This window comes from Myxocyprinus asiaticus, chromosome 27 (assembly GCF_019703515.2).
Source record: "Myxocyprinus asiaticus isolate MX2 ecotype Aquarium Trade chromosome 27, UBuf_Myxa_2, whole genome shotgun sequence".
Taxonomy (NCBI): Eukaryota; Metazoa; Chordata; class Actinopteri; order Cypriniformes; family Catostomidae; genus Myxocyprinus; species Myxocyprinus asiaticus.
In genome coordinates, this window is record NC_059370.1 from 42,212,376 (window position 1) to 42,284,464 (window position 72,089).

General features: G+C 37.4%; 2 protein-coding genes and 1 long non-coding RNA gene across 3 annotated transcripts; all 3 read right to left on the bottom strand.

Annotated features, from left to right (window-relative positions):
- Positions 1-6,704: 6,704 nt before the first annotated feature.
- Positions 6,705-9,546, bottom strand: LOC127417969 (uncharacterized). Its single transcript, XR_007893349.1, has 3 exons — positions 9,419-9,546; positions 8,645-8,734; positions 6,705-7,078 (listed from the first exon to the last, which is right to left on the bottom strand). It is a non-coding gene; the product is annotated as an uncharacterized LOC127417969 (long non-coding RNA).
- A 3,725-nt stretch (positions 9,547-13,271) lies between these two features.
- On the bottom strand, positions 13,272-20,205 carry rhogd (ras homolog gene family, member Gd). Its single transcript, XM_051658259.1, has 2 exons — positions 19,959-20,205; positions 13,272-17,236 (listed from the first exon to the last, which is right to left on the bottom strand). Exon 2 carries the CDS (start codon positions 17,209-17,211, stop codon positions 16,636-16,638), a length of 576 nt encoding a protein of 191 aa, XP_051514219.1. The 5' UTR covers positions 17,212-17,236; positions 19,959-20,205; the 3' UTR covers positions 13,272-16,635.
- Positions 20,206-25,907: 5,702 nt separating this feature from the next.
- Positions 25,908-51,337, bottom strand: LOC127417951 (stress-70 protein, mitochondrial). The gene is made up of 17 exons (XM_051658238.1): positions 51,118-51,337; positions 47,643-47,701; positions 47,468-47,555; positions 43,643-43,824; positions 41,934-42,058; positions 41,768-41,841; positions 38,927-39,033; positions 37,216-37,378; positions 37,014-37,106; positions 36,683-36,892; positions 35,550-35,777; positions 35,041-35,145; positions 31,351-31,468; positions 30,717-30,811; positions 29,866-29,958; positions 29,631-29,771; positions 25,908-27,314 (listed from the first exon to the last, which is right to left on the bottom strand). The coding sequence occupies exons 1-17, from the start codon at positions 51,199-51,201 to the stop codon at positions 27,237-27,239; spliced, it is 2,043 nt and encodes a 680-aa protein (XP_051514198.1). The 5' UTR covers positions 51,202-51,337; the 3' UTR covers positions 25,908-27,236.
- Positions 51,338-72,089: the final 20,752 nt, after the last annotated feature.

Here is a 72,089-nt window from a genome sequence, read left to right on the forward strand (position 1 = left end):
GGGGGTGTCTCTATTTCCACATTCCTTACAATAGAATCTCCTATAACCAGGGGCTTTCAACATGATTCTCGGTGGGTGCATCCCTGAGTGGGGAGAATCGATTGGAAACCCTAACAGGAACAGGAGAGTGGTGTCGCTTTGCTGAGTATACCACCAAGACATCACCCAAACGCCCTCCTGAAGGGGCTCTACAGCCGGAACCAAAGTGTGTGTGTTGTTCGCTGTACTACCCACATCTGAAACAGTATCTACCGGCTTCTCTTTCTCACTGACCTCCACTAGCGTTTGGATGCGTGTCTCTAACTCATTAAACTTCTCTGTCAGCCTGACTAATTCCTTAAATTTATCACATGTAAATCCCTCACTGCTGACGGAAGAAGCTATAGTAAACATGTGACATGAAATGCAGGAAGCAATAACATGAGCGAATGCCATGACTTATCGCAATTGTTTGTTGTTGTTGTTTGTTCCAGAGCGGTGAGGGTTTGAGATCGATGTGAGTCCCTCACTCAATTGTTTGTTGTTATGGTTGTTCTTGATAAGCGGTGCTTTGAGATTGATGCAATAATCCATGTAACACAGAAAAAATGGGTGCGCACGGTAAAATGCACACAGTTTAATCGTGATAAAATAGAAAGTGGATGCACACAGAAAAATGCACGCAGTTGAATCACGATAAGAGAATAATGCGGGAAAAAACGATGCACGCTGAAAATGGCAGAGATTAAAGAATAAAGCTGAAAACAGATAGATAAGCGATGCTAAAAAAGCTGGAGTATTATTATGGCTGAAAGCTTTACCTTATTACACAATATCTAGGTGGTTAAATATTTCTGAGCAAAGCAACTTTTCTAGCTACTAGATCTTTTACTGTATTTTCACAATAAAAATTAAGATTTTATTGATTCCATGATTATTACAGGGCTTGAAAATAGTTTAAAAATTCCCAACAATGTAAAAATATCAATAATTATATTGTTACTATTGTGCAAACGAGTGAAAATGCTAATATTTGAAATCTGAAATATGGTTTTCACTAGAGGCAATGTTAATTTTAGATATATGTTATGTGATTATCACTAGAAAGAAAGCCTTTTAAGGTAACTTTTAATTACTCTCCAATTTATTTATATAGGAAATCAATATCCAGATATCGTAAATATTAAATCTAACATGTTGAAATGCATTTATAGATGTCAAAAATTATAAAACAAATTTACTAACTGTAATTCAATTGTTGATACAAGGAACAGATATTTGAACTAGTAACAATATATTTATTGATATAATAATTATAAATATTCCTAGTAATAAGTACACAACCAATATGTGATATTGGAATTTCAACTAGTAAGAAATTAATCATAGATATCTTATGTTGCTTTTCAGGTAGGAGTGAATGACAGATCATTGTAAAATTCTGTTAGTACAAATGCAATTACAGACACCATGAACTATGTTTTTTACTAGTCGAAATTAAAAAAAAAATCGACTTCTGACATCCCCATCTCGGTCCAATGAAAAGAAAACCACATGCCCACCCTAAAGATCAAAATGCCTCCAAAGATCGCCCTGAGGCCTCTGTATTTCATCATTTTTATATCAAGAATTAACATTTTTACTAGTGTATATGTACTGATATTAAAATTTGCACTTTCACTAGTAGTAATTCCATTCCTGATGAAGAATTAGCATTTTAACTAGTGAAAATTGAATTGTTGATATATGACCAAAGTTCAGCCATGAAACTCTATGTGGCGCAAACTGGTAGGATCTTTGAGCTTGTTATCTGTTAGCCATTCGGCTCATTCACGTGATATGTTAAGCCAATCGGCAAGCATAGTGTAAGCTGCCTGGTCCTTTATGTAATCGGGTAGCCAATCAAATCTCTCTCTTTGTGTAACATTTGAATTGCTCAGTTTTGCAGCACACTGCGAGGTTTTCTTTCTCCACCCCAGCACCACTTGTCTAGATCTGCTACATGGGGATTATTTGTAATGTCTATTTGTGCAGCAGCATGTCCACATGCTTAACTCTGTATGTCTGTGTATTTTCTAGCAGTAGAAAGTCTCTGTACTTGCTAGGCAGCAGCAGTAGCAGCGTGGCAGATCTAGTCCGCCAACACCAATATCCTATATCATACCCACATCAACATGCTAAATCTCTCCAAAAGTCTCTCCAAAAGTTATTATGACTGAAATATAATTCATATCCTACATGTGATTAAATGCCAAAAGGGCTTGCCATACAATGATTGTGGACACTGTTTAATAATAGTCATGTTTTAATTGAATTAATTAAATCATTCAATTATTCAATATGTCAGTAAGGCCATGTTTAATCTAAGGATAATGATGAAATTGTAAGGATAATGCTTACAATGCTTTCTAACGCTTGACAGTCTACTGGTGTTCTTCCGCAGTCCTGCTGAGCGCTTGTCTCTTGCTGTGTTCATTACGCTCGCCTCCCATGCTGTTGACACACACAGGGAATGGTACACTTGTGAAGCCTGAGCTAATTGCTCCCTCCCAACCGTGCTCAGCTGAGGCCAGAGCAAAACAGCAGTGCTTATCACCATAATGACGAACAGCTGCTCGTGTTCAGAACAGGGAAATGAGAAAGGCAGGCAATCATCGAAATACGAGCGCCAGCCATGTAATCCTCGCCACTTTAGATTCTTTCCTGTATTTGCTTTTAAAAGCCTCTTAGATACATTACTGTAAATCTAATTTTCCTACTACAAATACCTAGAGGGCATATTGGAAAATATGTCCTCTAGCCCCCCCCAGCACCGCCCTTGCAATGAACTAAAACTAGCCACGCTAGTAACTGAACAACATTTTTCTGTCATGTGACAGTAGTTCAGCTGTTATCACAACAGCAGCTTTTCCAGTAACGTACAATTTTTGCTGACAAGTAACAGTGTAGCATCACAAAACAGTGCATTTTTGTCACATATTAGCCTTTTTCACAAAAATTGGAAACTACGTCACCACAGGGTAAAGCTACTTCTGCTACAGTTTCTCACGATGAAACAGTCACGAAATGGATGTTTTTCCTGAACACTTCAGTCATGGTTCCAATCTTTTATTTATAAGGATGATAAAATGACAATAAAAATAAATTAAAAAATCTTATTTTGACATTTGAGCCATGTACAGCTCATAAGACATTGGGAAGTCCAATTAATTTCAGTGAATCCACGTGGTCAGGTGGTTCAAGTAAATCAACTAGTTCAAATAAACGATTCACCAATTCAAGTTTAGCATTGTTGTGTCCCAAATGATGCACTATACTTTAAGCACTTACATCATTTATTTTTGTGAAACGATACGTTCCGATGGTTCATGTAAATTAACCAGTTCAGTTAAATGATTCACCTATTCACTTATATGAAGCACTGGGTATTTAAATTAATTTAAGTGAATCTGTACAGTCAGATAGTTCATCTGAATTAACCGGTTCAATTAAACGATTCACCAACTCTTATTTTACACGCTGGGAAGTCAAATTCATTTTTAGTGAATCAGTACAGTCGGACGGTTCATGTAAATGAACCAATTCAAATAAATGATTCATATATTCACTTACAGATAGCATTTGGAAATCAAATTCATTTGAATGAATCAGTAAATTCGTACGGTTTATGTAAATGCACTGGTTTAAATAAACGAGTCACCAGTTCACTAACATGAAGTGTTGGGAAGTCAAATTCATTTAATTAAATCAGTTCGGTTGAATGGTTCATGTAAACGAACCAGTTCAACTAAATATTTCACCAGTTAACTTAAGCATTGGGAATTACAGTTCATTTTAATGAATCAGTACTGTCAGACGGGCCATGTAAACTAACCAGTTCATATAAAGGATTCATTGAGTCATTATGAAGCGTTGGGAAGTCAAATTAATTTTAGTGAATTGTAATGGTTGGACGGGTCATGTCAATAAACCAGTAGAGTCGATTGGTGGCCCAGCAAGCTAACAGTCACTTTAAATTGCATTGCAACCCTTAACTTGCTGAGAGAAACCATAGTTTCCATATGTGCTTAACACTTTCTTTAATGCCCAATTCAATCAGCAAGATTGGTATAACCCAGAAGAAACACGTTTTGTTTTTATTTATTTATTTTTTATAAAAGATCACGGCTGAAATTTCCAAATAATCATATTTTCACTCCTTACGCCCCAAGTATGGCTGTTTCCACCACAGACATTGGGGGACCACCATATAGAGATTAGATTGTTTGGATTAGTCAACCTACCAATAGTTATTTATCGTTAATAACCCCTGCTCCACATAAAATAAACCAGCTTTATTATACTACTATTTTAACTGTTTATTTCTTTAGGAGCAAATCTTTTTAATGAGCCACAAATTACTGTTTCTTTTGTTTTACTGTATATGAGCTGTGAATACACCTGATATGTGTCTTTTTCACTGCCTCAGCTCATCAGAGGAAGAGTAAAGCTACTGCTCATGCACAACACATGCTCTGCTACTAGTCAAAAAGGACACAAATATAACATCAATTAACAGTGTTTCTGTAATCAACTCCCAACACATCACAGTCTTTCAATGCAAATGAGGAAATATGGAGTTAGCTCAATCTTTCCACGTCAGCACACACACTGTAATTCACTTTTGCTCTGGCTTTTATTTTTATTTTTAATAATCTCATTGAATGCAGGGCCACACTGTTTCTGTGTAGGAATATGTAGTGGGCAACATTTTTGAAGCACTATGAATGCTTCTCTTGAGTTGAAACTCAGGGAAGCCCACAAAGCTGCATTGCAGAGTCATATTGAGACTGCAGTGGAGATGGAAGCTACACTACAAGCGACATGATGCGACAAACTAGAAAGCTCCCATTTATAATCAATTACTCTGTCAATATGGCAAGCATTTTAATTTGATGCCTTGCATGCTTGCAGTGAACACAGCTTCACTGGATATAACAGGAACATTCTAGTTTGTTGCATCGCTTGCAGTGTAGAACGTTTTGTTGATTATAATGGGAACATTCTATTTTGTTGTGTCATGTCGCACACTAGCAGCGTAGAAAACTTTGTGATCACAACGGGAAGGATCTAGTTTGTTGCGTCACATCACGCACAATATTTTCGGTCGGGTTCCGGTGTTCCGCTTCCTCCTTTCCAGTTGGAAACTGGTTAGAACTAAACTGAATAAACTTAAAAGAATGGCTAATAACGTTCCATTTTTTTTTTTTTTTTTTTAATGAGAGTATTCCGTGTTAAGGGTGGGTGACATACCAGCTGCAGTGTTGCTAGATCTCTCAAGAAAAAAAAGCAACCTAAAAAAAATAAAATCACACTTAAAATAAGGGACTTGCCTTAACAAAAATTAGTGAAAATAAGCAATTAATTGTTTTTTCCCATGTGGGAAAATGTAAACTGGTGCCAAAAGTTTGGAATAATGTACAGATTTTGCGCTTATGGAAAGAAATTGGTATTTTTATTCACCAAAGTGGAATTCAACTGATCACATTGTATAGTCAGGACATTAATAACGGGAAGAATTACTATTACAATTTGAAAAAAAAAAAAAAACTACTTCAAAGAGTTCTCATCAAAAAATCCTCCACGTGCAGCAATGACAGCTCTGCAGATCCTTGGCATTTTAGCTGTCAGTTTGTCCAGATACTCAGGTGACATTTCACCCCACACTTCCTGTAGCACTTGCCATAGATGTGGCTGTCTTGTCGGGCACTTCTCACGCAGCTTACAGTCTAGCTGATCCCACAAAAGCTCAATGGGGTTAAGATCCATAACACTCTTTTCCAATTATCTGTTGTCCAATGTCTGTGTTTCTTTGCCCACTCGAACCTTTTCTTTTTGTTTTTCTGTTTCAAAAGTGGCTTTTTCTTTGCAATTCTTCCCATAAGGCCTGCACCCCTGAGTCTTCTCTTTACTGTTGTACATGAAACTGGTGTTGAGCGGGTAGAATTCAATGAAGCTGTCAGCTGAGGACATGTGAGGCGTCTATTTCTCAAACTAGAGACTCTGATGTACTTATCCTCTTGTTTAGTTGTACATCTGGTCTTCCACATCTCTTACTGTCCTTGTTAGAGTCAGTTGTCCTTTGTCTTTGAAGACTGTAGTGTACACCTTTGTATGAAATCTTCAGTTTTTTTGTCAATTTCAAGCATTGTATAGCCTTCATTCCTCAAAACAATGATTGACTGATGAGTTTCTAGAGAAAGCTGTTTCTTTTTTGCCATTTTTGACCTAATATTGACCTTAAGACATGCCAGTCTATTGCATACTGCGGCAACTCAAAAACAAACACAAAGACAATGTTAAACTTCATTTAACAAACCAAATATCTTTCAACTGTGTTTGATATAATGGCAAGTGATTTTCTAGTATTAGCAATTTAGCATGATTACTCAAGGATAAGGTGTTGGAGTGGCTGCTGGAAATGGGGCCTGTCTAGATTTGATAAAAAATTACTTTTTTCAAATAGTGATGGTGCTGTTTTTTTACATCAGTAATGTCCTGACTATACTTTGTGATCAGTTGAATGCCACTTTGGTGAACAAAAGCACAAATTTCCTTCCGAAACAGCAAAATCTGTACATTATTCCAAACATTTGGCCGCCAGTGTATATATACTGATATATAATATATATATATATATATATATATATATATATATATATATATATATATATATTACACTCTTTTTGTCTTTAGGCCCACAGTGAGAAAGCCAAAGGAGACTGTGACAAGAAACATAAAACATATTGTCTATGTTTTCCATTTTAAGAGAGAACAGTCCATCCTATGACCAAGATGATACTGACTGATGAGGTCAGTGAGGGACATCGCACTCCGGCTGGAAGCTTGTGGCTGTTCATTTCCGGTAAGCCTAAGTGCAAGGTTCAGGCAGTGGTCAGTTAAGCATCCCATGTTTTACAGTTGGAGTTGGCAGCAGTTTATTCACCGTGAAGTCTGTCGTAGTAGACTGAAGGGATGTCTGGCTGGCATAGCCTGCAGTAGTCATCACTCAGCGACACATAGTGGTGGGAGTTGGTCATCAGGCAGGACTGGAGCTTAACTGTAGAAGATGAGGTAAAAGTACTCCACTGAGAATCAAATAATATTTTAGCAGCTTATATTGGTTATAGAGGTTTTGGTCCTATAGTTAGTACCGCTGTTTTGTCAGAATTGAGTAGAAGGAAATTTCTAGCCATCCAATCTTTGTTATTGATATACTCTGCTAACTTGGAGAATTGGGAAATTTTGTCAGGTTACGTAGAAATATAAAGTTGGGTATCGTCGGTGTAACAGTGAAAACTAATTCCACAGTTCCTGATAATGTCCCCCAGGGAAAGCATACATAAGGAGAAAAGTAGAGGCCCTAAAACTGAGCCCTGTGTCACTCTATACTTTTGCTTGATCAGACAATTCTCCGTTTACATAGAAAAAAAGTGGTAGCGGTCTGATAAATAAGACCTAAACCAAGCTAATGCCTGTCATCAAATCCTATCTAAGAGAATGTTGTGATTATATGGTGTCAAAGGCAGCACTAAGATCTAAAAGCACAAGAAGATGATAAGTGCTGTTTCTATACTATGATGGGGCCTACATCCTGACTAAAACTACAGATACAATTTCTTTATAAAAATTAACATAGTTGGAGGACACTACCTTTTCTAGTATTTTCGACATAAATTGGAGATTTGAGATCGGTCTATAATTAGCCAACTCTCCAGGATCAAGCTGTGGTTTCTTGATAAAGGGGTTTGATAACTGCCATCTTAAAGTGTCTTGGAACATGCCCTAAGGATAGCGAGGAGTAATTAAAATTAAGAAGAGGTTCTGAGATTACTGAAAAGACCCCTTTCAGGAGCTTAGTAGGTATTGGGTCTAGTATACATGTTGTTGCTTTTGATGCTTTAATAAGTTTTGTTAGCTCTTCCTGACCTACAACAGCAAAGGACTGAAGATGCTCGTAGGGAATACTATGAGAGACTGTCTTCTGAGGTGTTGTGGGAAACAGCTGCATAATTGTAATTTTGTTTCTGATGGTTTAAATTTTATCAGTAAAGAAATTCATAAAGTAATAACTACTGTGCTCGATCGATTATCTGGTTCAGTCGAGACTTTGTTTCTTGTCAACTTAGCCACAGTACTGAATAAACACCTAGGATTGTTGTAGTTATTTTCTATGAGTTTGCTCAAATATGCAGACCTGGCAGCTTTTAGAGCCTGTCTGTTGCTAGATAGACTATTGCACTGTGAAAAACCTTTTGTACTCTTACATTTTCACTCCATTTTTTGAGCTGCTCTCTTGAAGGGGGGCGGCACACTATCCAGACTGCTAGAGAAAACTGTATTCATATTTTCTGTCACTACATCAAGTTCTTTTGAACTTTTTGGCATACTGTGTATTTGAGACAGATCTGGAAGATTATTAGTGAAGCTAATGTTGCGCACTTGCAATGTGGAGAGCTCTTTGATTATAACAGGAATGCTAGTTTTTTGTATCACAACGCACACATGCAAAGTAGAAAGCATTGTTATTATAACAGGAATGTTCTAGTTTGTTGCGTCATGTTGAACGCTCGCAGTGTAGACACCTTTGTCGATTATAAAAGGAACGTTCTAGTTTGTCACTTACCTAGATTCTCTGGGCCAGCTGTCTCTCTGGGCTGAGTCACAACTAGATCGCAGGCTAAACAAACTTTATGCCAGGATTCAATCCTTCAATCTGCACAACAATGTGAAAACACAACTGCAAAATCTTAATAAGATTAACAGCTTTTGTGTGAAATATTGCATCATCATAACCAGCCTCCACACATGTCTGGCTTTATGCAGTTGAGTGTGTGATCTGCAATGGATGTGTCAAAGTACATATAAGGTATCCATTACAAGAGTCTCATGTCACTCCTACAGTATCTTTACAGCTGCAATTTTATAACTCACACATACCACTAAAACTCACATATATATTTATAGAATGATGTTACATTTTCAATAATGTAATGCTCAATTGTCCAGACCTATTAATTCATTTAAGATGTAGGCTATTCAAGTATTTTTATTTGTGGGGCATAAAATGAGGATTCAGGATTCATGTCCAGGTGGTATAACTGTATTGCAAAAATCAAGATTGCATAAAATAGTCTCAAACTCTTTTTTAAAAATGTGTTTGGCATTATTATTTCTTTAAAAACATATAATAGCAAAGATGTTTTGTTTTAAAATATTGTTAATCATAGAGAACCCCTTTAGACCCGCATGACTGTCAACATTACGAAGTCTTCAAAATATCAAATAATTTAACCTTTTTTTAACTATTAACTTAGTTCAGACTGTCAAAGTTTGCAACCCCACGAAAGGTTCATGACATTCATGACTTATAATATTTCCAAAAAGAAATACTTTTTACCTCAATGTGTCTGAAGATATTTCCAATTTCAGCTCAGTGCACAATTTAGCAAATGTAACATGTCATCTGGGTATTTTATGCATACAAAAGATTTGCATACTATACACAGTATACATACTATACACTACAGAAATAGTTAGAGTAGTAGGCTGATCCAAACATAATCATGTGTAAGGCAGACCACCCAGATGCAATATTATGTAAGTGATGGACTTCAGTGCCATCTAGAGGAAAACATTGTTACATGACATTCACTTAAAATATACGAAGTGCAGCATTGAAATAGCATTATAGTACTTATATAATTTTATTTTAAAATAACCTGAATCTTTTCCCCCAAATAAACAGTCATGGAACACCTGGAAAGGTGTGGGAACCCCTTTCAAATATAAATATTCTCTGTTGTTTCGGAGTGCAGTCTGCAGCTAGTGTGAGAAAGCAGCATAAATATTTTATTACAATGGAGGAATCATTTAGATTGCAATCACAAAACAACGGGGCCCACTCATGCCTGCAACATGTTCTTGTGAGCTGTGCATTTCTAAGTTGCTAGCAGTGTGTCTTGTTATTTATCAGACCTTTGTTGTGGCTTGTGCACAGCAGCAGCGGAAACCGTCTTAAGTAAGGACATGTGCTGCACATTAATATGTCAGCAACAATGCCACCCTGCTTACTGACACTTCTCTACTTTCTGTTTCAGCAGACACTGATGTCTAATATCCAAAGTACACAAGTGTGTGTTTTTTTAACACCCAAAATATGGCACACACACACGTGTCATTAAAACATAGAAAATATATATATTTAGAGAATAAATAAATATGTAAATAAAAGCTTGTATTTATTCTCTAAATGTATATTTTTATGTTTTAGTGGAGATAAGATTTTCTGAAAGACTTTGTGTCCCCAGGTTATGCGTCAACCAAGTTACCATTGTAACGAATTAATGTACAATTTCATAAAAAAATAAATTCTAATTAATTCTTCCTCCCAACCCTCTCGTAACAATTTCTTCTCACGTTATCACTAATATTTTGTTAGGTTAGTCACTAGAGGACAATCTTACATTGCCATGGCTACCATGATTTTGTATAGCAAACAATTACAAATGATTGAAAACTGTATTTTTGTATAAATGTCAGCATTAAATTTTCTTTCTAATAAACACCTTGTAGTCTCATAACCCTACAAGTAATGCACTGTTCAACTGAAATGGAAAATGTCAACCCTGTTATGTTTTTAAAGGCATAGCTAGCTATAACCCAAAATTTCCTGAAAAAGTTTTTATTTTCTGAAATACTTTTGCGTTCTCACAAAAGGTTCCTCCACAATAGTTTACATTGCCTTGAAATCCATCCCTTTCGAAAATCAACCATGGTTTTACTAAAATAACCATAGTTGAACTATGGCATTTGTAATAAAACCATGATAACCTCAACATTTTACCATGGTTTTACAACAGTATTTATTATAGCATGATACTCATTGTAAAAGCATAGTAATAATGAAGGAAAACCAAAATTATGGTAATAAAAAAAACATAATCATTCTCCTAAAAAACAAGGTTTTACTGGCATGGTTAATTTGTGGTACAAGTATGGTTTTAAAAACCATGATTTCTTCCAAAAGCACATGAAAATTAACCATGTTTTTACTACATTAAGGAGTAACTGCAGTTACCATTTTTTGTTTTGGTAAGAACTTAGTACATGTACCACACATTAACCATGGTTTTACTATATTAAAACTAACCATGTTTTTTTTATTTAAATATTATTTTTATTAAACTCAAAACTAGTAAAAGAATGCAAAACATATTGCAGGGGAACACAAAACGTATTGTGAGGGAATGCAAAAATTGTGAGGGAATGCAAACTACTGCAAAGAAACCTGAAACTTACTGGGAGGGAGTGTAAATTATCGCAAAGGAACGCAAACTATTTTTATGGAGCGCAACACTTATTGTGAGGGAACGCAAACCTTATTGTAAAGGAGTGAAACTATTACGAGGGAGTCGCAACACTTATTGTGAGTGAGCGGAAACTATTGCGAGAGAACACAAAACACATTTCGAGGAAAAGCAAAACCTATTGCGACGGAACACAAACTATTGCAAAAGAATGTAAAACCTATTGCACGAGAATGCAAACTATTGCAAGGAAACAAACATATTGTGAGGGAACAAACTATTGAAAATTTATTTTACAACTTATTGGGCGAGAATGTAAACTATTACGAGGGAACGCAAAACCTATTGTGAGGGAACAAGCCATTTTGAGGAAATGCAAACTACTGCGAGGAAGCGCAACACTTATTGCAAGGAAATGCAAACAATTTTGAGGGAGCGCAACACTTATTGTGAGAGAACGCAAACCTTATTGTAAAGGAATGAAACTATTGCGAGGGAGCGAAACACTTATTGCGAAGGAACGCAAACCTTATTGTAAAGGAGTGAAACTATTACGAGGGAGCGCAAACTATTATGAGGGAGCGCAACACTTATTGTGAGCGAGCGGAAACTATTGCGAGAGAACGCAAAACACATTGAGGAAAAGCAAACTGTTGAAAAAAATGTAAAACTTATTTGGTGAGAATGTAAACTATTACGAGGGAACGCAAAACCTATTGCGAGGGAACGCAAAACCTATTGCGAGGGAACGCAAAACCTATTGCATGAGAATGCAAACTATTGCAAGGAAACAAACCTATTGTGAGGGAACAAACTATTGAAAAAAAAAATGTAAAACTTATTGGGCGAGAATGTAAACTATTACGAGGGAACGAAAAACCTATTGTGAGGGAACAAGCCATTTTGAGGAAATGCAAACTATTGCGAGGAAGCGCAACACTTATTGCGAGGAAATGAAAACAATTTTGAGGGAGCGCAACACTTATTGTGAAGGAACGCAAACCTTATTGTAAAGGAGTGAAACTATTGCGAGGGAGCGCAAACTATTATGAGGGAGCACAACACTTATTGTGAGCGAGCGGAAACTATTGCGAGAGAACGCAAAACACATTTAAAAGAAAAGCAAACTATTGTGAGGGAATGCAAAGTAAAATGCAAAAACGAATTGCAAGGTAATACAAACTATTTAGAGGGAATGCAAACTATTGCAAAAGAATGTAAAAACTATTGCATGAGAATTCAATCTATTGCAAGGAAACATAAACCTATTGTAAAAAATGTCAATCTTATTGGGCGAGAATGTAAACTGTTACGAGGGAACGCAAAACATATTGTGAGGGAACAAACCATTTTGAGGAAACGCAAAATATTGCGAGGAAGCGCAACACTTATTGCGAGGAAATGCAAACAATTTTGAGGGAGCGCAACACTTATTGTGAGAGAACGCAAACCTTATTGTAAAGGAGTGAAACTATTGCGAGGGAGCGAAACACTTATTGCGAAGGAATGCAAACCTTATTGTAAAGGAGTGAAACTATTACGAGGGAGCGCAAACTATTATGAGGGAGCGCAACACTTATTGTGAGCGAGCAGAAACTATTGCGAGAGAACGAAAAACACACTGAGGAAAAGCAAACTATTGAAAAAAACGTAAAACTTATTTGGTGAGAATGTAAACTATTACGAGGGAACGCAAAACCTATTGTGAGGGAACAAAATCTATTGCAACGGAACGCAAAACTTATTGTGACGTAACACAAAACCTATTGCGAGGGAACGCAAAGCTATTTAACAATAAATCGTTCTCCAAGGGAAAGCTTAAAGTGGCACAATGCAATGTATTCTTTAACACATGTACACATTATTTGTCTGATAGAATATTTTAAACCTTAGCCATTTCGCAGAATGACCCTAATAAAGTAATTGAACCACAGAGAAGACATGTAAACTCTATGTAAACATTTATTCAGCATAATTTAAAATAATTTCACGGTTAGTTCATTTATACAATTTATTTTGGTTATAAAAAGGCAATTTTGACAAAATCAAGTTCCCAGTGTATAAATGTAGTACCACATACCATAAAACGCAGACAGTATGCAGCATGAGGCCTTACTGTCCGCTTGCGACAACACGTTACATTGAAGTGATGAAACACAAACCAGCTCACCAGTACATGGTCACAATCACTCGTGCAGTCACCCTTGCACACCGTCACACCTACTGAAGATATCAACTTACATATTTCATCTCAACAACAACACAATGTTTAATTCAGTTCGGCAACATGGAATTCATTCAAACTTATTTCAAAACATAAAATTCTCTCTCCGACAGATGCAAACATTGTTGCGATTCATATCAGGTGTGACTCAAACAGTTGACATATACAAGTCCAGTTATAGCAATAAAACTTTGTATCCAAAGGCACTCTTTGGCCACATTTGGCAGACAAAGAAGAAAAGAGCACACATTTAAAATGCAATGTATTTTAAAAGTTTGACTGCATCAGTTATAAAACATTGGCTGTGAATGAAACCGAGTCACAGGTTTCAACAGCGTCTGTTTTCATACCACACTGCTATTCAGTGATGTCAGTTTTGCAAAATGTTTGACCACCACTTAAGACTAAGAACGCAAATCACACATTAACAGGTAAAGGCATTGTTCGGTAAAATGGAGTAAAACAGACGTATAGCTCACAAACTGTGTGCTATTATCTTTTCAAGTTACGACAATAATATTGGAAACAGACTCATCTTGAGAAGATTGTGTGAGTGAGGTAATATTGACGTATATTTAATGTGGTTTAACTTGGTTTACATCAAGATAAACAGATCTTGGTGGAAGAATTAAACATCTGCCAATGTTCTTGATAGAAATCATGTGGCAGACTAAATATGGCCTGTCGAAATGGTTTTGGGTTTGTACTATGGACGCAGTGGATTAGCGCAATGGCAGTCACGCATGCCTGCAGCTCAGTCTTTGGTCTAGAAGGCGATTTTTACCATGTTTTGTGTCACACAGCAACGCAATGCAGCAAGGAATGAGGCATTTACTAAAAACTGTGACTCAAGCTGACATGACCGCAGACAATAAGGCAAACTGTAGGTCAAAGGCTTTGTTGTGAACTCCTGTAAGGCATGCAGGTCAACCTGACTGACAATCTCTTTATAAAGAAAATCTAACAAAGAAATATGGGCTGCTAACCCATATTTGACATGTTGATAATACAGGTATGACTAATACTTTAGCGTCACAGTGAGATGTAGCCATTAATAAAAGCCTTTCGTTGAGATGTTTCCATAAGGCACAATTCTCAGAATGACTCGCACACTGATGTCACATGATTAACGGTAAATCCCATGAAAAATGTTCAAGATTTTTATAGTGGCATTATTTTTTAAGACAATTAAGCATATTCCCCATTCTCATTTCTGTAATACAGCAACAACAACAACAAATTATATTTAAATTGTCTAATACAATTGTAAAGTACTACTTTAATTGTATGCCTACATCATGGTAGTATTTTTGTACTAGTTTATGTAGTTTTTATTTAAAACAGGTAACACTTTACAATAAAGCTGTTTTCGTAAACTACATTAGTTAACATGAACTAACAATGAACAACATTTAAAGTACTTATTAATCATGATAAATGTTAATTTCAACACATCCTAAAATGTTTTAAATGTAAAAGTTGTATATGTTAAAATTCGTTTATGCATTATGAACAACCATGAACTAACAATAAACAATTGCATTTTTATAAATTAACATTTAGCGAGTTTAAAGCAATATTTCGGGTTTAATACAAGAGGAGCTCAATTAACAGCATTTGTGGGATAATGCTAAATACAACAAAATATAATTTCAACTTGTCCCTCCTTTTCTTTAAAAAAAAACAAAAAAACAAAAGTAGCAAAAATGGAGGTTACAGTGAGACGCTTACAATGGAAGTGAATGGGGCCAATTTTTGGAGGGTTTAAAAGGCAGAAATGTGAAGCTTATAATTTTCTAAAAGCACTTACATTAATTCTTCTGTTGAAACTCATGTATGATTTGAGCTGTAAAGTAGCTTAGATTACGCTGTTACGTCGTCATGGCAACAAAGTTGTAAAATTAGATATAACTTTAAACAGAAAAGGTTAGTAAGCAATTTTAATCACACTAAACTCATGTTAACAAGCATATTATTTAGGTCTTAAGGCTGTACCTTTAAAAAAGTGAGTATTTTAACGATTACCGATTGGCCCCCATTCACTTCCATTGTAAATGCCTCACTCCATTTTTTTCTTCTTTTTAAGAAAAGTCCAAATAATTTTTTGTGGTAATCAACATAGTCACAAATGCTGTTGACTGAGCTGAACTTGTGTTGAACCTGGAATATTCCTTTACTAAACGCTGTTAATAAATATTGTTAATTGTTAGTTTGTGATACCTAATGAATTTACTAATGCTAATAAATACAACCTTATTGTAAAGTGTTGCCAAAATATTTCACAAGATTATTTCTATTACTTTATTACGTGCGTTAATACATTGAGGTTAAAATGTGCTTTATAGTCATTAAATTATTGCCACAACTCAAAATATTAATGGGCCTAAAATATGCATTTCATTATGGAAAAAAAAATATTTTGGTTTTGGGGTGAAATAAAACCTAGACATTTCATAATAAGAGTCACCCTTACACCAGTTCAACCCAAATATTCTAATATTAATAAAACTCATTCAAATATTGCTTTGGCGATACTAAACAGATATGGTTAAAATACAATATGTACGTTAGAAAAATTCAAATTAAAAATGTATTTCAAAGGCACATCTGATTTGGCTGGGAAACGTCCCGCATAGAGACTATAAACAAATTCTGATGCGTTTTCCTCATTAGAGGCCTGAAGACAAACTCGTTGCATAAATGAGCCTTGGTCGCACAACAGTCTTCGTTATATTGCACACTTATCGGAATGCAAAGCATTGGAACATGAGGCTGCGGAAACACAACACACTCCTGCTGGAAAAATCGTTAATTTGTTTGCGAATGCATCTTTCATTGAGTGGTGCTGCTAAAACATTGTTATTAATCATTAGAAAAACAGGTGAGGAACTTCAGCTGACTGATTTAAAATAATATGAAGAAACAAGGCATCAACAAGCCAGCAAATGAGCCAAAGAGACCTGAAAGAGCTATTAAGGAGGCGTAAATAAGAAGAGATGGAGAAAGACACAAGGATTACTCCCTGCGCGGCTGGTTTTCGACTGTGGTCAAGTTCATATCTGCTGGCAGTTCTCAATGCACAGACTATAAAAGCACGCACTTCTTCGTATTCTTTTTGGTCACAGGGTAAAGCACAGCACGAACGGCCTCTATGAACACATCCCGTACGCCCTCCTGGAGAAGCGCAGAACATTCCATGTACTTGACGGCGCCGATCTGTTTGGCCAGCGCGCTGCCCTGCTGCTGGGTCGTTGGCACGAGCCCTTGCTCCTTCAGCTTCTTAACCGTTTCCTTGTCGGAGCGTAGATCCCTCTTGGTGCCCACCAGAAGGATGGGTACACTCGGGCAGTGGTGGGACACCTCCGGGTGCCACTTGTGGCGAACGTTAGCACAGGAGGAGGGGCTTCCGATGGAGAAGCAAATGATGAAGACGTTCGTTTGCGGGTAAGAGAGTGTGCGCAGGCGGTCGTACTCTTCCTGCCCTGCCGTGTCCCAAAGGTTAAGGCTTACCGTACGGCCGTCAACGCTCATCTGAGCGCTATAGTTGTCAAACACAGTAGGGATGTACTCCTCGGGAAAGGCATTTGTCGTGTAGGAAATGAGAAGGCATGTTTTGCCAACCGCCCCGTCACCCACAACTACACACTTTATGGTCTGCATTCTTCGTCCACACGGGCAGCAGCACCTACAACCAAGTAGAACGCTGCTTTAAGACAGATGATAAAAACATTGCTCTAAAATTCATTCGACCAGAGAAAAAACTGTAACAACAGAGGACCCTATTAGAAAACAGACTAAAATTAGTTCAGATGCAGCATACTGGAGCAAAAATGTACAATAGTAACCACAGTTTCAGCCAAATTACCTACATTACTACAGCTATTGTTTCTAAACTATGGTCACTTGCATATCTGCATCATGGTCAAAAAAAAAAAAAAAAAAAATTAAACATGACAAAAAAATTCTGTAAGCTTATACACTGTTTGAAGAAGATACCAATTTTATTATGATTTGACAGTATTCACAATAACTATGGTGATGGTTGGGAGAAATTTGGTTACCATGGTAAATGTTTCTAGGAGCAGTGATTCAGTACTTCATTTCAAGGAATATTCCGGGTTCAATACAATTTAAGATCAAGAAACAGCATTTGTGGCATAATGTTGATCATGACAAAAATTTATTTTGACTCGTCCCTCCTTTTCTTCAAAAAAAGCAAAAATCGAGGTTACAGTGAGGCACTTACAATGGAAGTTAATGGGGGCCAATTTTTTTTATATTAAAATACTCACTGTTTCAAAAGTATAGACAAGTTATAAAGGATATTCATGCAGACATGATTTTAGTGTGATAAAATCACTTGCAAACCTTTTCTTTGTAAAGTTATAGCCTATTTAACAACTTGGTTGCCATGAACACTTAACGCTGTAAATCCTAAACCACCAGAAATATTACAATTTAAAAAAAAATTTACAGATTTGATAATACATGAGTTTTAACAGAAGAATTAATGTAAGTGCTTTTATAAAATTATAAGCTTCACATTTCTGCCTTTAAACCCTCCAAAAATTGGCCCCATTGACTTCCATTCCAAATGCCTCACTGTAACCTCCATTGTTTTTTTTGTTTTTTTAAAGAACAGGAGGGACAAGTATATATATATATATAAATAAAATAAAAAAATAATTACATATATAAAGCATAAATTTGCGAATGTTTAAAGGAATATTCTGGATTCGTTACAAGTTAAGGTCAGTTGACAGCATTTGTGGCATAATGTTAATACACACACACACTATATATATATATATATATATATATTATATATATATATATATATATATACACACAGCTCTGGAAAAAGACCATTGCAAAATGATCAGTTTCTCTGGATTTACTATTTATAGGTATGTGTTTGAGTAAAATGAACATTTTTGTTTTATTCTATAAAGTACTGACAACATTTCTCCCAAATTCCAAATAATAATATTGTCATTTAGAGCATTTATTTGCAGAGTTACAGATGCAGTGTTTTCAGACGTTGAATAATGCAATCATTCACCAATCCTCCACCAAATTTCACAGTGGGTATGAGACACTGTGGCTTGCAGGCCTCTTCAGGTCTCCGTCTAACCATTAGATGACCAGGTGGAGGATCGGTGATGATCTGGAGGTGCTTCAGCAAAGCTGGAATTGGGCAGATTCGTCTTTGTGAAGGCTGCATTAATCAAGCCACGTACAAGGTTATTCTGGAAGAAAACTTGCTTCCTTCTGCTCTGACAATGTTCCCCAACTCTGAGGATTGTTTTTTCCAGCAGGACAATGACCTGGCTGTGTGGATTGGAGCAATCAAGGTGTGGATGGAGGACCACCGGATTAAGACCCTGTCATGGCCAGCCCAATCTCCAGACCTGAACCCCATTGAAAACTTCTGGAATGTGATCAAGAGGAAGATGGATGGCCACAAGCCATCAAACAAAGCCGAGCTGCTTGAATTTTTGCACCAGGAGTGGCATAGAGTCACCCAACAGCAATGTGAAAGACTGGTAGAGAGCATGCCAAGACGCATAACAGCTGTGATTGAAAATCAGGGTTATTCCACCAAATATTGATTTCTGAACTCTTAATTAAAACATTAGTATTGTGTTGTTTAAAAATGATATGAACTTATTTTCTTTGCATTATTCGAGGTCTGAAAACACTGCATTTAAAAATAAAATAAAAATAAATAAATAAATAAAAATAAAAAATTTGGACCAGTTTACATTTTCTGCAAATAAATGCTCTAAATGACAATATTATTATTTGAAAATTTGGGAGAAATGTCGTCAATACTTTAAAGAATAAAACACAAATGTTCATTGAATTAAGTCAAAATGACGACAGAAATTCCAATAAGAATCCTGCCACATTCCTTGTTGACCAGTCCAAATCTGGATCACTAACTTGCCTTAAAATCTGTCAGCAACTAACTTTACTTAACTAATCGAAGTTTCATCAGCTCTCTGTAGAGCACACAGACTGTTATTGCGGAAGCTGCTAATGCTAGCAAACAGGCAGATAAAGTTCATAAGACGCACTTCATTCATATTTAAGTCTCGAAAGTATCACATCAGCACGTATTGCTAACAATCAAATCATGCTGGGGAAGTTGTTACTTCCTTATTTTTGGAAACAACTTTTATAGACAGTGACATTGATTAGCTGCTGTTAGCAATCACGCCTCGTCTAATTAGCAGATTTGACATGGAGTTCCTGCGCGCGCCCAATGACAACTATTTCCTGTAACGTTTCACAACCACAGAATACGCTTTACATATTAACTGAACAGCAGGACAAACACGACTCTCCATTTCAGCCCTAAAACGGCTGTTATGCTTTTTAAAGTAGTTTCGAGAAACTCTCACCGCCTCTGAAATCCTGTTGCGTCTCTCCTACCAGCGTCCGTGTGAAAGCAGACAGCGTGATCATACAGTGGGCAAGTCAAATAAAATTTCAAAGTAAGAGCTCTTTACTCGTTTACTGGTTTAAAGTTGATGTATGTAACATTTTCTGTATTATGATACTTTCTGCTATCCAAGCTTGCTATGCAGAGACAACTATTAGTAATTAGCTAGTTAATTTTCTCGAAAACTACTAAGCAAGCACTGTCTTTCTGCGGCTCTGCTTGTTTAGAGCGACCCGCCCCAACAACGTTACTCAACCAATGGCGTGAGTTGAGGGCGGGACTATCTCTGTGTTTGACCAATGGCAGACGGGGGGCGTATGGAGGAAGCCGTTTTGAAAACAACGTTTATTTTTGCAATTCCGTTTGGTGGCGCTAGTGTCGCAGGAATTACTTCAGCTTTAATATATGCGATAACAGGGGTGTATTCCAGAAAGCAGGTTATGCGACATACCTGGGTATGTTTACGGATAAGTTAACGGATAACCTCGGCTTTCGGTTCCAAAAACGGAGATAACTTTCAGGGTATGTTAGTAGCCATAGCAACTTACGCTGTACATAACCTGCTCCGGAGTAGGTTATATTCAGGTAGATGTTAGTACGTTTCAGAGGCTGTCAGCGCATGCGTGCCCTTTAAATGGCGGCACAGTGGGCGAGAAAGTTCAGATTACCACAATATATACTTTTAAAGCAATATTACGGTAAACTGCTATCTTTACCTCACAAGTCTTCTTTACTCTGGCATTCCCAGTCTCACACCGCAGATTTGCATTAAAAAGTGAACAAACTGTGTACATTGTGCTTTATTAATGGGAAGTTTTCAATACTGTAATATTTTCAATATGTAGGTAATATCTGCCAATTAAAAGCTTAAGCAATTAATCACTCATTATTCTTCTTCACTAACTAGATAATATGTGACAATTTCAAAGACCACAGATTAGAGATTTTATTTATTTATTATCTTATTTATTAAATTATTATCTGAAAATATAAATGAGACATGCTGTCATTTAGAGTCACCCACAGTGCCCTCCTTTAGCTGGTGGTCAGGTGATTCAATTAAAAGATGTACAGTATATTTCTGATGCTCAGCCTCCTCTACTCCATCAGAAACTGTACATATAGTCCATCTCTAAATTACATTTTTGTTCTGCATTTCAATAGGGACCTTTTACAGCTTCCTATTAACAAGGAAGATTGAGTTACTTTCCCTAATGCTGAGATCATGAACATCTATAATGTACAGTCAGACACATGATCTTCAATTAAAACAACATAATTTAATTCCATACCAAGTTGCTGGAGGCAGATGGACCCTACTGTACATGACAACACAACATGATAAGTTTTAATGCCACGTCAAATGAGAAAAGAACACAATGGACATGTAACTCCTATCATTGTCCACCTCTGTTACAGCAGATCTTCATCTTATAATACACATGAATAATCATGTGTGGCCTACTAAAAACATTACATTCAATCAATGGAAAATGATGACAACTGTGGGAGATCCTACAATTGAAAGAGGGTCTATTAATACAATGACAATCAGCAACTGTGGGAAATTAAAGGTGATATGATTCTAAGTTTTTAGAAACCCCAACTGGCTACATCAAATGGTATTAAAAATAAAGGAAATACATTCAGTTCACATGACAGTAAAATCAAATTAGCATGCACAGATCATGGTAAATACCATTAAAATTAATCTTAAAATTTTTATATACAGGTGCATCTCAATAAATTAGAATGTCGTGGAAAAGTTCATTTATTTCAGTAATTCAACTCAAATTGTGAAACTCGTGTATTAAATAAATTCAATGCACACAGACTGAAGTAGTTTAAGTCTTTGGTTCTTTTAATTGTGATGATTTTGGCTCACATTTAACAAAAACCCACCAATTCACTATCTCAAAAAATTAGAATATGGTGACATGCCAATCAGCTAATCAACTCAAAACACCTGCAAAGGTTTCCTGAGCCTTCAAAATGGTCTCTCAGTTTGGTTCACTAGGCTACACAATGATGGGGAAGACTGCTGATCTGACAGTTGTCCAGAAGACAATCATTGACACCCTTCACAAGGAGGGTAAGCCACAAACATTCATTGCCAAAGAAGCTGGCTGTTCACAGAGTGCTGTATCCAAGCATGTTAACAGAAAGTTGAGTGGAAGGAAAAAGTGTGGAAGAAAAAGATGCACAACCAACCGAGAGAACCACAGACTTATGAGAATTGTCAAGCAAAATCGATTCAAGAATTTGGGTGAACTTCACAAGGAATGGACTGAGGCTGGGGTCAAGGCATCAAGAGCCACCACACACAGACGTGTCAAGGAATTTGGCTACAGTTGTTGTATTCCTCTTGTTAAGCCACTCCTGAACCACAGACAACGTCAGAGGCGTCTTACCTAGGCTAAGGAGAAGAAGAACTGGACTGTTGCCCAGTGGTCCAAAGTCCTCTTTTCAGATGAGAGCAAGTTTTGTATTTCATTTGGAAACCAAGGTCCTAGAGTCTGGAGGAAGGGTGGAGAAGCTCATAGCCCAAGTTGCTTGAAGTCCAGGGTTAAGTTTCCACAGTCAGTGATGATTTGGGGTGCAATGTCTTCTGCTGGTGTTGGTCCATTGTATTTTTTGAAAACCAAAGTCACTGCACCCGTTTACCAAGACATTTTGGAGCACTTCATGCTTCCTTCTGCTGACCAGCTTTTTAAAGATGCTGATTTCATTTTCCAGCAGGATTTGGCACCTGCCCACACTGCCAAAAGCACCAAAAGTAGGTTAAATGACCATGGTGTTGGTGTGCTTGACTGGCCAGCAAACTCACCAGACCTGAACCCCATAGAGAATCTATGGGGTATTGTTAAGAGGAAAATGAGAAACAAGAGACCAAAAATTGCAGATGAGCTGAAGGCCACTGTCAAAGAAACCTGGGCTTCCATACCACCTCAGCAGTGCCACAAACTGATCACCTCCATGCCACGCCGAATTGAGGCAGTAATTAAAGCAAAAGGAGCCCCTACCAAGTATTGAGTACATATACAGTAAATGAACATACTTTCCAGAAGGCCAACAATTCACTAAAAATGTTTTTTTTTTATTGATCTTATGATGTATTCTAATTTTTTGAGATAGTGAATTGGTGGGTTTTTGTTAAATGTGAGTCAAAATCATCACAATTAAAAGAACCAAAGACTTAAACTACTTCAGTCTGTGTGCATTGTATTTATTTAATACACGAGTTTCACAATTTGAGTTGAATTACTGAAATAAATGAACTTTTCCACGACATTCTAATTTATTGAGATGCACCTGTATATATATATATATATATATATATATTCAGTAATGAGTCAGTATAATTTCCGTTAAGCAAATTCTCAGTCCTAAACCAATGTAGCTCCTATCGCTATCACCAGTGAAGATGAAATAATGCTCGTTTGCAGTCATTAAAGCTTCATGTTCTGCTTCACTGAAATATGGCGCGCTTTTCTTCTTAGCGTCTGTTTCCATGGTGACTGGAGAATTCGGCGATCTGCTGAGAATGCCTTTCTGAGTTCACCGTGAACGCGCACAAACTCTTGAGTTTCAAACTCATGGTTGAGTGAACTAATCCCGCGCAGGTGTTCTGGAACCAACATACCCAGAGTAAGCAAGGAATGGGTTAATCAACCGAGAGTTCAGGGAATATGTGACGGTAAATTAACCCTGCTTTCTGGAATACACCCTAGGAGAGGGCTAAGTATTTTGAGCTAAAAAAATAACTTAAATAATAACTATATATTAACTAAATTATTCACATAAATGTGTATTTTACCCTTGTGCGTTAATTTAAAAAAGTTCCTCAAAGGTCCTTGGAGGACAAAAATGTCCGCGTCAAAAACTGCCATAAAAATATTATATATTAATATTATTTTCCACATTCAATCAGTTAATTTTTTTTTAACCAACATCAGTGCTGATCATAACTACCAAATATTAATTCATTTTCAGGATTTTTTTTTAACCCTTTAAATGCGAGTTTGTTTATATAATGCCACTGTTGTTTATGAAAAAAAAAAAAAAAAAAAAAAAAAAAAATGAATTATTTTCCATATACTAAACGCTAAAAGGGATTTTTTTGGGGGGGGGGGATTATCACAGTCTGGGATATGTCAGTGATTAGCAACAACACTGATTTTGATGCATTATTATTTTTTGTGCAGTGTCAGATAAAAAAACAACATCACACTCAGGACCTTAGAGGACAAAAATATCTGCGTCAAAAAACTGCCATAAAAATATTACATACTAATATTATTTTCCACTTTCACTGACTTAGATTTTTTAACCAACATCAGTCCTGATCATAACTACCAAATATTAATTCATTTTCAGGATTTCAACCCTTTAAATGCCAGTTAGTTTACATAATGCCACTGTTGTTTTTTACACACACACATACACAAATTTCTCAATACACACATACAAAACACTCGGGCATCCATACTAACACACCCACACAATTTTAGCTGCATAATTTATTCAATTGTCCTGCAGTGCTCTATAATACAGCAAACAGAAAATAGGAAAAAAGCATGTATTTGCTCCATAGGCTAAACATGAGGAAAATGGCGCCATCTGGTGGAAAATATTACAAATTTAAATTTTGAAGCCAGGGCTTCAGAATGAAAGCATAATATCATAGAATTCATGATTTTATGCTTTAATGGCACTGGGATCAAATATTGCAGTTTTAATGGGTTTCAATGGGGACATTTTTGTCCTGAAGGTCCTGAGTGTAACTATTTAGTGTACACAGTGTATTATAGATGTATTATAGAAACTGTGGTTGAAATATCAAAATTCCCCCCAAAATAAACACTTTTGGCCAAATTTATGATGTTGGCATTAACACAGCCAAAATGATCGAAATAAACAAAAATGAAAAAGACAAAAATGTCCCAAAGGTCACACAAGGGTCAATTATTTATTAATATGTGATTACTAAATCATTATTTACCATTTCTGTAATGCAACTGAAATTCAAAAATACGTCACAAACTCTACATCTACTTATTCATGCAATTATCTATTCAGCCAATCATGTGGCAGCAGTGCAATGCATAAAATTATGCAGATATGGGTCAGGAGCTTCATGTTCACATCAACCATCACAATGTGGAAAAATGATGAGAGTGGGCCTACCATCTGTATACCTCAGAAGAAATCGAGATTCATTAGACCAGGCTATGTTATTACAATCTTTAACCATCCAGTTTTGGTGAGCCTCTGCCCAATGCGGCCTCAGCTTTCTGTTCTTGGCTGACAGAAGTGAAACCTGACATGGTCTTCTGCTGTTGTAGCCCATCCACCTCAAAGTGACATGTTGTGCATTCTGAGGTGCTATTCTTCTCACTACAATTGTACAGAGTGGTTATCTGAGTTACTGTAGACTTTGTCAGTTCAAACCAGTCTGGCCATTCTCTGTTGACCTCTCTCATCAACAAGGCGTTTCCGCCCACAGGATGTGTTTTGTTTTTGGCACACACAACAGTCTCTAGAATTTACTCAGAATGGTGCCAAAAACATCCAGTGAGCGGCAGTTCTGTGGACAGAAATGCCTTGATGAGAAAGGTCAACAAAGAATGGCCAGACTGGTTCGAACTGACAAAGTCTACGGTAACTCAGATAACCACTCTGTACAATTGTAGTGAGAAGAATAGCATCTCAGAATGTTATTCTCAGATGCGGGTTGGTGCTGTTTTGGTGGCACAAAGGGGACCTACACAATATTAGGCAGGTGGTTTTAATGTTGTTACTGATCGGTGTATATACCCCCACTAGTACATATGACATTTTACAATTAAATACCACCCAAATTCCGAAAACTAAAATACGTTGTTTAAGAAAAAACAAAAATACTCAGTTCAAACACTTTAATCATTTTATTATAAAAGACTGCATTGGAATATTATTTTCTTCAAACCAATTGAGTCATTGAATATATGTTTCACATTTAACATTTTCAAAAGACATTAGCCTTAGTACAGAGCATCTGTGGTTACATGTTTTTCTTCTTCTATAAACCATAACATCATATGTATGGAGTATATGGGCTTTTTGTTGTAATTTCGTGCCGTTATGTTGGAGTCAAACAGCAAGGATTATCTTACAAGGATCCTTCAGGAAAGACATCCTCAAGATGATGGTTTCATTAAAGTAAACCAGTACTACATAATAGCAAAAATAACAATAATCATCTCAATGAACAAACCCACCTCTACCATCTTTTACTGTATATTTGACAATGTCACAAAATGCACATTTGCACAGATCTGTCCAATAACTCTTTCAATCAGCTGCTCAAAACTTAATTTGATCTAGCCTGGAGTTCACTTAAAACATACTGGCATTACCTGGAGGGAATAAGTCTTTTCAGTATATTATTTTGTTGAGCAAGCAGAAGTCTGATTTTCTTTCATTAATGATGTAGATTTGAGCTTAACAAACTTGCTTAATATAAGATGCCAGTATGAATGAAAAAATGAAAATTAGATTAATCTACCAATTCCACATCAGCCATTCTGTGACTCATACAGCTTTATACTCTCAACACACTTAAACATACAATCAATTTCCAAGCATAACAGAATATGTTGGCAAATCACATATTATTTATTTAAATATGAAACAGTGACTTTTCTATGTGAAACCTGATATTTTACATACTCACTGTAGATATAGTTATCCTAAAGCCGTTTAGTCATGCATACAGCCCATTCACTTCCACTATTAACATAAATAGTTTACGAAATAAAACATTTGGGAGGTTCAAAAACAAAACACAAGCAGTACACTACATGCTTCATAAAGACGTGATTCTGTAAAACACTATGGTCAACATTCAGGAATGTATGCCTAACCGACTAAAGGGTCATTATGTCTACGATGAGTATGTAAATCGTCAGGCCGCAAGTACAAACGCTGCCCTTTAAACCCCAAGATGGAAAATGAAATGCTTAATTGCACATTTTGCCGCTTCGAGATTGATGTCGATTATTTTGAGCAGACACAGTAAATTAATATGAACTACTAGTCAAAGGAAGGTGGATGAGACATTAGAATAGATGTACTGTAGATTTTACTGCCAAAAACACAGTATATGTGAGAATAACTTGCGTATGTTGCTCAGGGCAACACAATGTTTCTGCACCCAAGCCATTCAGTTCCACAACAAACTCAATCATCACAGACTTTACTGCTGTCCTTCCTTTTTCTCTCCAGTTTCTCCTCCTGAGCTCGAGCCACTGCTGCCTTCTCTCTCAGACGCCATCTGTGAAACACATCTCATGAGAGGAGTACTAGGAGATGTACACAGTTACCACACTTGTCATACATGAAAACTCATCAATTAAGCTGCCATTTGTTATTTATTGTAAAACAAAAATATTTTTTAACTGATATCGACACTGATTTCCCTACTGGATTCAATTCTGATTAATTTGGGTATACTTCAGTTAAAATGTCAAAATACGAAATAAAATACGAAAGCAATTTGATGATCCTCGAAACCAATCTCGAAAAGATACATAAAATTGAGGTAAAAAAAGAATAATAGATAAGCAAAAAGAAAGAAAGGATATATAAAATAAAAAGAATGAATATATAGACAAAACAGAAAAAAGAAATAATAGATAAAAGAGAAGCAGGAAAGAAAGAAAAAGAATAGTTAGATAAAATGGAGGCAAGAAAGAAAGAAAATAAGAAAATAATCAATAGAGGGGAAAGAAATACAGAAAAAATAGATATAACAGAAAATAAATAATAAGAGATACTGTAGATAGATAGATGATAGATAGATAAATAGATAGACAGACACTGCAGATAGAGAGAGACAGACAGACAGATAGATAGACAGACAGACAGATACTGTAGATAGATAGATAGATAGAAGACAGACAGACACTAGACAGAGAGATAGATGGATGATAGATAGACAGACAGACAGAGAGATGGATGGATAGATAGATGATAGACAGACAGACAGAGAGAGAGATAGATGGATGATAGATAAATAGATAGACAGACACTGCAGACAGACAGACAGACAGACAGAGATGGATGGATAGATAGATGATAGACAGACAGACAGAGAGATAGATGGATGATAGATAGACAGACAGACAGAGAGATGGATGGATAGATAGATGATAGACAGACAGACAGAGAGATAGATGGATGATAGATAGACAGACAGACAGAGAGATGGATGGATAGATAGATGATAGACAGACAGACAGACAGAGAGATAGATGGATGATAGATAGACAGACAGACAGACAGAGAGATGGATGGATAGATAGATGATAGACAGACAGACAGACAGAGAGATAGATGGATGATAGATAGACAGACAGATACTGTAGAGATAGATAGATGATAGATAAATAGATAGACAGACACTGCAGACAGACAGACAGACAGAGATGGATGGATAGATAGATGATAGACAGACAGACAGACAGAGAGATAGATGGATGATAGATAGACAGACAGATACTGGAGATAGATAGATTGATAGATAAATAGATAGACAGACACTGCAGACAGACAGACAGAGAGATGGATGGATGGATAGATAGACAGACAGATACTGGAGATAGATAGATTGATAGAAGACAAACAGAGATGGATGGATAGATGATAGACAGACAGATACTGTAGAGATAGCTAGATAGATGAGATAGATAAATAGATAGACAGACAGACACGGCAGATAGACAGACATAGATACAGACAGACACAGACAGACAGACAGATACTGTAGAGATAAACAGATAGACAGACAGACACTGCAGATAGACAGACATAGATACAGACAGACAGATGGATGGATAGAAAGACAGATATTGTAGATAGATTGATAGTAGATAGATAAATAGACAGAATAGATAGACAGACAGACAGATTGATTAGAGATGAGAAAGAAAAAGAATAATAAATAGAGATGAAAGGAAGAAATAAAGAAAAATAGTGAGAGAATAATGGATAAGAGGCAAGAAAGACTTAAAGGAAAAAAGCAAAAGAGCAACAGATAAAACAGACGAAAGAGAGTGAAAAAAGAGCAAAAAATAGACAGATATAGAAAAGATAGTAAACAGTCAGAAATAAAAAAAAAAGACCAAATATACAAATTAAAAGCAGAATCAAGTATTAAAAGAAACATTCAGAAATTGTACAATTTCAGAAAAGTAATCAAATGTAACAAAACTACTGAAATTACTGGCCTTCACTTTATGATTATAATACACTAATACTTTTTAAAGCTACTGAAGTTTTCCAGCCAAGAGCAGCGAGTGGTTCTCTCGTTACTGTTGTTTGATCAATATTAATGACATACTACACTGCAGCAGCTCTATTATTAGCCTGTATTTACACCTCAAGTTTGATTTTGATACAAATCCGCTTTTTGTCTCACTGTTTATGTCCTCTTTACACATCTATGACTGTTACATTAATACTTTTCACGAAACGGAGGTGTATTTTACAGTTTAGTCATGTATGCGTATTAGTTCACACATTTTCAAATGTCCCAGAAGTGTTCATTATCAGAAAAGCATGTGCAAAACAGTCAAATCATTGTGTTTACCTTCTTATATGCCATCTCGAAGAGCTTGAGCGAGGCCTGCTGGAGGTTTGTAGCAGCTTGTTTGATGTTCTCTCCTGTTTCTGCGTCTTTCCGCGCGAGCAGCTCTCGTACTTTCGCGATCTCCTCTTTCAGTTTATTACACTACAGGAACCAATAACAAATCTTTAGTATCTATGTAGAGACATTGTATAGAGAATCAGCTCTCAAGATTGAACATTTTCACATGACTTCATACCTCATCAGCTGGCAGCTGATCCTTAAACTCCTCCATCTTGGACTCGGTGTCTTGAACGATGCCCTCAGCCATGTTGACGGATTCCACGCGGTCCTACAAATCAAAATTAACTGGTTAAGGCGTTGCAATAGGTATGAGCTCTGTTCCCATGTAGGCTGCGAACGTGTAAGGCAAATAGGCGTAACAAAAGCTCTACATGTACAAATGGCACTCCTCATGTGAAGCGTACAAGATGACGCCTGGAAGAGCTTTCCTCAGACAGCTCACTAAGATTTAGAACAGAGTGATTAACATTCGTCACAAACAAGATCCAGTTAAACTCCGCTTGAAATAGTGACATCACGTATCATGACGCAAACATAGTTAATTCTCTGTTAAAAGCTTTTAAATACATTTTTTTCTCCCCAATTTGGAATACCCAATTCCCAATGCGCTCTAAGTCCTTGTGGTGGCTTAGTAAGTCACCTCAATCCGGGTGGCGGAGGACGAATCTCAGTTGCCTCCGCGTCTGAGACCGTCAATCCACGCATCTTATCACGTGGCTTGTTGAGTGCGTTACCGCGGAGACGTAGCGCGTGTGGAGGCTTCACACTATTCTCTGCGGCATCCACGCACAACTCGCCATGCGCCCCACCGAGAGCGAGAACCACATTATAGCGACCACGAAGAGGTTACCCCATGTGACTCTACCCTCCCTAGCAACTGGGCCAATTTGGTTGCTTAGGAGACCTGGCTGGAGTCACTCAGCACGCCCTGGATTCAAACTCGTGACTCCAGGTGTGGTAGTCAGCGTCAATACTCGCTGAGCTACCCAGGCCCCAAAGCTTTTAAATCATTACATGACACTCTACCTTCCGTCTCCTGTCCTCCTCTGCGTACTTCTCGGCATTCTTAATCATGTTTTCGATGTCGTCTTTGCTGAGCCCGCCAGACGACTGGATGACAACTGGATGAAAATAAAATATGTATGATTAATATATATTTATGTACTAGAAAACTAGTAAGCGTGATATAAAAGAGAAAATGTTGTTTGCTAAATTTAATAATTAGCTTTTATATTGTCTCTGCACCAAATAAAAAAAAAAAAAATTATACAAAAATCAAGGGAAAGTATTTATTTTGTATTTAGCACATCTTTCCAATTCATTTTTCAAAATTGATTTGTGTAGGACATTCCACAATAAATATTGTTCCAAAGTATCTTTACAGAGAACACTGCTTTCAAATCCCCCAGTGACGTGCGCAAACAGATGGCAAGGAATGCCAACGTTAAAAGATAATAATTAAATGCAACTAGCCACATCATCGTGCATATTTAGGATAGCAAAAGAAAGAGGTTTATCAACTTTCTCTTTTGATATTGACATCAAAGACTAGGCTTCCAATTAAAGTTGCCACAAATGATTTCTGCCCATTTCCTTCCCAGTGTACTGTCTCTGATGTTTGTCACCAAGACTTGTCACTACAAGTTTTATCCGGACTTACTCTGCTGTTCGCGGCCGGTTCCCTTGTCTTTAGCCGAGACGTGCACAATTCCGTTAGCATCGATATCAAAGGAGACTTCAATCTGTGGAACTCCGCGAGGAGCAGGAGGGATGCCCACCTGTTCAATTCAAACACATCATTAATAACACAGTTTGAGTCATTTTCAAATAAGGACATTCAGGATGCATCACTTGAATAACTGTTATTATTTAGCTGATTAGGCTTACTGATTGTCGATTGATCAATTAAGCACAAATGCATTCAGTAATCAAGCAAACAGATGCCGAAAACATTGAGTCATCTTTCCTGCTTCTCGGATCACTGTTTGATCTCTACATGTGCACTTATTCGGCAAGTAGTCTTGTAATAAGATGCATAAGAGCAGTCAGACGTTGACTAATTACTAAATAAACACCAACGCTTCACACAGTTGCTAAATAATTAGTGACAGGGCTGAAACGATTAGTCGACGTTATCGACAACGTCGACAATAAAAAATTGTCGAATAGTCATTTGATCTTATCGTAACATAAGATAATATGAAACTCTAATGATTGCACACAATAGCAGCACTGCAACTCGCGCCTGACTGAGGACAGGAAGAAAACACATCTCACAGTCCAGACACGCTCTAAACTTTCCTAACAGCTTCAGGTGAATGTAGATCACAAAGTATGAGGGAATTACAATGCAAAAATACAAAATAAGTAAATACAGAAGCACACTCGTCGTGGAATAAGCAGAGCCAGAGCTGACGCTCAGCTTAAGCAAAACTTGCATGTCGAGCGTCTTTGAAGGAAACACCCCACCGTTACATCTTTAATGCAGTTCTATTTAATGCGTTATAGCTTTATTACAGTTCAAATAATACAGAAACTTGGCTTTTCTCTGTGCGGTCAGCGCCTCTTCTATGAGTTGCGTGAAGTGTCCCGATCTAAGGGGGAGAGACTGAAACTGCACCTGGCTGAGGTACACTCTGTTGTGGGGACGCTCATCCCTCGAGTGCACGCGCTTAATGCAGCTAGACTATAACGTGATGGCTTGTGACTTATTGAATCATAATATATGTGTCACTGTGCGTTATTATCGTGAAGAAAATTGGCAATATGCAGATTTATTAATAAGAGAGAGTTTGTTTTTTTGTGAGTTAAAGATGGATTGAAGTGAACAGAAAAGTGAGAGAGTCTTCGCCCCATTACACACTGCAACAAAATACGTTTTTTATTTTTGTTTGTTTTGGCTTGTTTTCCAATATAAATATTTAAAACTCCTTTAAAACAATGTACATTTACTTTAGCAGCTATGGTGCAGAATAATTATTATTATTTTATTTTTTTAATCTGGAGATTGTTGAATATAATATTAAAAATACAAATATTTTAAAATATTTTAAAATCCTTTAAAAAGATGCATTCACCTGAGAAGCAGCATATAAGATATTTAGACTTGATTTTAGAGAATAGATCTTGAATATAAATATATTTTGTCTTTACTGCACTCGCAGAAGTATAACCAAGTGAAAAAATACACTTATATACAAAATACACTTATATTTGTCTCTTAAAGCAAGTCTAAATATCTTATGTTGCTTCTAAAGTAAATGTATCTTGTTTTAAGGATTTTTAGACAATTTTAAATGGAAGACAAATACACTTGATAACAATAGGATTTTTTTGTAGTGAAATTTTTACTGAATTAAACATAATAAAAAGTATTTTTTTCCCTTTAATTCAGTGAATGTCATTTAGAGGTATTTATAAAAGATGATTTTGTCCACTATTGTTAGCAAGCAGGTTTAATACAACCTTTTAAGTCGGTGCACAAGCTGAATAATCAGTTAAGTGCTAATGATTAATCGTTGCAATAATCGCCGAATAGTCGAATAATCGTTAGATTAGTCGATTATCAAAATAATCGTTTGTTGCAGCCCTAATTAGTGATTTACGTTACTTCAACAACGCCAAAGTCTGTAAACAAATAGATACTAATGATTTCTCACTAGAGCATTTTTTAAGCTTGTAATGAATATATCTCTTATTTTTGACTGTATATCGTCTATGTGTGCTGCTCTCATGGTGTTTACCAGTATGTCACAATGATCTTTGATAGTGACAACAAAACTATTCATTACTGTTTTCAATTCTAATAAATGTTAGCATTTCACAATTACAGTAAATTTAATTTTACAGTGTGGGGCATTAACATACAACTTCAATACATAACTTGCATAAGTGTGACAAAGCACTTTTAAAAGAAATATCGTTGATCAGTAGCTATGTTTCCATGATCGTTTTTTTATGTGCATTTTGGGATATCGCATAAAATCGGCTGGATGGAAACACCAAGATGCGAATAAATCTCCAAAATCTTATTCGATAAGAAGAAATGCGCATAAACTATGATGGAAACAAATTTATCAATAAACGATTGGATTTGTTAGGAATAAAAGTTGCGCATCAAAAAGGTCATGTGGACAGAAACGCCTTGTTGATGAGAGAGGTCAACAGAGAATGGCCAGACTGGTTTGAGCTGACAATAAGTCTACAGTAACTCAGATAACCACTCTGTACAATTGTAGTGAGCAGAATAGCATCTAAGAATGCACAACATGTCACTTGAGGTGGATGGGTTACAACAGCAGAAGACCACATCAGGTTTCACTTCTGTCAGCCAAAAATAGAAACCCGACGTGGTCTTCTGCTGTTGTAGCCCATCCGCCTCAAGTGACATGTTGTGCATTCTTAATGCTATTCTGCTCACTACAATTGTACAGAGCGGTTATCTGAGTTACTGTAGACTTTCTGTCAGCTTGAACCAGTCTGGCCATTCTCTGTTGACCTCTCTCATCAACAAGGCGTTTCTGTCCACAGGACTGCCACTCACTGGATGTTTTTTGTTTTTGGCACCATTCGGAGTAAATACCAGGAGATCAGCAGTTACAGAAATACTCACACCAGCCCGTCTGGCACCAACAATCATCCTTGCGATTATCTAATCAGCCAATCGTGTGGCAGGAGTGCATAAAATCATATGTGCATATGGGTGGCATGATTGTTGGTGCCAGATGGGCTGGTTTGAGGATTTCTGTAACTGCTGATCTCCTGGGATTTTGCACATTATAATTTCTCATCAAAATAAAAGTTCTTTAATACACAATATAAATGCTCAAAGTTGAAATAATAATAGTTTCTCATATACCTTTCTCAATAAGAAAAGATCACAAAACAATTAAGCCTTCAAATATAGTGGGCTACATTCAGGCTGAACCTGTCCTGAAAAAGTATGTGAAAGTGTATATATTTTAATAATTTGTCATTATTATAATTACATTTTAACTTTCTAAAAATTTAAAGATTCTGCATTCTATCAATTAATATTATTTCTTGAAATTGTATATATAATAATGTTATGAGCTGTCAATGTCTGAAATAATGTGTACAATTACAAGTAACAACACTGAATTTGCATTCATTTGTGTAACACGCACTAAAATGGTACTGTCACTTTAAGAGCTCAACGTGCATCTCACAGACTTGCACAGCTGTTCCGGTTCATTTATTAATAAATATTATTTAAATATAATTAATAGATACGGTTAGTAATTTATTTAATTTGTGATATATCGAAATTCGATCATCCCTTATACACAAGATCTGAATCGGATTTTTTTTTTTCAATCTGAACACGTACCAGTGTGAACTGTCCCAGAAGCTTGTTGTCTCCAGCCATCTCTCGCTCGCCCTGACACACTTTGATCTCCACTTGAGTCTGTCCGTCAGCAGCGGTGGAGAACACCTGACAAACAGACAAGAGACCACCACATCACCAACATGAACAAATAAAACTGCTGATACATTTATTAGATAATAAAATACTGTATGAAAGAAAAAATAATTAAAAAAAAGCATAATTTCAACCAAACAGCCATTGTTGCCAAGTAGACATAAATCACCAGCAATAACAACACAAGTATATCATGAATATTCAATATATCAGCGCTTGTGCATTTAGGAGAAAAGTTTAGTCCTACAAGGTAACTGAAAATACCCAACAAACAGTTCTTGGTGCTTATTTCTTCCCAAAGCACCTTGCAGCTACTAAACAACATCTCAGCTATCAATATAAACAAAATGCAAACAAGCAGGGCAAATAATGTTATTGCATTTTATGATTATTTATACAATCTTGAATTACCATACCTGGCTTTTCTTGGTAGGAATGGTTGTGTTTCTGTTGATGAGTTTGGTGAAGACTCCTCCCAGAGTCTCAATACCTAGAGACAGCGGCGTAACGTCCAGCAAGAGCACGTCTGTGACGTCTCCCGCGAGAACGCCGCCCTGGATGGCTGCTCCGATAGCCACGGCCTCATCCGGATTCACAGACTTACTGGGAGCTCGGCCAAACAGATCCTGAACCGTCTGCTGGACCTGATGAGGGAAAAGAAGATGCAAATGAAGACACTTCATCTTTCTTTAGAAAGAGTTGCTAAGTTCTGGATCGTTCCAATCAAGCACAACTTTTTATTCTCTAGTATTATTACACAACCTAGCCTCATTGAATGAACATTACCATAACTAAATTTTTGCAAACTGACATACCGAATTCTAAGTTGTCACAGTTTCCTGGTTAAATGAACACTAGAGACACTACAACAACTGTGCGTTTTATTCAATTTCATGAAAATCACGAGTATCACTGATTATGACTTTCTAACACTTATTTTTCACTCTTTTACTCACACACACTGCTCTGCTATACAGTATTATATCAAAGCACTTACTATAAAGCCTCATTTCAATGCTTGTTTTACAGAACCACCTACATTTACACACTTATTTCAACGTTATTAGCTTGCACGGTAGCTCACCTGATAGAGTGATGGACTTTGAACTTCGAAATCCATGGTTTAAGCCCAGCCAATCACACGCTGACACGTGAGAAGAAAGTGTCATAGAAGCGACACAAAATGACGTGGTTGCTTCAGAAAATGTGCTTTTCATATCGCATTTGCTTTTAGGACACTATAGGTTAGGTTTAGATATTGGTTAAGGGTAATGTCTGTTTTGTTCACCTCTCATTTAATTTTAGATCGCTACTGGTTAGGTTTAGGAGGTACGTTTTACTCATTAAAACCAACATCTAACATTCACCTTAAAAACCTCATCTGATTACGACACAATTTCACTTGCTTTTGGCGCCCCCCGCTGGACATTTCACTCAAATTGCAGCAAAACGTGTAATGAAGCACATAATTTAGTTTTGCCACCATGTGTTGCCATGATCACGTCCCTTTCATGAAGTCAGGCTGTATTAATGTGAATCTAGCTCTTACCTTGGGCATTCGGGACATTCCACCAACCAACAGCACTTCACCGATGTCACTTTTGGAGACCTCAGCATCCTGCATGGCTTTCTGACAGGGTGCGACAGTCCTGCGGATGAGATCGGCAACGATGCCTTCAAACTGAGAGCGAGTGAGCTTCATGTTTAAGTGTTTAGGGCCAGACGCGTCCATCGTCAGGTACGGCAGGTTGATATCAGTCTGTGGGTATATCATATATTTTCGGAATAACTGATGACAGACTGTTTAATTATTGAAAATGGCCACAACGCAAAGCAGAGAATCAAACAGAGCTGTGAAGATTACTGAAAGTCACACTTACCTGGAGAGAGGAAGACAGCTCACATTTGGCTTTCTCCGCCGCCTCTCTAACCCTCTGCAGTGCCATGTTGTCTTTAGTCAGATCCACACCAGACTGCAATGACAGACACATCACTTGAGACCACACAAATAGGATTAATTAGGTCGTCATATTTGATTAAAATTCTGTTATTAACTTTTGGGTGTACTATCAGGACACTCGCCTCTCTCTTGAACTCTTTGACAATATGTCTGAGCAAGTGCTGATCGAAATCTTCTCCACCCAGAAATGTATCTCCATTGGTGGACTTCACCTCAAACACCCCCTTCTGGATCTCCAGGACAGAGATATCAAACGTCCCACCACCAAGATCATACACCGCAATTCTGTTATGAAATGAAGACCATCATGGAGTCAAGTAACAAAACATTGTCTGAAATTGAAGAATACCAACATGGAATACAATAATTTACTCGCAATTTGAAAAAAGTTAAGCATTTCAGAGTTGATGCCATTTAAATACCTGGCATAGGTATTTAAATGGCATCAGATCTGAAATGCTTAACTTTTCCCTAGGGTCAAAAATGGTCTTCGGTGGTTGCTGACATACACGGTCATCACGATGCAGGTTATTTTTTAAATTTTTTTTTACATAATTGCAATTAATATTTAAGATATGTTGTTACATTTCATGTTTGTAATGAATTTTATTTATTTTTGATAATCTGCACATCTAGAAATGTCTGAATTCTGAAAGCTTATTGTACTTCAAGGTGCTGTGGGAAATCAAACTAACTTCACACCTTATTTCTAAAGGGCTAGTTATAATATTCACGAGTACACCACTTTACTGATTTGGGACTGTGCTCCTATAGTAAATATGTTTGTTTCCTACTTCATAACAGATATTGTTTTTCTTTTATCAGATTCTTAATTTAGGAATCATTGCGAACCAGGCCTTAACTTTCAGATGTAAAAGTGAAAGTGGAGATTTAGGGTAAAAAAAAAAAAAAAAAAAAAAAAAAAAAAAGAACCTACATTTTGATCTGTTTCTCACTCACACCTATTGTATCGCTTCTGAAGACATGGATTTAAACACTGGAGTCTTTTATGGATTACTTTTATAATTCATTTATGTGCTTTTTGGGGCTACAAAGGTCTGGTCACCATTCACTTGCATTGTACAGACCTACATAGCTGAAATATTCTTCAAAATTTTTCATTTGTGTTCTGCAGAATAAAGAAAGTCATACACATTTGGGATGTCATGAGGGTGAGTAAATGATGAGAGTATTCTCATTTTTGGGTGAGGTATCCCTTTACTATCAGCTGATTTTAGTTTTTAAAATCGATTTATGGAATGTAATGGTGGGCGATATACAGGCAGAAAATTTGACAACGGTATACATTTTGGCTTATTGTCTATAGCGCGGTTACGTAAAATCGCCACCGCTATAACAATGTGTCATGCAGGTTTTTAAACTACACATCATTGGCCTTAATAAAATTCTGTTCAATATGTTAGATTTTAGGAAACAAACCAGCTATGTTTGCCTTCAAATTCTTTAAATTCTCTAAAGAGATTATTTAAATCATTAAGAGCCTAATGAAGTGTTTTTTTACTTGTGTATTATTTCCTTTGTTTCATTGCTTTGAGAAAAGTTTCTCTTTAAGCTGTAAATCCTCAGGAGGTGTCTGTGATTGTTTTTGTTTCACCTATAGAGGCCACTGTTATACTGTAGAATCCTCCAGCGCCGGCCACAGAAGAACTCAGAGGAATAATAAGAATACAAAATACTATCGGCATAGATTTTTGCAGATTCCTGATAGTTCCAAAAAGCAACTATTGGCACAGATTAATCTGTAAAACCGAAATATCGGTCAAAAACCGAAATGAATGATCAAATCATTTAATGAGAGTATATAATACTCACATTTTATCCTGAGTCTTATCAAGTCCATAGGCTAAAGCAGCAGCAGTCGGTTCATTAATCACACGCAGCACATTTAAACCTGCAATCTGTCCAGCATCTTTCGTCGCCTGTAAAAACACACACCACATATTAAAGACAGTGTGCCATCTGACCAATGAAATCTAGTTTAAAGTGTCCGCCACAAAACAATTAAATAATGAGAGGTATTCTAGCATTTCTGGTGACAATAAGAACTCAAAATGTACTTAAAACTCACACAGAATTCAGAAATTTTTTGACCTATGCAATTCCATGATTTCTCATTGACAGTTCTAGACATTTGAATCATTTGGATTCAGACTGATTCCCTAGTGAATCAGACAGATTTGAGAACCTGTTTGAACTGAATCAAAAAGAACAATTTGCTAACAAATTGGACAGCTCTATGGCTTGTGAGCAAGTTTTACTCAAAGTCAAGCCGATTAAATATTATAGAGCTGTGCCTAATTAGACAATTTATATTTACTATAGCAATTTCCATGACTTTTGACGTTTTATTTATTTCCATGACTCTTCACCTGGAAAACGTAAGTTTTATATTTCCAGGTTTTCCATGGGACAGTGGGAACCCAGTTCATACAGTGCTGTGAAAAAGTATTTCTTCTGTTTTTATGTATATCTTACACTAAATTGTTTCAAAAATTCAAACAAAATCTAACATAAAACAAAGGCAATCTGAGTAAACACAAAATACAGTTTTTAAATGATAATGTTAGTTATTGAAGAAAAAAAAAAAAGTTATCCAATACCAACTGGGCCTGTGTGGAAAAAGTATTTGCCCCCAGTTACTAAATCCCCAAATCTATGAATCTGCATTCATAATGGGGTTCAGCTGGACTAGACACACCCAGACCTGATTACTGCCAGCCCTGTTCAGTTAAATCAAACATAAACAGAACTTTTTCAGCATGAAAGGGTGGTGAGGCAAAAACCACTGCTAACCCAGAAGAACATTAAGGCTCGTCTGAATTTGGCCAAAACACACCTTGATGATCCTCAAACCTTTTGGGAGAATGTTCTGTGGACTGATGAGTCAAAAGTGGAACTGTTTGGAAGACAGGGGTCCCGTTACATCTGGCGTAAATCAAACACAGAATTCCACTGTAGAGCCGAGGAGGGAGGACGGGGACGACAGTTAGAGAGAGAGAGAGAGAGAATTACAGGCAACTGCGCTGTGTGTGTGTGTGTGTTTATGGTTAAGTTGTTCATTAAATTATTATTTAAGTTGTCAAGCCGGTTCTCGCCTCCTCCTCTCCACCGAACCCCCTTACACTGGTGCCGAAATCCAGGAGGGAGGAGGGATTCCCGTCGCAGAGTCCTCAACACTGCTGTCCACCCAGGGGAGCGCCGCTGCCATCCGACGGGGGACGGAGTAGCCTGACCACCCGGACGCGGGGAACGGCCGCCGTCCGCGAGGCGAGTGGGGACTGGACTCCCCGACCGCCTGGAGTGGTAGGGCCGCTGCCAGGGGCGGAGGAGTGTCCCCACAGGATGCTGGGAACACGGAGGGGCTTTCTGTCCGCTGGGGGTCGGAGGTCTGACTCCAGTCCGCCCGGGGAGGAGCGGCTGCCGTCCGCCTGAGAGGGTGGAGGAGTGATTGAGGACCACGCGACGGCGCATCAGAGAACCGGTGAGTTTCTTTTTCTCTCTCTCTCTCTCTCTCTCTCTGTCGCTCCGTGTTGGCCATTCCCTCGCCTATTTTGTTTTTGTTGTTGTTTTTCGCCTCCTGTCTCCTCCCAGGTCGAGGAAGGCGAGCATGACCCGCCGGCAGTCGGGGCGCAAGGCACGCCCCCCCGGAGAGGAAGGGGGGATGTAGGTCATGCCGGGGGCTCCCCGGCCTGAGGCAACGCCGGGAGGAGTGTAGAGCCGAGGACGGCGGGGCCGGGCTGGAATGACGCACGCCCGGTCCCCAATCAGCCTGATGGGGCGCGCGAGGGATAAAGGCAGCCGGGGATGACAGATAGAGAGAGCGAGAGAGAGAATTACAGGCAGCTGCGCTGTGTGTGTGTGTGTGTGTGTTTATGGTTAAGTTGTTCATTAAATTATTATTTAAGTTGTCAAGCCAGTTCTCGCCTCCTCCTTTCCACCGAACCCCCTTACATCCACAAAAAGAACATCATACCTACGGTCAAGCATGGTGGTGGTAGTGTGATGGTGTGGGGATGCTTTGCTGCTTCAGGGCGACTTGCAATAATTGAGGGATACATGAATTCTACTTTCTACCAGAAAATCCTAAAGGAGAACGTCTCGGTCATCAGTCCGTGAGTTGAAGCTCGAGCACAACTGAATTATGCACAAGACAATGATCCAAAGTATAGGAGTAAGTCCACCTCTGAATGGCTCAAAAGAAGCTAAATTAAAGTTTTGGAGTGGCCTAGTCAAAGTCCTGACTTGAACCCGATTGATATGCTGTGGCAGGAGCTTAAACGGGCAGTTCATGCTTGAAAACCCTTCAATGTGGCTGAACTAAAGCAGTTCTGCAAAGAAGAATGGGCCAAAATTCCACCACAGCGTTGTGAAAGACTGATCTCCAGTTATCAGAAGCGTTTGGTTGCAGTTGTTGCTGCTAAAGGTGGCACAACCAGCTATTAAGTTTAAGGGGGCAGTTAGTTTTTCACATGGGTGATATAGGTGTTGGATAACTTTTTTGCTTCAATAAAAAAAATATTTATTTTAAAACATTGCTTTTATTCAGATTGCCTTTATGTTATATGTCAGTTGAAGATCTAAAACAATTTAGTATGAAAAATACACAAAAGAAAGAAGAAATCAGGAAGAAGGCAAATAAAGTTTTGTGCTAACCTGTCTCTGGGAGTCGTTGAAGTATGCAGGCACCGTAATGACAGCGTTCTTCACCGTATGACCCAAGTAGCCCTCTGAAGGAAAGAAAAGAAGGTTTAAAGAAGTTTTTGCAGTTTTTCCTAAAATAAGAAAAATCTTTGTACTTTGTAATTTTTGTAGGACTCACCTGCCGTCTCCTTCATCTTCATCAGAATGAAGGCTCCGGCCTGACTGGGCGAGTACAGTTTGCCATGAGCTTCAAGCCAGGCGTCACCATTAGAAGCACGCACGATCTTATAGGGCACATTTTTCCTGTGAATTACAGCACAGCTCATCACAAACCCCCCCCAAAAGCATAGATTTATTGTAGGGCTGGAAAATTGTATGCGTTCATTTCTGCTATTAAAAGTTGACAGTTTAATGCAATTATAAAAAAATAATAAAAAGCCAGTTAATGCAGTGTCCGTATTTTTACAATTCCTAAAACTTCATTAATGTTTTTCATCACTTCCCGTGGCTAAAATTGTCATACATAAATTTTCAGGAGGTGCACGCTCGATTGCACATCCTAGCACAGAAACTGATTGTGTGGAGCAGTGCACGCTTATTCATTACGTGCTACACATGTCCCGGGCATAATAAACACAGGAGTGGATTTACTGTACAGAGAATGGAGACTTCACCCGCAAGAGGTGAACCAGGCGTGGGAGAGATACGGGCAAGCTGCCGCACTGTATCTCTTCACATCGCCCGAAAACACTCACTCACTGTCATCTGAACCAGTGTCAAAATCAAAACCGCACGAGAGACCCAGCATGTGCGCAATAGAGACTGAACAGCAGCCAGAGAAAATAATCATTTTGAGATTTAAAACTTCAGCATATTAAACTTCAACATTCAATATGTTTTATATTTGTATGTATAGTCTAATAATGCATTGGCAATGTACACTTAAGTTCCTCTTGCAATAAAGCTCGATATAAACTGCAAGTTTGATCTCGTTATTAAAAAAAAGTCCCCTGTAAAACGGCAGGAGATTAAGAACTTTTAATTACAGCTAGTCAATTGATTTTATGGCATGTAAACACACTAGTATCAAAGATTTATGCCAGTAAAAATGGGTCTAATTAACTCTGCAAAAGACTGAACATTTCACATGTACATATTTAAATAAAATAAATGACTAACTAATTTCTTGCAAGTTACTCGAGAGAAAGTATAAGGTAAATATACTTAGGATCATTTTTAAGTTTGTTTTAGTGTACCATGTGCTTTTATTAATTATTATTAATTAATATTAACATAATACTGTGCGGTTAATCAGTAAAAATAAATTTAATCAATTCACAGCCATAATTTATAGATGTTAACTGTTAAATACCATGCATCATACAATGACTCCATCTTAAAATCTAGCGAGTTGCCTACCTAGATAGCATTTTTAGGCATAAGTGCACTCCATACTAAGGTGGGTTGTCATTCACTGACTGTGCATGCACTCAAATGTGTGTGTAAAAACTAGTCATGATTCAGCAAGAAGTTAACACTTACATTTATTCTAAATGTAGGATATCATTTAGCACCAACAGAAACCACATCTACACCAAAAATCTTGAGGCTCTAAAACCTTAAAATGTGTTAAGCCAAAATAATTATATATTATTTAAAATTGAACAAATAAGTGAACCGACAATGTCTTAATTTAGAGTAATAAATCCAGTTGATCATGTGTAGTCAAGGCCTATATAAAAGGCATGATTATTTAGCTTCAAATGGTTTTAAGAATGGTACACTTCACATCATGACAAATGATTAAAAAAATAAAAAGACATTTGTCAGTACCAAACACAATGTTGATAGTACTTCCACTTCATGAAAGTAAAGCAAGTATCTTACAAATCTTTCTGAACTTCAGGGTCATCGTAGCGCCGTCCGATCAGACGTTTAGTAGCGTAGAGGGTGTTGTTGGGGTTTGTCACAGCTTGACGTTTGGCCGGCATTCCAACAAGCCTCTCGCCGTCAGCTGTGAAGGCCACCACGGATGGGGTCGTCCGTGCGCCCTCAGCATTTTCCAGGACCTGTTACAAGAGCACATTGTCCAGATTCATATATTACATTAATGCAATAAATTACATGTCTTATTACACAACAGTGAGTTCCAGTCCTCTGATTAAACTGGTAAAGCAGCATTCCAAGAGTGCTGATATTTACTGGGATAGCACTGGGATACTTCACTTGTGTTGACCGCCAACACAAAGCTATATCTTTCTTGAGCTTTGTTTGGAATAGGGCTGCACGCTTAATTGAAAAAATAATCGAGAATACAATTACAGCTGTCGCAATTATATAATTGTTAAGTGTCAATTACATCATTCCATTTAGGTGTACTCCAACTGCGACCAAAATTTTCTTTTTACAACACATTTTTGGACCGTTTTGTGCATGAATGCAGAGGCAAAAAAAGTTAAAATTAGTCTAGAGGCATATCAGTAATCTAAATTATAGCGTGCGCAATTTATTCAAAATATGAATAACACTTTTTGTTTTACATGCAATTAAAATATTAATTCATTAATAATACGCATTATTTACCTAATTCAGGAGCCAGCTGTTTTGATGCATAGCTTACATAAAGAATATGGCATGCAAATGCCCCACACAAAATAAACATTTTAATGTAAATAAATAATCTCAATTACAATATCAAAGGAAATAATCAGCAATAATGATGTCAGAATTGTGCAGCCCTAGTTTGGAACGATTTTTATTATAGACAACATAACAGGCCATAATTTAATTATTCCTTTTAAATCATAGAATAATTAAATATTACAGTTAGAGGTCGACCGATATATCAGTTTTACCAATTAATCACTGCCAATAGTTGCTTTTTGGAACTATCGGTTATCGGTAAAAATCTACGCCTATAGTTTTCTCTTTTTTTATTCCTCATCAATAAACCTCATCTGGAGATATATACAGCTGTGCTCAAAAGTTTGCATACCCTTGGAGAATTGGTAATATTTGCACCATTTTTAAAGAAAACATGAGTGAGCAGGCAAAACACATTTCTTTTATTTCTTATGGGATTCATATTCAACTGTAGGTTATAACAGAATGACACAATCATAAAACAAAACATGGCAACAAAGAAAAACATTTTATGACCCCTGTTCAAAAGTACCCTTACTATACCCTTAGTTCTTAATACTGTGTATTGCCCCCTTTAGCATCAATGACAGCGTGCAGTCTTTTGTAATAGTTGTCTATGAGGCCCCAAATTCTTGCAGGTGGTATAGCTGCCCATTTGTCTTGGCAAAATGCCTCCAGGTCATGCAAAGTCTTTGGTCGTCTTGCATGAACTGCACGTTTGAGATCTCCCCAGAGTGGCTCGATGATATTAAGGTCAGGAGACTGTGATGGCCACTCCAGAACCTTCACCTTTTTCTGCTGTAACCACTGGAGGGTCAACTTGGCCTTGTGCTTAGGGTCATTGTCGTGCTGGAAAGTCCAAGAGCGTCCCATCCGCAGCTTTCATGCAGAAGAATGTAAACTGTCTGCCAGTATTTTCTGATAACATGCTGCATTCATCTTGCCATCAATTTTCACAAGATTCCCCGTGCCTTTAGAGCTCACACACCCCCAAAACATCAGTGAGCCACCACCATGCTTCACAGTGGAGATGGTATTCTTTTCACTATAGGCCTTGTTGACCCCTCTCCAAACACAGTGCTTATGGTTGTGACCATAAAGCTCTATTTTGGTCTCGTCACTCCAAATTACAGTGTGCCAGAAGCTGTGAGGCGTGTCAAGGTGTTGTCGGGCATATTGTAACCGGACTTTTTTGTGGCATTGGCGCAGTAAAGGCTTCTTTCTCGCAACTCGACCATGCAGCTTATTTCTGTTCAAGTATCGTCGTATTGTGCTCCTTGAAACAACCACACTGACTTTTTCCAGAGCAGCCTTTATTTCTCCTGAGGTTACCTGTGGGTTTTTCTTTGTATCCCGAACAATTCTTCTGGCAGTTGTGGCTGAAATCTTTCTTGGTCTACCTGACCTTGGCTTGGTATCAAGAGATCCCCGAATTTTCCACTTCTTAATAAGTGACTGAACAGTTCTGACTGGCATTTTCAAGGCTTTGGATATCTTTTTATATCCTTTTCCATCTTTATAAAGTTCCATTACCTTGTTACGCAGGTCTCTTGACAGTTCTGCTCCCCATGGCTCAGTATCTAGCCTGCTCAGTGCATCCACGTGAGAGCTAACAAACTCATTGACTATTTATACACAGACACTAATTGCAATTTAAAAAGCCACAGGTGTGGGAAATTAACCTTTAATTGCCATTTAATCCTGTGTGTGTCACCTTGTGTGTCTGTAACAAGGCCAAACATTCAAGAGGTATGTAAACTTTTGATCAGGGCCATTTGGGTGATTTCTGTTATCTTTATGATTTAAAAAGGAGCCAAACAACTATGTGATGATAAATGGCTTCATATGATCACAATCCTTAAATAAAAAGTTTTTTTTGCATGATCAGTCATATTTTCAAAATCAATGCCAAAATTTCACAATTTCTGCCAGGGTATGCAAACTTTTGAGCACAACTGTATACAGGCCATTAAAAAAAAAATTTGATTTAGTAAATACTTACATATAGATCATTGTAACAGAGCCAAATCTCTGTCATTTCAAAATAAGAGTCCACGTGTACTTCAGGCATGTTTATGGTTAAAAGTCCACATTATGCACCGAATCTTAATTTTTCTGGTTATTATTGGGATTTTGATTGCACATTAAACTGCTTTTGGGATTTTATTCATTTTGGACTCTTGTTGCCTCAAAGTCTGTGCCCTTAAAGTAAATTTTTATTAGAAACTATCAGCCAATTAGTCGGTTACAGCCCTCTACATAGCGAGAAATCACTCGCATATGCGACCACATTTTGCACTATGCAACTAAAATAATAATTTTATTAGCCACTGGCAAGTAAAAATTCAGAATGTACTCGCCAGAGCTTGAGTTGTGTAGTGGCGAAGAAAAATCTGAGCGCCGCAATCCTTTTACTAAACAAAAAGGCGCCGATTAGGAAGTCTCGTCTTTTACAGCGTGTTGTGTCTTGTGAGCGTCCTGAAGGAAATTGACCTTATTTGGCTGCAGTGGGGCCAGATCTGTCGTGATCGCCCTGTCTCCGTCACTTAAGTTGAGACTTGGAATGTCACTGACATCGACGTCAACTCTAATTTTGGTTAAACTGTTCCACGGACTTTTCATTCATCTTTGTCTAGAATTTGCAGACATGTACTCTTGACATTTTCTCAACCAACTTCTTGAGGTATCACCCTGAGATGCTTTTTAAACAGTATTGAAGGAGTTCCCATCTATGTTGGGCACTTATTGGCTGCTTTTCTTTATTATTTGGTCCAAGTCATCAATTTCAAAAACATTTTTAATTAAATTTTAGTTTTATAATTAAATTAATATGGTGGCACAATTATATTTTTGTCTACAAAACTAATTTCAAACATTTAAGCATACGCCTTCAGATCAAAAGATTTTTAAGATCATGAGAAACTTTTCAGGCAAGTGTTTCAAAACTTTTGACCGGTAGTGTATAAAAACTAATATATATTATATATGATGATGCCCCCTTCTCGGTTTAGTATATTTTTAGTTTTCAGTTGCATTATGCTTATACAATATGTTGTCAAAATAGTTTACCTTTGCTTGTTTGCCTTCCATGACAGCCACACAAGAGTTTGTGGTTCCCAGGTCAATACCAATGACTGCCCCCCTGATCGCCTCCGAACTGAGAAATAAACACATTAAGCATCTCACATGATCATCTAATCAAATCACAATCATCAATAATGTACAGAAGTAGAAAGTAACTTACGCATAATGGCGTCTGGCTGCAGTCTGGAGACTTTGTTGTGTCAATCCATTCCAACAAGCCTGAGGGGACAGAAATCAGCATTTAGGTTATCGATGAAATGGTACTGTGATGGGATCAGATGGTAACAAGTTAACAGGTAACACTTTACAATAAGATTTCATTATCATTAGTAAACACACTCAATGTCATAAACGAACAATGACTTTTTACAGCACTTATTAATCTTGGTAAATGTTAATTTATCTTATTGCACTGCTCTCTGGAATACTCTATTCTGATTGGTCAATGGCACCATCTAGCGGTTTGATATATTTCTCAGTAATAACCGCTCAGCCACTTATCAGACTACTCATCCGGATATTGCGAATTATCTTTCCTGCTTCTCAGATCACTGTGCAATCTCTATAAGCTCATAAAATAATTTCAACGCTAATCAATGTTTCATGTGCATTTATTTATTTGGCAAGTACACTTATACTAAGATGCATAAGCAGTCAGACGTTCACAATTACAAAATAAACACCAACAGAAATCCGACGCAATCCGCAAGTGGATTTCAGCTGTTCAGCGATTTCTTTCTTCTCACATAATTCTATAATTTCACCGCAAATCCATATTTTATGCCCAAGAATGTATTTATTTGGTTAGTAGCTGTGTAATAAGCAGGATAATGTACAGTCAGATGGTTGTTGTTGCAAAATAAACCCCTTCAGACTGAAGACCCTGATCACCCTGTTGGGGTTTATTTTGCAATAACAACTGGCTGACTGTACTGTATCCCTTACATTATACTGTTTTTTATTGTTCATTAATGTTAGCTCAAATTGCATTAACTAATGTTAACATATAGGTACAACATTTAATGTGATATACACACACACACAGGCGGCCAAAAGTTTGGAATAATGTACAGATTTTGCTCTTATGGAAATAAAGTATAATTCGCTTCTTATTCAAATTCTGGTAAAAAAAAAAAAAAAAAAAAAAAAAAAAAAAGCACCTCCAGTGCCGTTCTAAATGCATATTATAAGTGAACCGAACTATTGAGCATCTACAACTGAGATGATGTTCGCAAGTAGCGCTCAAATATTGCGCACCACATGAAGGCTAAAAATAGCCGCGAGTGTGTGTAAACAGAGCAGCGCCATTCACCAACGCGCTGGCGCTGCACATGCATTTTATATATTTCCTTATAAAACACAGTCTTTTGTGATTCACAGAGCTATCGCACATCTTCAAGTGGCTTTGAATAAAATGCACGAGTCATATTAACTACTTTAATTGTGTTTTTATGGTTCTATTATGTTATTTTTGGAGCTTGACAGTAACGAACATGACTAATACACAGTATCGGATTTGGAGCATGCTCGTCGGACCGATACCGATCCGTTTAAAAACGTCAGTATTGGAGCCGATACCAAGCCGGGTATCGGATCGGTGCATCCCTACATTAGCATTCATTCAAGCAAAATTCAACTATTAAATGAAGGTAGAATTTAACCGAAAAGTTGAATCCTGTTCCCAAAACAAGGGTATCCCCCCCCCCCCATGAATGTCAGATCGGAGCAAGTTGACAAATGTGTATTAAATGTTGTAAATGCACTTGATTTATTCAATTACACTATATTTAGGCCAAAACAATGGTCTGATATTTGTGAATCTTACACATCTTTTCTGCTTAATGAATCGTTTTATTGACTTTTTAAAATAAGCTGAAAAGCATATAATATGGTATTTTATGGCATATAGTGTTACAATGTGCCACACAATTGGGGCATGTTTTCACAAAAGGTCCACAAGTTTTCAATTAACTGTACCTTTTTTTTTCTGGGGCAACAATGGTGGAAATGTTCTGTTTTTGTAGCAAAGCCTATATAGAAGCTCACCTACCCTGAGAAATATTTACAGATAGCAAAATGTGTAACAGCTAGCCCTGGTCTTTAATAACAATATATACACTATTTCAATTTATGATGGTTTTCAACTATATATGCATATGTTTGTGTGTGCATGGTGTGGACTCAGGTTTATTCTTAATGAAACATCAATTATAATCAAAAGTTTACCGAAAATGTACAACAACTGTGAATAACAACAAATGAAACTAAACTAAAGAGCCAGTTAAATAGATGGGTATGCCGATAAATTTGACCATGTGGGTTCAATTTATATCATGTGGACTACACAGATCTGCCATACATGAACCATCACTTCATATATGCAATGCAGTTTACTTGTTAATAAAGCATTTATAAGTAAAAGAAGTCATATAATGATACAGGGGGAGGGGATGTTTCAGGGACACTTCATGAAGGACATACAAACCCACTCTGCCTAAATCCACCAATGAATGACCTCCACAGCTGGTGCAAAATCTTCAGTGAAATTAAGCTTTTAACAAATCACTTACACAACAACATGACCTCAAAGCAGAGAGCCGGTTAACCACGTGAACAGCAAAGAGGCCTTTCCAAATTAACTCAGTTCTTGTCATTCCGACAGGTTTAAAGAGTGACAAATTGAGGGCGGAAATAACTATATAAAATATTTTACCCTTGTGCATCAATTCAAAAAAGTTCCTCAAAGGTCCTTAGAGGACAAAAATGTCTGCGTCAAAAAACTGCCATAAAAATATTATATATTAATATTATTTCCCACTTTCAATTTTTTTAACCAACATCGGTCCCGATCATAACTAATAAATATTCATTCATTTTCAGGATTTAAACCCTTTAAATGCCAGTTTTTTTACATAATGCCACTGTTGTTTTTTTACACACACACAAAAAAAAAACCACACTCTGACATCCATACCAACACACCCACACAATTTTAGCTGCATCATTTATCCAATTGTCCTGCAGTGCTCTATAATACAGCAAACAGAAAATAGGAAAAAAGCATGTATTTGCTCCATAGGCTAAACATGAGAAAAATGGCGCCATCTGGTGGAAAATATTACAAGATTACATTTTGAAGCCAGAGCTCCAGAATGAAAGCATAATATCATAGAATTCGTGATTTTATGCTTTAATGGCACTGGGATCAAATATTGTAGTTTTAATGGGTTTCAATGGGGACATTTTTGTAACTATTTGTGTACACAGTGTATTATAGAAACTGTGGTTGAAATATCAAAATTCCACAAAAAATACACACCTTTGGCTAAACTTATGCCGTTGGCATTAACACAGCCAAAATGATCGAAATAAACAAAAATGAAAAAGACAAAAATGTCCCGAAGGTCGCACAAGGGTTAAACTATAACGGTCTTGAAACCAACTTACTACAAACCAATGTAGCCAAGTGGCATACACCAGATCACAATACCAAGTCAGGTCACGGATTATAAAAGAACATTCGTCTCGTTTTAGGTAAAGATAAACTAGTATGAACCTCAAGCACATATTAAGTATGCAGTACATCTCACAGCATTGTAAGAGCTCACAGTATGTTGTAGTTCAGCATCACTCACCTTCTTGATGAGTTCAGACACACTGCTGGCACTCTTCTGAGAGCACGACACATTTCTGACTGCTGTTCTCGCCGCGGACAACATCTTCAGATTAAATATGATTCTTATTTAACTACGCGTTAAGTAGTCAGTCTTTAAAAAGCAGGTGAATGTCAGATAAAATAGGCCTCTGCGGTGGTGAAATCTCACTGACGCTCTTCTCGAATTATCCAACACCACATGGTGATCAGAAGGACCCCACAGGTGGTCACAAGGCGCCTGAACAGAATTCAAAATTCAGCTTTGAATTAAAATAGTACCGTTCCTAGTATCGTTTATAATTTAATGTGTGTTTAAAATTTATGTTTGTGAGAATTTATATTTACTTAGAATATAATAATTTTTTGTTACGGAAGAACTACACAACAGGCATGTGCGTGGGTGTCAAATGATGCACTCGTGAAGGTCATTACATCATACAGCACTGTCAAATAAGTCTCTCTTTTATATATATATATATATATATATATATATATATATATATATATATATATATATATATATATATAATTACAAAATACCATCCAATAATAAAAATGATAATAATAACAAGTTAGTGTAGTTTGCTAAAAGCAAACATTACAGTTTTGCCAAATGCTGTTGACAATGTCAAAATGCTGACAAATTCTGCAATTAGAATGATGTTCCTGAAAACAAAATTTAATTTGAAAACTCAAGTTTATCTGTGTGATATCGATTTTAACCCTAGAATGCAAAAGGGGGTCAAATTGACCCAAAGGGGTCTGATGTTTGGAAGATTTTATCACTAAAAATATGTATTTCCTTGATCTTCCATGAAAGCCTCAAAAATCTTATTTGTGACCCTCACCAATGTCATTTCCATATTTCCTGGTCATAGTAAAAAAATAAATAAATAAAATTCTATCACTACCCCAAGACTGCATAAAGGGGGTCAAAATAACCCATATGCATTATCTTCAGGGGTGTAGATTCCAGGGGGGATGGGGGGAAGGAACTCCCCAATCAAAACTAGCAAGTACAACCCCCACCCCACCCCCAATATTTATACCATGATCAATGGAAACATATAAATGCTTCACGCAAATTAGAGTACTGAGATGATCCAGACTACAGACCAGGATGTGCTGGAGATGACTGTCATTGTGACAAAGTATTGTGTAGTTGTTTGGTGTTTTATTCAGAAACTCAGAAAGAGTCGGTTTAGGAAATGTTGCAATTATTTTAAAGACTGCTGAATTTTATCTTTTAATTTTAAATAATTAAAAGTGGAAAAATAAACAATAAAACCGTTGTGAACAACCTAATTCTTAAATTCTTGAAGATCAATTTATAAACAGGATACATTTTCTTGAAAGAAATCCATTGACACCAATAGGGGTCATTTTGTCCCTCTTTATGCATTCATAAAGGTTTTTTGGGTCATGCATTCCTGGGATAAATGTGTCGAATAAAATCTAAAATTCCCATTGCAATCAAATAAAGGGACTCTAGAAGTTCACATAATTTTTTCTAAAAGGGAGAAATCTTTTTTTTTTTTTTTTAAGAAAAGGAAACATGAAACAATTTGTCCTCCAGAGGGAGCCATTCTAATGAATTTAGATTGTGACTTTGAAGTGTGTACTCATTTTTGTCATTGTATGGATGGAAATCTCTCTCTCTCTCTCTCTCTCTCTCTCTCTCTCTCTCTCTCTCTCTCTCTCTCTCTCTCTGCTTTAACAGGTGCATACTGCAGGACCATACTTACATACTTACAGTAGTAGTCTCCCTTCCTCAGGAATACTTCATTTCTCTCTTATCAGAACCCTGTTGAACTGCCCCTGTAAAATGGGAGAGGATTATCTATTGATATGATGTGAAAAAAAGGAACCAATTTTCAGTGACATTCAACCTCTGGGGGCGTGATGACATGGGCACAGATGCACGCTGGGCAGAGGACAGAGGAGACAGAAAACAGCTGTAATTAGTGGCACTCCGGAGAGCCCTGTGTTATTTGTACCATGTAAGACTTCAGAGCTGTTTCCTATTGATTAACATGCCTGCCACTCTTGTGTTAAAAGGAATATTCCGGATTCAATACAATTTAAGCCCAATCAACAGCATTTGTGGCATAATGCTGATTACCACAAAAATTTATTTTGAGTCGTCCCTCAAGGTTACAGTGAGGCACTTACAGTTGAAGTGAATGGGGGCCAATTTTTGGAGGGTTTAAAGGCAGAAAAGTGAAGCTTATAATTTTATAAAAGCACTTACATTCATTCTTCCATTAAAACTCATGTATTATTTGAGCTATAAAGTTGTTTAAATAGTTGTTTTAGGGTTTACAGTATGGTGGTCATGTCGTCATGGCAACAAAGTTGTAAAATTGTCTATAACTTTGCACGAAAAATGTTAGTAAGCAATTTTATCACACACAAATCATGTTTACACACATATTGTTTATGTCTTGTTGCTATACTACTTAAACAGTGAGTATTTTAACGTTTAAGGATTGGCCCCATTCACTTCCATTGTAAGTGCCTCACTGTAACCCAGATTTCAGATTTTATTTTAGTCAAAATACATTTTTGTGGTAATCAACGTTATGCCACAAATGCTGTCAACTGAGCTTTACTTGTATTGAACCCGGAATATTCCTTTAACTATGTGTAACGGTAGCCAGCTGATAGATAGCTGTACAATGTGTATAAACCTCACTCTCCAGACCTCAAGAGGTGCACTTGCGACTGAAGCTAGAGGCTTTAGCCTTCTTGTTAGCACACCCACCTCCCATGCCGGAGATGCCGATTTGAGTCCCGTACGGAGTGTGTAGAACAGGTGTGTAACATATGCTTGTAGAAAGAAAACAGTCTTATTTCAACACTACCAATAATTCTGATCATTATAATAATATCAATAATAATACATCACATAGAAATAGATTTTCCCTTTAAATAAACTAAATGAGATGGAAAATGTATATCACAGTGAAGCCAGGTTTTTCAGTGCTGTGAGGGATTGTTCTTTCTTGAATATGACACACAAATGGGGCGTTCGCTTCAGTGAATCGTATCATTGGGCCATAAACAGGTGTTGACTGAGGTCCAGGCCAGGAAACAAATTCATTTATGATACTTCAAATTGTGCATCTTGTTGAGGAAAGGTGCGCTATTACTGTTCTGAGAAATCAGACTTACAATTTTCGCCTGGCAGATGATAAAATGAGTAAAGAAAAAAAAATCCCATATACGAACAGAATATCAGAATATCTTAGAGACTTGGGGATGCTTGACTTGTGCCAGTAAGCAACCACCCAGAACAACCTAACAACCATATAGTACCGTGCTTGAGCTCTGGAGAAACAAAAGCTCACAACAATACACAATACATCTGGACTGGAGCCACATAACTTATTTTGACACGGCTTTAAATGCATTTAAAATAACATTAATTGCACCATGAGTCTCAAATCTCAAAGTCCATTTGATTCAGCAGACACATTGTCCCATACATGGACAAAATATTCAGCCCTCTTGCAGCAGTAATTTAAGTAAAGGTAATTTATTACAGTCAAATCCAAGGGGATTTTTCTTGGCAATCACAATAATAAAACATAAATAGAATAACCTGTTCATTTGTTTGAAATATTTTTGGAAGGCCCTGTCTTTTGTGTGAGCTTTGAGCTCTCTCTCTCTCTCTCTCTCTTTCTCTTTCTGAACGTTTGAAACTTTTTCAAAATCTTTCAAAACTTTTATTTCTTTTAACTCAGCTCATCATAATTTACTCACCCTCATGCCATCCCAGAAGTGTATGACTTTCTTTGCTCTGCTGAACACAAATGAAGATTTCTGTTGGTCCATACAATGCAAGTGAGTGGTGACCAGGACTAAAAGGCAGTATAAAAGTAATCCATATCTTCTGAAGTGATATGATAGGTGTGGGTGAGAAACAGATCAAAATCAAAACAGATCAAGTCCTTTTTTTTAACTATAAATCTACACTTTCACATTCAGCCACATACTGGTTGGGGCTGGTGAAAGGTGGAGATTTAAAGTAAAAAAAGGACATAACTATTGATCTGTTTCTCACCCAAACCTATCATATCACTTCAGAAGACATGTATTAAACCACTGGAGTCAAGGGGAAACAGAGCCGGCGTTCTCATCGGAGTAAGACATCATGCAAATTGACCCCCACTACCCAGTATTCTACTGGCAAATGTTCAGTCTCTGGATAACAAGCTCTGCGAGCTGAAAGCGAGGATCTCTTTCCAACGAGAGACGAGGGACTGCTGCATTATCTGCCTAACAGAAACTTGGATGTCTGCTGAGATTCCAGATTCAGCAATTGAACCCGCGGGGTTCTCCGTGCACCGAGCGGACAGAGCGAAAGACCTCTCAGGTAAAAGCAGAGGTGGTGGTGTATGTTTTATGATCAACAAATCCTGGTGTGATCAGAGGAACGTACATTCTATCAAGTCTTTCTGCTCTCCTGATCTGGAATTCCTCATGCTTCTGTGTCGACCATTCTGGCTTCCGAGGGAATTCAGAGCGGTCATTATCACTGCTGCGTACATCCCGCCACAAGCCGACACAGACCGGGCACTCAAGGAACTGTATGGGAGTATAAGTGAGCAGGAAACTGCGCACGCTGAGGCCGTGTTCATTGTGACCGGGGACTTTAATAAAGGCAGTTTCAAATCAGTCGCCCCAAAACACCACCAACACATTAGTTTTAACACACGAGGGGACCAGGTTTTGGACCATTGCTACTCTCCCTTCCGGGACGGCTACAAATCCCTCCCCCACCCACCATTTGGCAAATCGGACCACTCTTCCGTTCTACTTCTGCCCGCTTACAGGCAGAAACTGAAACAGGAAGCACCCACCCTCAGAACGATCCAGTGCTGGTCGGACCAATCAGACTCTGCGCTACAGGACTGTTTTGATCACACTGACTGGGAGATGTTCCGGTCCGCCTCTGATGACGATATCGAGCTTTACGCTGATAGCGTAACGTGTTTCATCAGAAAGTGCGTAGAGGACGTCGTTCCGACCAGAACAATATGGATCTATCCGAACCAGAAACCTTGGATTAATTGCGATGTTCACACGGCACTTGATGCGCGGACCTCCGCTTTTAATTCCGGGAACGTGGAGGAGCATAAACAAGCCAGTTATGCCCTCCGAAAAACTATCAGAGCAGCCAAATGCCAGTACAGGAACAAGATTGAAGGACAGTTTAACACCACCAACTCTAGAAGCATGTGGCAGGGAATTAACATCATCATGGACTTTAAAGAGAATAAAAACTCCGCCGTGAACACCGCTGCCTCTCTCCCGGATGAGCTAAATACTTTTTATGCTCGTTTTCACGGTCGAAGCTACAGAGGTTAGTTCACTCTCCGTCTCTGTAGTGGATGTAACCCGATCCTTCCGACAGGTGAATATCCGCAAAGCCGTGGGTCCAGATGGCATTCCTGGCCGCATCATCAGAGCGTGCGCAAACCAACTGGCTGGTGTTTTTACGGATAATTTTCAACCTTTCCCTCTCTTTGTCTGTAGTCCCCACGTGCTTTAAAACATCCACCATTGTGTCTGTTCCAAAGCAATCCAAAATAATTTGCTTAAATGACTGGAGTCCTGTTGCTCTGACCCCCATCATCAGCAAATGCTTTGAGAGACTAATCAGAGATTACATCTGCTCTGTGCTGCCTCCCTCACTAGACCCATTGCAGTTTGCTTACCACAACAACCGCTCCACTGATGATGCCATTGCATCTCCTGTCAGAGTTTTTGCTTTAATGTTATATTTTGGCCACTAGAGGCCCTCATTGTGTTTCATTTCAGTTTCCCGCCATTGTATCCTGTGTTATTGTTTTCACATGTGCCTCGTTCTGGGCTGTGTATTTAAGCTGATCACTTCCTTTTGTTTCTTTGCTTGGTTTTTGATGTTCCTAGCCAGTTCCAAGTACTAAACTTTGAGAGCCTTTTGGATTGTTTTTTCCCTGTGTTTATTTTTTCTGTTTTTTGGTGTCTTTTTCCTGAGTTCTTTGGAGATTATTTTTTCCTCCTTTTGGATCCTTTTTGGACTGAAGATTTTTCTGTTTTGTGGTTGTCAGTAAGAAATTGCTTTTTGTACCCTTTTTGCTATTTTTGTTAATAAACTCTTCTGAGTTCACTTAAGAACGCGTCTGACTATTGGGTTCAACTCCCTTCTGTGGCTCAGTGGTGGAAATTAAGACACTTGCGCCAGAGACCCAAGTTCGAATCCTGGCTCTGACATCTCCAATACACACTGCTCTCTCCCACCTGGAAAAAAAGAACACTTATGTGAGAATGTTGTTTGTAGACTATAGCTCAGCATTCAACACCATAGTGACCTCCAAGTTTGATAAGAAACTCCAGGCTCTGGGCTTAAACAGCTCACTGTGCAGCTGGATCCTGGACTTCCTGTCAAGCAGATGCCAGGTGGTTTGAATAGGCAGCAACATCTCCTCAACACTGGAGCCCTGCAGGGCTGTGTTCTCAGCCCACTCCTGTATTCCCTGTTCACACATGACTGTGTGGCAACACATAGCTCCAATGCCATCATTAAGTTTGCTGATGATACGACGGTGGTAGATCTGATCACTGACAATGATGAAACAGCCTACAGAGAGGAGGTGCACACTCTGACACACTGGTGTCAGGAGCATGACCTCTCCCTCAATGTCAGTAAGACAAAGGAGCTTGTGGTGGACTTCAGAAGAAAAGACAGAGAACACAGTCCCATCACCATCAATGGAGCACCAGTGGAGAGAGTCAGCAGCTTCAAGTTCCTGGGTGTCCACATCACTGAAGAACTCACATGGTCCATCCACACTGAGGCTGTTGTGAAGAAGGCTCATCAGCGCCTCTTCTTCCTGAGACGGCTGAGGAAGTTTGGAATTAACTGCCATATCCTCACACGGTTCTACACCTGCACTGTAGAGAGCATCCGCAATAGCAATACGGCAATAGCACCGCCCACAACCGCAAAGCACTGCAAAGGGTGGTGCGAACTGCCAGACACATCATCAGAGGTGAGCTTCCCTCCCTCCAGGACATATATACCAGGCGGTGTGTGAAAAAAAGCTCGGAGGATCATCAGAGACTCCAGCCACCTGAGCCATGGGCTGTTCTCACTGCTACCATCAGGCAGGCGGTATCGCAGCATCAGGACCCGCACCAGCCGACTCCATGACAGCTTCTTCCCCCAAGCAATCAGACTTTTGAACTCTTGATCTCTCACGCTCAAAATACATCAGCACTGCACTTTATTACTCTTATATCTCACACCGGACTGTCATAAATTATATTCTCTCTTAACAACACACTGGCAACTTACTATCAACCGACAGCCTGAATGTCAGTACAGTACAATACAACCTACTGTACATTCTATATATACTATATATACTTTTTTTATTATATAATGTGTATTCTATATTGTGTGTATTGTATTCTGTACATTGTATGTTATTATTTGTATATTGTGTTGTGTGTAAATATGTGTATATTAGATTTTAAATTGTGTTGTAAATCTGATGTTTATTGTAAATTGATGTTTATGTCTCATCACTGTCACGACTATTATGTTGCTCGGAAATGCACCCAAGAATTTCACTTGTGTATATGGTTGTGTGACAAAAGTGATTTGATTTGATTTGATTTGAGTCATACGGATTACTTTTATGCTGCCTTTATGTCATTTTTGTCGCTTCTGAATTCTGGTCACCATTCACTTGTATTGTCTGGACGTACAGAGCTGAGATATTCTTCTGAAAAACTTGATTTGTGTTCTGCAGAAGAAATAAAGTTATACACATCTGGGATGGCATGAGGGTGAGTAAATGATGAGAGAATATTCATTTCTGGGTGAACTATCCCTTTAACTCTAAAGGATGGAGGGAGGGTGGAAAATTGTCATGAAAACTAAATTGTGACTTTATAATTGGAATGACTCAAGACACTATACTGTATAAGAAAAGTGATTATTCTAATAAATAATCAAAGTGGTGGTGGACCACATCAGAGGTCATTTGTTTATTACGTTGTATATTCAGAATATGAATTCTGAGTGTGACCAGAGAATGATGATAAAATGAGTAAACAAGCATAAGAAAGTCGATTGGTCTGGCAGGAGAATCTGTGAAACACCAGCTGCTTGTCTGACAGTGACCCACCCCAAGAGTCAGAGCAGCCTGTCACCCTCAATACAGCTCACACAAACACCCTGATACAGGCAGAGCTTCACACACACTCCTCCAGATGGTCCAGGAGTGAGCTGTGGACACACTTCAGTGCAGAGACAGAGAGAGATGAAGGCATAGAAAAACAGAGCAAAGAAGCAGAAGAATGGAAAATAAGCAGCATTTCAGTTGTCTCTCAAGTTACAAGTAGACACAAAGAACTTGTGAGTGGTGCTTACCTGTGCAAAACTCACAGCCGTGATTCTAAGATGTTGTGGGTGGTTGCCAGGGTGTTGCTAGGAAGTTGCTAGTCATGCTCGTCCTGTTTTTATTATTATTATTATTATTATTATTATTAAAACTGGATACATTTACTTGAGAGACAAAGCTGTGTAAGATAATAATGTAATTTTGTAATATAAGTATAAGATAAAAACACAATTTGTTAGATTCAAGATTATTCAACAGTATCAATATATTATCGATATACTCACATAGCAAAACGTCCTTTATCCTCCAGAGACCCGAGCGTGACTGCAGTGTGCATGTCCCATTTCCCTTTTTGATTTGTAACTAGTAGCTCCTCATAAACATGCAAAAAAAGAGCAAATTTTCCTAAAAATGTATGTTCTCATATGGGGACAACAGAACTAAGTTGTGAAATTTAAAATAACACCAAGAAATAGATTTTTATTTTTTATTTTTATTGAATTGTTAACTATGCTTCCAGGAGTGTTGATTATTCATGCTTTTGATTCGTTACAGACATTACAGCTGATTTTATGTAAAGCTGCTTTGGAACAATAATACAATTTTTAAAAAAAACTTGATTTGTCTTTTATGTTACAAAGTTGTTTTTTTTCTACTTTGGCAACAAAATCTCAATGTTCTCTCTTTGCACTGTCAAACAAACAAGTGATAGCCAGTGCTGAAGCATTTTGCCAATCAGAAATTAGCACAATTCATTCTGAAAGAAGTAATGGCCAGCATCGTCCAATCACTGCCAACCAATCACTGCCAACCAATCACTGCCAATCTATGTACTGATTATCATTGTCCCATGTCTGGTCCAAACATCATCTGCAACCTGAAACTGAACTTTTGATTGGATGTTAGGAGTGAACGCACTTAGCTGCATAGGAAAGCTATAGGATGCTCCCTTGCTCCCTGTTCAGTGAAAATTTTAGCAACATTTTTTCAGCTTTTGAATTAACCGATTGATTATCAATGTGATAATGCACAGTGAATATGGGATTTCCTATTGTCCACGTCAGTGGTCATTGTGTTTAACAGCGTGCCGTTTCGAAATAAATCGTTCACATTTTTAAAATGGCATATCGGATGAAACTAGAGACTCTAATCTTTTGACTCAAACAGGTTGGCAACTTGTGTGTGCAAAAAGTCGTTATGGTGACGTCTCTCTAAAGAGACTGACCTGCAACATTGCTTCTCAAGTGAATTCATATTGTTTTAAGGATGTTTAGATATTTCTACTGGAAAACAAGACAAAAATACTGATTAAGAAGTTGATTTTAGCAGTGTATACAAACACATCATTTACCTTCACTGATGCAATTTCCCTCTCTCACTTTCTCTCCTCTTGCATTCTGCCATTTTTCTCCAATAATCTGTTCGTTCCCTCCCTCCATTTCCACCATCAGGCTGCTAGGTCATGCTCCATACATCCCATAATTGCAGTGTGTAGTGTAGAGTGCCAGCGTCTGGTCCCAACGAGCGCGCCAGAAATCATTACTGATGGGACTCAGACGGTGGCATGCAGGATCTTCTCCACTGAAGCTCTCATTCTGCCTCCAGCTCGGCCGGCACGGTGATCATTATTCAGAAGAGAAATATCATGTACAAAATGTAACGTAATCAGGCGGTTAAGTTTTGTGATCATTTACTAACCCTCATGTTGTTCAGTATCCGTATTGCTTTATTTCTTCCATGCAACACACACATAAAAGAAATGCTGAAGAATGTTCATGCTGCTCTTTTCCTTATAACGAAAGCATTTTTGTCCATAAATAAATAAATGACTTAAAAGTCTTCCAAAGCCATACGATAACCTTGTGTTAAGAACAGACTGTAATTTAAGTAGTTATTCACTGAAAAGCACAGTTCAATATTGTAGGTGCATTTTAGTCATCGGAAACAAAAGCTGTGCCAATTTTTCTTCATCACAAATATTTGAGGTAGCTACAATACGGTTGCATTTGTTAACATTAGTAAACGCATTAAGTATCATGAACTAACAATAAAGCAATAATTAACAATATTATACATTTTTACAGCATTTATTAATCTTGGTTAATTATGTTTTTGTTTTTTTGTTTTTTTTTAAATACAATTGTTTATTGATAGTCCATGTTAGTTCATAATGCATTAACTAACGTTAACATATAAAACTAATATAAAATGTATTATTATATTCTGAAATTAAAATGAACTAAGATTATTAAATGCTGTAAACATATTTTAGTTACACTTGCAGTTAACTAATGTAACACTAACTAATGTTAAATAGTGTAAAGTGTTGGAATTTGATTTGATTATGTCTGACAAGCAAAATATTTATTATATTTCCAAAGTAAACAGAAAAAGTTTTATATAAGCCTTTGATTGCTTGATTATTCTTAACACTGCAGATTATTTATTTATGAGAAATAACATGACTTTGCTTTTTAAATGTTAATCAGTCTGTTTAGTTTATGATTCAGGAATGGGTGAACATGAATCACATGTTCAGCAAACACTGAGAGGGACTTAAATGAATAAAAGCAAACAGCAAAAATAAACAAATCTGAACAGCAGTGTGCGTTTTGTCCTGCAAAAGATGCACTCCTATAATAAGACTTTGAATGAAAGCCCAGCTAAATATACATACAAGGGTAATTGTTCGAAGTTTTCAGTGGTAACAAAAGCCAGAATTGGATTACTGAAATGGGAGTTCAGCCAATTTCCCACCCTGCATGAATGTTGAGATGAAAGTCTTGGATTCAGTGGGAGCCGGAGAGGAGGCTGGTCAACTGACACCAGTCGGGGGTTTGATTCTGTAGGAAGCTCGACTGGGCATCACACTGACCTGCTAACTCAACTGACCACAAGCTGTGGGATTTCAAACCCACATGAAAAAACTCACAGTGAATTTACAGCTGTGGGCAAGACCAGGGGTGATTTATGAAACCACACAGATGTCACAGGGTTTGTTTAGATGTGGTACAAGAAACAATGCAATTATTACCAAAGTTTCAGATTCAGACTTATATATGTTATTTGCTGATATATACATGTTGCTATAAAGGGGAAATATACAGTACTCTGGCTAGCAAACATTTATCTAGTATTCAGGATCTTGTTAGATGAAGAAAGTAACAACGGTATACTATTAGAAACTAACAGGTTGAAACAAAAACAATACTTGAGGAATGTAGAAAAAGACAGGATGCCTTACAAACAGAATACAGTCCAATACGAGTTTTCCCTCTGTGCCAGAATTTCCATAAGGGACAAACATACTTTCTGAAGTACAAGCTCTTTCTAGAAGATTACAGCATGAGCACTGTTCCCGTGCTTGACATCTGTCCAACTGAGCATCATGTTCTATTCAAATACACTGGGCTACATTCATAAACCATGAGCAGAACAAATTTATGTGCAATTAATAAACCATTTTTAAGTAAATTGTCATAATGAACTGAATCATGGACAGGTCTAAAGGGGGGGGAGACATGGGCAACACGATCACACAGGAAGTCAGCATGTTTTTTCCGAGAGTTCCGGTACCCTAGGATCACATTATGCCAACTCAATGACAAGCATTTTTGCATCGGCTCTAATGTGCGTTTATCTTTCCCTGTGGCGCGACATGAAACATGCTGTGCCAGCAGTGTGGGAGACCCGGGTTTGGATCCCACGTTGAAACCAGAAAGTAAACGTGAACGCATAATCAGTGATGAGTGCGATTCTAAGGTTGCATTTTTCCCTCTAACATTACATTTCACTCCAATGATGGTTAGGTTTAGGTTTGGTGGGTACAGTTTATAAAATATGCATTCCTCTTCACTATATTACAGCCTGTACAGCTGAAAATGAACTCGCTTTACAACTCGCTTTTGGTGCCCCTCCATGTACATTTCACACGGAAAATGGAGCTCACACGTGCCATACGTCCAACAGCACTTACCGCTTTGGCCACTGGGAGCAGTGCTTTGAATTTCGGTAAGCACAGACTGATTTTGATACAGAAAAGTCAACCTAGTGTTTCCGATTTCACTGTCAGATCAGTTTGAGCTTTTTGGGGATCCAAAAACACCATTGAAGCGACAATTGTGGGCACAGTTTGTCTTTACTTTCAGTGTTTCCACCACACTATTTGAGTGCAAATAGCCATGCTGTGTGGCAGGTGCTATTTGCACCTAGTGTAAATAGTCACTCTGTAAAAATATAGTATAAAGTGCTGTTTTGAAGATTGCAGGACTGTCTGAAGTAGAAGGTGTGCTCAGTATTCCACAGCACAAACTTGACCTTCCGTATCAAGTGTGTTGATAAAACGGAAAGCAATATCAACAACCAAGCCTCATGCAAAGTCATAATAGTACAAATTTAGTTTCTCCAAACTATACTTTCTCCAGTAGAGAAAAATAAAACAAACCAACGTATAATGTTATTACAATTTTTCCCAAGTTTAACCTCTATCTCAAACTTAAACCTAGCCATGATTTAATAGGACAATCACTGTGTAACATGAAAGAAAGAGAAACATTGGGGTTTGAAACGAGACGAGTAAAGCATACTTCAGGATATTGACATACATCAGTCACTTTAAATTGCATAAATAAATATGGAACGAGTAACAAAAATTGTTCACTGACATTTCTTTTCTTAAAGTGTTGGATAGAAAGGCTAGCTAAAATTTGACGCCTGTATTGTATCCTTTTGAAATTCAGTTTGTTGATTGGTTGATCTCTATATGGGAATAAAAGTTGTACCTTTCATATGAGCCAAATCAAACAATATCTTACAGTTTCGAGTTGTGATGAGACTAATGCCGAGTTTACATTACACGATTTTAGGCCCAATTTTCATTCGCCGACAGTTTTGTGGAGATCGCCGACAAAACCCCGAAATCATAGGCAAATCAAAGCTCGCTCCCATGAGCGACGAATGCAATGTATGAATTATCAAAAACGCGATCTGAGAGAAGCGCCAATGCGTCACCGATATCAGCGAGATATCTAGAATGTTAAATATCTGGACCTGTCTGCAATTCCAAATCACGCAATGTGAAATGTGTTTTGATTGAATACAACTGCAGCGTTGACCTACAGCCAATGAGAGAGCAAGAAACGGGGCACGGGACGTTACAGTGGGAGGAGTTCTGATGTACCTGCAACAGAACATCAACTAGCATGGCTGCGGTAACAAGAAAGTCTCATTGGACTGAAGAAATGGAGGAAAAATTAGTGGAACATTGGCAGGAGCACCAGTGCCTATCTGATGTTTCCTCTGAACTGTACCACAACCGGGTGGAGAAAGAGAACAGTTGAAGAGAAATTGCCAATTCTCTTGGACAGTCAAATAAGCAAATAGGTCGATTTTTCAATAGGAGGTACTTCTTCATATTGTAACCAATAAAATATATGAAGCCTTTAGGTGATTATAAACATACACATCATATTCTGAAATGCATAACATATGATCATGCATTTGTTTTCGTATCTCGTATCACTTCTCGCGTGTACTCTGTTGTGAAACATAATTTGGAGTCCAGGCAGAGTCGTCGGGGATTCGTCAATGGTGAAATGTTTTGTAAACTGTCGCCGATTCCTCGTGTAATCTGAAAACCCTACGACTTCAATGACAAGACAGACAGTTGTGTAATATGAATGGTACCACAATCCGACGTCTTTTGAAAGTCGTGTAGTGTGTAGGAGGCATAAGCTGAATATCAAACACAATCGCTTCTTGACTCATTTTGGTTTGACTGTTACAAGTTACAAACATTGGATTGTATACATTGTTTTTAATTAAAAATTACACCACTCTCTGAAATAAACCAAGGAGGCCTATAAATACCTAGAAAGAGCTGTCACATATTTCCAGAAGAGGAACCCTTGGAAGTATGGGACCACACACTAGTATTACATTCCAAACCTAGTAAAAGACAATCTAAGAACTAGAAAGCTACCATGATGCCACTCATACCCACCAGTCATTTCTATGCTCTTGAGCCAAGCACTTTTGAGTAAACAAGTTCGGCTTTATCTTATGTTATCTTTTAATATTTGTTTGGCAAGAATATACAGAATCCTTTAATGTTTTGAAGACACAAAAACCCCCCAAGCCAAATAGACACTATATGTTTACATTACTAAGAGTTCTAGAGTACTAAGATCTAATATGTGAATGAAATCTGGGACTGGAAATTAATTACTATGTATTTTCTTAATGATTGAAAAATCGAAAAAGCAGTGTGATGAATCTTAAAATAATCAATCAGTACGGTATGGTAAGCCCAATGTGAGGCTTCAACATTAGTGAAAACCAGCATGACTCGGTAGAGAATGAGACATACGCACACATTTTGCAAATTAATTTAAATCTTTAAACAGTTCAAATGTTATTTCCATAGCTATTATCATTGTGCCCCTGAGCACGACATTTAACTCCAATTCATGTGCTAATGCTGTTATCTGTGCTCTGTGTCAGCAAGTGTCAGATTAAATAAAAGAAATGAAAGACCAGCACACCTGTTTAAAAGACTAGTGTTTAATGAAAGCTCTAGCCAAGCTTCCATGGCCTTCCTATATGGAAATGATTTAAACATACAAATGTAATACAATATAATACATATTAGATATATGTAAAACATATTAAAATTAGGTGTGATTAATTACATAAGAAATAACTCCTTAAAATAATTATCCCTGGACTGTAATAGGAGCAATTGAAGCTTAAAGTACCACCTGTTTTCAGCAGGGGGCAGTAAGCAAAACTCCAGCTGTACACAGCTGGACAAAGCGTAATTCCGAATGCAGGGATCTCAAGAGGTGTTTTTCTCATTTTCAAACTACTTTTAACTTGACACAGTGAGCTAAAAACTCTATGTTTATGACGCAACACAAATGCGTCCTCTATCTCGGACAAATTGACGAATTCAGTTGTAAAATTGTAAACTGTAGGCCAATGATAGGCTTATGTTTAATAATATGGAAATAAACAATATATCAGATTCTAATGCAATGCATTTTAACTATCTGAATTATTATATTTATAATATTCTGTATATTTTATTAAGAATTATTTTAAAACAACTATTTATAATTATTTAATCATTTAATATTGAATTATTTATATTTTCAGCAAATATTTAAACATGCGATTAATTGTGATTAATCTGATTAATTAATTGGCATATCGTGTTGATTAAATATAATTTAATAAATATCATTCGATTAAAATGTTCAATTGATTGACAGCCCTAATTAAAATAGAAAATCATAGTAATCTTTATCATAGTAATGGATTTATTCTATGACTACTAATGAGTGCTTGCTTTTAGAGGGATTGTAGCCTAAAATACTCGAGTCTAGTATGTCATATAACTCTCCAGAAGAGACTATGCTCTTCCATGAATTCATTAAACATTGATAGCCGCAAGTCAGATGAATAGTGAAATACCCCAGAGTCTACAGTAGATAATATAGTGAGAAACGTTCACTAAAAAGGGAGGAAAAGGAAGGGGGCATGACACAATAACATGGAGCTGTCAGAGAGAACACACACACACATGCACACATAAAGAGAAAAATAGAAAGGAATTAATTATGCTGTTTCTCCATTACTCCCACGCAGACAGTAACTGACAAAAAGTAGCGGCACTATTAAACTAACTACATTTCTTAGCAGTGTGACAGTAGCGTTGCAATTTTCAAATGTTGTGTCTTTTCCAGTAAGATGATTTTACAAGAAGTAGTGGTGTAGTCTTGAGTAGCGAAACCTTTTACTATCGACATTAATTCTGGTCCATATCGCAGCTTATTCGTTTGCAAAATATGAGACAGAAACAGCGAGAAACAGCGAGACATGCCGCAACGGTCTAGTGCACATAGAAAACACAGATTTTCTATTATCTAGTATTTTTTGTTGTTGTATTTAGTTTAGATTTAGAAGTTAGTGTTTGTTGCTGTCACCATATGGGCTCTATTTCCATAGTCGCACTAGGCGCAGCGCAACGCGCAATGAGCGTTGAAACATCTTATCCAGTTTTCGTGAGAGAGCTGATTCTGAGCCCAATTTTTACCGCTTACTGCACCCAGCCCATTAGCGCTTTGTGCACGCAATTTCGCCAAACCCAATTGCGCCTAGACTTAGCGCATGCTTGCACGAAATACTGACTTTGTGTGTATGACTTATGGCATAGCGCTGTGCTTAGCACTAGCACTCTTAAAATAGGGCTCTAAATGTGATTCTTATTGTTTTGTGCTGACAGTTATCTGAAATATGTTGTTCCCCAAATCGATATAGTAAGCTACTATTTAGTAACCTACAGTCTAGATGACTAATTTCTCAAAGTGGTATTGTAGCTTTACTGTAGTTTAACTACTTACATTATGTGTAGCATGTAGTCTGGCGATCCATAGTTTCACGGTAGTTTACCCAACACTTGCACACACACATAGTAAAGCAGAATTTGAAGCATCCTGGAAAATTTGATGACAATGTTAATCAAGATCACATACTTTATTACAGGAACAAAATTCAACTTTCTGCACATTAAATCTCTCTGTCGCTCTATTTCGCTTACTGCGTTTCGTGCTAGTTTCTCCTAAGTTCCAAAAATAACCACTGGAGAAAGCTGTCAAAGCAGTGCTACATTTTTCTACCTGAGGTCTGGCCAGACAGAAAGAATGAGTGAGCTGAGAGAGAGAGAGAGAGAGAGAGAGAGAGAGAGAGAGAGAGAGAGAGAGAGAGAATGTGAGAAAGAGAGAGAGAGAGAGAGAGAGAGAGAGAGAGAGAGAGAGAATGTGAGAAAGAGAGAGAGAGAGAGAGAGAGAGAGAGAGAGAGAGAGAGAGAGAGAGTGAGAGAGATAGAGAGAGAGAGAGAGAATGTGAGAAAGAGAGAGAGAGAGAGAGAGAGAGAGAGTGAGAGAGATAGAGAGAGAGAGAGATAGAGAGATAGAGAGATAGAGAGAGAGAGAGAGAGAGAGAATGTGAGAAAGAGAGAGAGAGAGAGAGAGAGAGAGAGAATGTGAGAAAGAGAGAGAGAGAGAGAGAGAGAGAGAGAGAGAGTGAGAGAGATAGAGAGAGAGAGAGAGAGAATGTGAGAAAGAGAGAGAGAGAGAGAGAGAGAGAGAGAGATAGAGAGAGAGAGAGAGAGAGTGAGAGAGATAGAGAGAGAGAGAGAGAATGTGAGAAAGAGAGAGAGAGAGAGAGAGAGAGAGAGAGAGTGAGAGAGATAGAGAGAGAGAGAGAGAGAGAATGTGAGAAAGAGAGAGAGAGAGAGTGATGGGAATTCAGATTGGATCAGAGAGGAATTTGACAGCTGTACTGAAAATGTTCTGTCTAAATTTGTCTAAGAAATCCAATCTGAGAATGGTGCTCTCTCAAAGTCAGATTATTCACAGGTCTGAATATTAAACATCATCTCACATATGTAGAACAAGAGCAACACGATTTAATGCACGATTTCCAGTAATTACTGTAATTTAAATCAATAGCTGAGCAGGGGTGCATTAATGCACAGGCTTACAGGGGCTGAAAATATGCTGTAATGTCAATTAATATTGGGTCAATGCAAAATAAGCATGTCAGAGCATCTAGTGTACACTTTCTTTGTGGTCATGTTGGTCACGTGTAGTAAACCTTTTACAAGGATAATGTTTTTTTGCGAGTGTAATTCATTTTCAAATGTAATTATTATTTTTTTAAATCATTAACTCATAAATCAAAAATAGTTTTACTTTTTAATATTAAAATATTATTTGTATATTTTTATCAAAAAAACTATTTATATAATACTATCAATATTTTATGTTTAATCTATTTTAAATATATTTCTATAAAATAATATTTTAATAACAAACATATGATAAAATATCAGTAATTCATACATATTTAATATGCTATTCAATATCATAGAATTATATTGGGATTTTTCCATTTGACAACCTCTTGAACTAAACTTGCAATGTCATAAAAGGTCAAACAAGTTCTAAGAAGTTTAATCTTCGTGTTCATGTTGGTTTCATGAAAAAAATTAAAATAAATCAAAGATATTTTTAAGGTAAATTTTTTTTTGTTGCAAATATAATAATTTTTTCAATTTCATTAATTGAATAAAATTATTAAATCATAAATTTAATGTGTTTATTGTTTTAATATTTAAATATTTTTTTAAGAACTGCATCTGTGCTTGTGTCCCTTAACTGGTGAGGAGTCAAATAAAAGCACAAAAAATGAAAAGTGCGGATCATTAACAAAAATATGTTTATTATTATTATTGTATAATACTACTAAATGTTTTATTTATATTCATAATATATTTATAAAATAATCTTTCAAAATAAATAATTATAAAAGTTAATTTATAGATACATTTTGAATATTGAATATCTTGAAAAATATTGAATAATATCTTAACTAAACTTGCAATGTCATAGGTCAGAATTTAAGATATTTAAAGAAAGAAAGAAAGAAAGAAATGTAAGAAAGAAAACACAGTATAAACAAAAAGAAAGTAAGTATAAACAAACTTGAAAGCTTCAAGCTGTCAGACTGTGTTGGCGATTATGTAATAAAAGGAAGTAACGTGGTGTCATACAGGAAGTTGTGCATTGTTTAGTGTTTGGTGAGTTTGCAAGATGTTTCAGAGAGTTTTTATGGCCTTGTCTTGTCTCCGTACTAATGAAGGAAGGGAAAGGTGTGGATGTATGGGGAAGTGTACACCCACCTCCTGTCAGAGGTGCCCGTTTATCTGCCAGGCTAAAATAAAAACTCAGAGAAGCAAAAACAACACGAACAGCAGTTTCCTAGAGCCACAACAATCCGCACAGAAATCACAGCATAATCAGAACTCTGGAAAGTCTGGTGTATTGTAACCATCAGTACAGAATCTGACACATTTCAATACTCAGTCCTCATAATAAAGCACTTTTTAAAGGGGTCATTTTCTTTGATCTTTTCAGATAAGATTCTTTCGTATGTGTACTTTGACAGCATACTGTAACTTTCAAATCTTTCAGTCCAAATCAACCAATCCAAAAAGACAATTTATTGAAGATGCAAAAACAACTCAACCTGAAATCCTTTGGTTTCTGGAATATTAGCATATGACCATGCCTATTCGGAGTTCAAAAACTTGGTGTCAAAGTAAAATAATATAAGCAGGAACGATACTATTATTTCTAAAGACCAGGGGCCGGTTGCACCAGCTATACGTAAGTTACAACTTAGCCTAGTTGTGCATAAATGGGCACTAAGTCACTTTTATGCACTACTAAATATTTGAGTGTTGCACCATTAAACTCAGGTTGAACGTAACCTTACGTATAAACTAAATATTTATGGAAGCCTCTGACCATGAGTAATGGATGTAATAACTAAGCAGACTTAATTATGACATCAATGAGCTCATGTTTTGGTTGACAGGCTTCAGTCCTTTCGACATACAGTACTGTGCAAAAGTCTTAGGCACATAAGATGTTTCACAAAAGCATTTCTTAAGATTTCATAAGTCTTAAGATGGTTATTTATATCTTCAGCTTTAGTGTGTCAATAGGAAATATTAATTTTAGACTCCCAAACATTACTTTTGCAAATAGAAAAAATTAGAATAGAAGAACAGGGAGCCCTGCAACAGATGTCATGGCCCCCGCAAACCTCCCCAATGAACATCGTGTCAGTCTGAGATTACATAAAGAGACAGAAGTAACTGAGACAGCTTAAATAGATAGAAGAACTGTGGCGAATTCTCCAAGAAGCTTGAAACATCCTATCTGCCAACATCCAAGTAAAACTGAATCCAGGTGTACCTAGGAGAATTGGTGCTGTTTTAAAGGCAAAGGTGGTCACACCGAATATTGATTTAGCTTTTTTATGTTTACTGGACTTTGTATGACATTAAGTGATAAATGAAAACTATTTATGTCATTATTTTTGAAGACATCCTCACTATGCAACATTTTTCACAAGTGCCTAAAACTTTTGCACAGTACTGTATATGATGATGTTGGCATTTACACTTGTTAACATTTACGGGAGAAAACATTATGTAAAAAACACGGCCCCCTCTGGCTCCACCCCTAGATATATACGGTCTATATAGTCAGACTGATCTCTCAGTGAATTCAGAAACGGTAGGCTGACTTTTCTTTACTTAAAAACTATCTGTGCTTACCAATGAAAACTGCCCCCAGTGGCCAAAGCGGTAAATGTTGATGAGTGGATGGGCATGTTTGAGCTCCATTTTCCAGGTGGAATGTCCACAGAGGGGTGCCAGAAGCAATATCTGATAGGAGATGCCACTTGTTAGTGAGTCGGCATAATGTGGCTGATCCTAGGTTACCGGAACTCACGGAAACATGCCGACTTCCCGTGTGATCATTTTGCTATATACAGTAGGTTGAGTGTTTGGTTTTTAAATGTCAAACACAAAACACATTGTGATCGACACAAAACATGTTTATCCTCGTTGCAAGTGGGCCGTATCTAATATAGCCTGCGTCATATTTTCTTTCACCTTGTGTAGTTTTGTTCACCA

Bases quoted from the DNA above. Each gene is read 5' to 3' on its own strand.
- rhogd (XM_051658259.1), bottom strand. From the start codon at position 17,211: ATGCAGACCATAAAGTGTGTAGTTGTGGGTGACGGGGCGGTTGGCAAA.
- LOC127417951 (XM_051658238.1), bottom strand. From the start codon at position 51,201: ATGTTGTCCGCGGCGAGAACAGCAGTCAGAAATGTGTCGTGCTCTCAG. The intron at 36,893-37,013 runs GTAAGTGTGACT...ATATACCCACAG, and splicing joins AGCTGTCTTCCTCTCTCCAG to ACTGATATCAACCTGCCGTA. The intron at 35,146-35,549 runs GTATGGTAATTC...TCTGTTTGTCAG, and splicing joins TTCCTACCAAGAAAAGCCAG to GTGTTCTCCACCGCTGCTGA.